Genomic DNA, 60,948 nt, shown 5'->3' on the forward strand with positions numbered 1-60,948 from the left:
TCTGCCTATTTGGACAAGGTCTCTTCATGGCAAACAATTATGTCAGAGGACGGAAAGGCTTTACAGGCATACGGTCTGTTTTTGCGAGGATGTTGCAACGCCATGGAGGAGGTTCACAGTCTGTGCGAATTAAACACACCTGCTAATATGCTCACTGTGATAAGAAGATTGCCCTACAAGCTCAGGGACAAATGGAGAACGGTGGCATGTGACATACAGGAAAGGCATAGCCGAAGAGCTATGTTTGTTGATATTGTGGGTTTTATTGAGCGTCAAGTGAAGATTCTAACAGATCCTGTATTTGGAAACATACAAGATGTTCCAAAGTTACTGGTACACAAAGAAGACAACAGAGCAAAACCTTCAACACTCTCAAGGGCTAAAGGAAGTAGCTTTGCCACTACAGTTGAAGAAAGGACCATACTGGAAAACACGGTGGTAGATGGACACTCATCTGAAAGAACTTGTCTGTACTGTAAAGGTGGACACATGCTGGAGTTGTGCGCTCTATTGGAGAAGAGGGCACATAGTGAGAAGATGGATTTCCTGAAAACTAACGGAGTTTGTTTTGGCTGCTTGTGTACTGGGCACATCAGCAAGGACTGCAGGAAACGTCTGACTTGTGAAACATGTGGTTTAAGACACCCTAGTATGCTTCACATCCATCCTGAGGAAAGAGGAGCATGTTCGGAGAAAGGCAAGAGCAACTTCGAGTGTACAGTGGACAGTTCTTTGGTTGCAGTGCAAACCAGTGGTCTCACTGGGGCCGGTGAACAGAACTGTAAGCTAGCTATCGTACCAGTAAAGATTAAATCTGTGAAAGGTCAAAGGACAGTGGAAACCTATGCCTTCTTAGACCAAGGCAGTTCAGCATCCTTCTGCACAACTGGTCTGATGGATAAACTGAATCTCTCTGGGAGAAAAACAAAGATTCTTTTGCACACCATGGGGCAAGAGAAAATTGTGGACAGTTGTATCGTGTCAGACTTGGAAGTGGCTGGATTGGATAGTGGGTCCTACTGCAAAATGCCAGACATCTTTACTCAACATAGAATGCCCGTGAGCAGGAGCAACATCCCACGACAGCAACACCTGCATGAATGGCCTCATTTGAAACAAATCGATCTGCCTGAGATAGATGCAGATGTGGAGCTCTTGATAGGCATGAATGTGCCCAGAGCTTTGGAACCACTCAAAGTCATCCGGAGTGTGGACAAAGGGCCATATGCCATCAAGACAATGCTTGGTTGGACAGTGAACGGACCACTTGGTGGAGAATGCTGTGATGGAGCTGTGAGTCATCCGGCAGTGACTATCAACAGGATTTCTGCTGTAACTCTCGATGAATTCTGGAAACAGAAAATCAAAGGCTACTTCCCTGAATACAGTCAAGATGAACAGACGGGGCCATCGAGGGAGGACTGTAAGTTCTCGGAAATGGCCAACAAGACTGTGAAACTTGTGGACTGTCACTACAGCATTGCTTTACCTCTAAAGGATAGGGAGATGAGCATGCCTAACAACTGTAAGATCCCAGAACAGTGCGCCCTTAACCTGAAGAGGAGGCGAATTAGCAATGTGTCATTCCACAAAGAATACATCACCTTCATGAACGACCTCATATCCAGTGGATATACAGAGAGCGTCCCAGCCTCAGACCTGGAACGCAGTGACGGAAAGGCTTGGTACATTTCACACCACGGGATATACCATCCCAAGAAAGGAAAGATCCGAGTTGTCTTTGACGGTGGAGCATCATTTCAAGGTTTGAGTAAGAGTACGACAACTCCAGATCAAGACCTCGACCAGCTGTGTATGCGGGCCTGTAACCAGGATCTGCCTTCTTCAGGAGTTGGTTGATTTCTGATTACTCTACTTTAACTGACTTGACTCAACTCAAGAGTGATGGTAAAGATCACTCTCAACGCTAGGCTAAGTGCTAGTAACCTCTGGCCTAGAGAAGAAAGAAGACCTTTTTATTGTTCGCTTCTTCCATGGACTATGTATATCCTACATTTGAAATGTGTATTCTCTTGCACATGTAATGCATTTGTAATTATTACTACACAGAGATGTAATAATTAGGGGCCGGAATGTAGGAGCCAGGTATGGCCTGTTTCATTTATACCTTTTTTGGTCACTTCCGGTACACTTCCGGTAATTGAGTCACGTGGTGTTGGAGAAAGAAATATCAGCTGTTCAGTGGTTTAGTTGCAGGATTGGAAGGAGAGGGGGTGAGAGAGGGAGCCTTATTTTTTGTTGACCGCTAATTCACGCTAATTCACGCTAATTCACGCTACTATCATTGTCTGACCTATGACTGTATGCCAGAATCAACCTTTTCACGTTTACAAATAAACATTCAAAATTCAACCACTGGATCCGTTAAATCATTTATAGCCAGCGCGTCCGCAAGTCTAATATCCCTTACTTAGCCTCTCGGTGACTATCGTAAAGTTGCTATTAGTCACCTACACAGAGCTTGAATTTCATATGTATATAATGACGACTATAATACATTTAATTTCACTATATTTTTTAAATAAAGATGTCTACATTTCCCTTTCTCTCCTGTAAGCTAAGCTCTTTTTTATTCTACTAAGTTAATAATCAATGTGAACAATTTGATATTCAAGGAGGGTATTGGTAATCCTAAAATCAGTCTGGTGGCACCAAACATCCTGAGCCAAATAACAAAAAGTGGTAGCAGTCAAAGTCTATTCTGAATCCAAAGTTACAGGTCAGATATGCTACTGGTTTACACGACAGGAGTTTGGTGCAAGTATCTTACCACAGCATCCTACATCAGACCCACGGGAAGCTTGAAGTGAGCTCTGAGGCAGACTGGCACAAAGACTTCCTGCCCCCAGGTAGCACTGAAAACTGGCCGACCATCTTTACACTCTGCTGACGGCAGCCTGCGGCTTGCCCCACCCAGCGAAGTAAGCCACACAGTGACCTATCATTGGCAGGACTCAAGAGCGCGACTGAGTCTTCCCCCCAGTTCAAACACTCACCGTCAGCATTGGCTCCGAGAAGCCAGCTACTTCCTGGGGGCAGTTCTGAAAATATGCTGCGGCCTACCACAGAGCTATCCAGCTGTCCTCTGTGGAGTTGTTTTTTTTCCATACTATACAACATTTCTACAACTGCAGTTGGCAGAGCACTACCGAGTCTTCCCCACAGTTCGAACGCTCACCGTCACCTTTGGTTCCGAGAAGCCATGGGCTACTATCCAGAATGTAGTTGTTAACATATACTGCAGGACACTCTCCAAACAGCTCAACACAGTGAGCATGAATCTGCTTACATGAAAGGGCAACACCCGACTGTAATAGGTTGAAAAGCCTCAGCCAACGAGCCGGATGATAGACCTTCACGTCAACAGGGAGCCCCCCAGGAAGTCTGACCACAGTCAAATAAAATAAAACTGTTCTATAAATTATGAGCAGTTGTTTTCCCACGGCCTACCTCAGAGCCTCAGAGCCTCAGAGCTGTCCGGCTGTCCTCTGTAAAGTTTTGGAAGATACTGAGTTTAATTTGCATATTAACCTGGCTTCATACATAAGATGACACGTCAACATTCTAATTTATTCGAGTCAGAGAACAGTGCGTGTTCCATCCAGCATTCTATTCTATTCTCAAGGGCAGATCATGTCTTCTTTTATGAATTCACTATTTGCTAGTCCAGCGTTCACTATGTTTTCCATGGCACAGTTTTCACAAAACTCCACACATTATGACCAGTTAGCAGTAATGAAATAACACTGTATATTACAAATAAAATGTGTCTATTGCTTTGCAGAGTCACAAGTCAGAACAAAAGTTTAAGCTGTTGCAAGTAACTCAACAAATTCTCCTTTTAACATTGTTAAGCTGTCTATGTTTGCAAATTCATATTCAAATGCTAATATATTGCATCCCGTGTACTTGATGGTAACTATAGCAACATCCAATCTCACCTGCTCCTGAGTTTGGGAATTAGTCAGTTGATGGATTTAAGACCTTAAAACTGTTTTGAACTGAAGTATTTGGTGGTTAATAGTTATTAAGACAAATAATAATAATAAGTCTTTCTATTACCCAATTTACATTTTACTACTATGACTTTTTTTGACATAATATAGGCCTACTATGACTTTATTCAATATGCTATACTGTGACTTATTTATTACTTTATTCGACATGCTAAAGCTAAACTATGACTTTTTTAGCTTGTGAAGTAATTCATATTTTTCTAGCTACAATGTTAGCGAGCAAGCAAGCTAAGGTTAGCCAGCTAGCTGCAATTTAGCTACGCTGCATGGATTTGGCAAAAACGTTTTGGACATACTTTATATGACTTTTTTCAATATACAATACTTAAACTTTTTAGACATACTGTAATATGACTTTTCTTTGACTTGGTCCATATTATTTTGCGACAAAGGATGCTCTGCTTAATATTTAAAATGTAAAAGGTATTGTGGACTCTCATCTTAGTATAAATATTCATTTTTAATTGAAAGCTTCCTAAAATTCCTCTTTTTGGGGTCCCAGTAAAGGAGGACGATGCTGTAGGATCTCTGAAGTACTTAAACTGCAGGCTTGCTATCTTAGTGAGTGTGCAGTATGAGAACAACGGAACTGTGACATCAGTGGCGGCTGGTGGAAAATCCCAGTATGGTTTAATGCAAACAAATTAAGGTATCAAACACGCATTACTACTTTGCAGTTAAATATTTAACATTTATTCCAACACGAAAAAAAGCAGTAAATAGCATCTTATTTTTGTCACCCTCACAGGCAATTCAATATATATATATTAATATAAAATGCATATATAGATATAAGCTATGATGAGTTTTCACTGTTAATTTACCATCTCAATTAAATATTGATGCCTCCATGACCAAGTTAAGCAGATGAGACTGAGGACAACTATGTAGAAGAAAAGATGTTCACTTTGCCTAATATGTAGCTTGACAGAGTTCTCATGTGTGCCCTGGTGTTCTCATGTTTCCTTACCTCCTCATCCCTCACTCCCAAACCTGTTTTTTTCATGTTTCCTTACCTCCTCATCCCGCACTCCCGTAACTGTCCGTGCTGGATCTGTTCCCGTTGTTTTAAGTTATTAGCATGACTGCATCCAGCTAGCCAAACCTGTCTGGTACAGCTAGTAGAGAAGCTTCATGTACTGCTTCCTTTTCCCGCTAGTCTGCTGTCTGATTGTGAGGTCAGGCTTATCTGGGGTCAGCTCTTTGGCCTGTAGTTTCTCCTAAAACTTCTCCTCTCAAACGGGTCTTGGGGGAGTAGCGCTCGCGCTCGCCTGTGGAGACTTCTCCTGACGAGAACGCGCAGCTTGGGGCCAAATCATTTTGGCCCCACTCTGAATCTATTTGAGGACGCTGATTGGGTAAATTGTATGTCACTCATTTCTATCTTTAATCAGCAATTGGCTAAACTGCTTCATAGACCCGCCTCGGTGGGGCCAGCCCCACTAGCTGCGCGTTTTGAGCCGTGCACACAAGCGGAGATGATGAGCAGACAGGCTGCATACAAAATCCCCTTCAAAATAAAAACACAGGATTTTCTTTTCTTCTTTTTTTTTTGGGGCTCAAGGTGGGGTCAGGCCCCATGGCCCCCTATTGACCAGCCGCCACTGGAACCAATGTTCACAGGGTAGGCATTGCACGTAGAAATGTGTTCTCAATTATATGTTATCTATTTGTATTGTCATATGCAGGCTTTATAGAGTTAATTCAGATACTGTGTGATGGACAAAGAGAACAGCCAATAAGAGGTGCTGAAGGTGACGTGTCAATAAAGTTTTACTTTGAAAAAAGAGTTCCACTGAACAGAAGTGATGCCCCACGTTGTTTTATTCCTCCGTAATTACATTCGGGTTAGCACTGGGTATACACGCCAGCATCGCTGTACAATCTACATCTGCTAACAGGTTATGGGCCCAGAGTTATCCAGAGCTACCCAGGGTCACCCAGAGAAAATTATCCAGCGAAGTACCACCGAGAGAAAAGTCGCAACGTACCGCGTGTCCAGTGAGAGTTCGCATACTATGCTAGCACCATGAGTAGGCGAAATTATGAACTGTGGGAGACAACATTTTTGGGCCATCTTCGGTTGCAAGGGCTAAAGGATACTATTTTAAATGAGCCCACCGAGGATGAAGAACCGGCAGCCTACGAGACGAAAAATGCCAAAGCATACGCAGAGCTAATCCAGTTTCTGGATGATAAAAGTTTGTCGCTAGTAATGAGAGAAGCGGCAGACGATGGGCGGAAAGTACTGACGATTCTGAGAGACTATTATGCTGGCAAAGGGAAGCCACACGTAATTAGTGTGTATACAGAACTGACTTTGCTTCAAAAGTCGAGCAGTGAGAGTGTGACAGAGTATGTTATACGCGCAGAGACCGCCATCACAGCATTGAGAAACGCAGGTGAGACATTGAGTGACGGGCTGTTAGTAGCAATGATTTTGAAGGGACTGCCAGAATCATTTAAGAAGAGGGAGATTGGGAGCTTGTATGTCATATGTGATGAATATTTTCTTGTTGATACAACGCCAAAGTTTATGGGCTGTTAAGTCCCATTAATAAAAATATATATATACATAATCAATCAAGTTGTTGTCTTGTAATAGCTTTGCTTAGTTACACTGACATTCCGTGACTGTTCTTCCTTTTTGTGGGGTTCACCAGAGCTTTGTGTACATTATAGCCCAAACCTGAATGCTCTGCTATACCAAATTGTGAGAAAACAGAAAATCCAGAAAAAAGTATTTCCTATATTTTAAATTCAAAATACATGTATTTTGTTACATTTTCTGGCACCAGGATTTTGTATTTTGTATTTTGTTGTAATACATTTATTTGGGGGTATTTTGTATTTTGTATCAAAATACATTTTGATGTATTTTTGCCCATCTCTGATTGTATTGTGGTACACGGCAGCTTTCAACGTGATGTTTGTCTTTCAGGGAAACTACTGGAGTTGTAATGTGAATGAGGTTCAAGGATTTGTGATGGATCAAGAAGGGAAAGTGATCCACAGGCTTTTTGGAAAATGGCACGAGGGCCTTTACTGTGGTGTCCCACCCTCTGCCAAATGCATCTGGAAGCCAGGTAGGCACTGGTTCACCGGACTTCCCCCTCTGACTGGTGTTACTGGTCACTTAAGGTCACTTAACAATATATTTTGTTCCTTGACACATTTCAGTGGATGGGGTAGGAAAGTTAACAAATATTATAGTTGATTTTTAAGATGTTTGTTTATGTTCTTTCCTCTCCTTGTCAGACTCCATGCCGACAGATTACGAGCTGTACTACGGCTTCACCAGGTTTGCCATTGTATTGAATAAACTTTGCCCCGAGTTGAAAGATGTTTTGCCCTGAACAGACGCCCGATTCAGGCCTGATCAAAGGTACAGCATCACATCCTCCGCTGCCAGTACGCTGCTGCCACTGAATGCGAAATAAAATGTCACTGATTTCACAAAAACAAGCTTAATCTGAGGAGTTAATCTCACAATATTGTTTTGGTGCAGACTAAGATGTTTTGCTTATCAAAATGAGAATATTTGAGTTTTGTAAATGCAATATGTTGTTTCTGTTCACTGAAAAGTTGTGTTTGGGTCACACAGGCATCTGGAGGAGGGGAGCTTGGAGATGGCGTCCTCAGAAAAGCAGCGCATTGAGGACCTGCAGAGAGTCCGGAGAAAGTGGAACGAGGAGAACAACATCAAACTGGAGCCACGCTTCTTCAAGTAAGCACAGTAACCAGATGCATACAACTCACAGACAGAAACATGTATCTGCATGTATATATATATATATATATATATATATATATATATATATATATATATATATATATATATATATATATAAAGATATATATATGTATGTTTAATAAATTAAATATTCTCCTCATCACTTTCAGTTACAACTGTCACTTCTCCATCTTTTTCTTGCAGAAAAGTGGTTTATGCCAATCACAAGGAGAGGTGGGTCTCCAACAACACGTACTGGGAGCTTCGCAAAAACCCCGGCTTCATCAATATAGAATCTTCAATGAACCTGTGGTAGCACACGGATTGCTATGTCCATCATATCTTCATCGCAGACAAAGACGGCCGTCGCCGATGCACAAGAAGGGAGAGACAGCGAGATCCTCCTTCTGGCACTGGCACCCCAGTGGCAAGTCTGTGGCAGGTGTCGGAACTGTGGCATCTCAGTGACTATTCAGTGGCACGTCAGCGGCAAGCGTCAGTCAGGTGCCACAACTGTAGCAAGCGAGCGGCACTAGTTCGGTACCCATGAAGAAGCTGCTGAGCTGAGTGGGCAGAGCCACATTTCCTGAGAACACCCATTGTTGTTACGACAGGTCAGCTGCCGTAAATCAGTTTTATGATTTTAGTTGAGTCACCGGAGCCATCCGTTCTCTGTATACATCCTGAGAGTAACCATGTTGTACTTCTTTGTTTCTCATTCATTTTATTTAAGTATGATTTTGCTGGTTTTGCAACAAAAGGGAACATAATACACTCTTTCCAAATTATTACTTTTATAGTCATTTACAACAATCAGCTAAAATAATAAAAATAAATCATCCGTTTTATTATCATTTAAAAGTATATATATAAAAACGTTTTAAAATGAAAACCCATAAAATCTCCAATCCAAAAATACATGTCAGAAAAGTAAAAGTACCCGTGCAGTAAAATGTACATTATTTGCCCCTGACCTGTAATGCAATCTGAAAATCTCCCCCTGACGTCTGTGTCAGTGATATCCGGTTTATCCAAAGACGAGGTTTGTAACCAATTAGATGTAGAGATACAAGGGAGACTGGGTCCGCCCACTTACTGTCAAAAAGAAAAACTACTCGCGAGCGAGCAGAAAAAAGACTCGAGAGCGAGCAGAATAAAGTTTCGCGAGCGAGTAGTGTTAAGCTTCTCGAGCGACTTTTGCTCGCGCGAGAGTGAATTTTGCTCGCGCGAGACGGACTTTTGCTCGCGGAGTGATATAAAAGCGCTCGTCAACGTAAAATACGCGCACAGCTGTTTGATTTTTGCGCGCGCATGGATCTCAATTGCGCTCTCGGATTCTGACAGTGATTTGCCTTCATACTGAGTGCTCTGCCCTCATTACGATCCTGGGAGTTTCTTCTTCTTCTTGTTTGAGGTTTATTGGCGGTTGGCAAACGATGAATTGGTGCATTACTGTGTGGATCAGGATGTCTAATACGCTACTTATATTCAAATTCAAAAGAAAAACAAAAAGAAAAGAAAAGAAAACATATTTTCTTAATAATATTAATTAATCTAAGATATTGAAATAATACTTGATTACACTCATTTTTTATTTCTTTTGCAGAATATCCACTATATCCAACAGTACCTTCATCTTACCGAGGTCTCCAATCAGCTGCCCTCTTTCCTGCTCATATTTCTGACACTGTACAATTACATGCTCTACTGTTTCCTCTTGCTCACAATAGTCGCATTTCCCTGTTTCGTGTTTACCTATTTTGTGAAACATACCGTTTAGGCCTGTATGTCCAAATCTAAGCCTTGATATCAACGTTTCCTCTCTCCTGTTCCAGCATATCTCATTTCTCCCACTGTCCTCTGCACTCGGTAAAACCATCGTCCTTTCCTGTCTTCCTCCCATTGCTTCTGCCACCTTTCCTTGATACTTTTTATTTCTGATTTACTGAAGCTGACAGCAACATTGGTACAGCTATTTTCTGTGGCCTCTTTTGCAGCTTTATCTGCCATTTAATTTCCTTTCACCCCAATATGTGCTGGTACCCATAGGAATATGACTGTCAGACCCGTCATTTGAATTCTGTATGTTTGTCGTGTTTCTATAAGGATGTCTGGTCTACTGTCTGAATGGCTGCTCTGTAATGATGAACTTGAGTCTGATCAAATGATTGCCCTCAATGGTCTTGTGTCCTCTGTAGTGCTAACATTATTGCCAGCATTTCCCCTGTGTACACTGATAGTCCCTCAGTGATCATTTTACCTATTTTAATATAAAATTCTGGGACAATAAATGCCACTCTTGTTTCCTAAATTCTTTGATGCGTCTGTAAAAACCTGGATATAAATGTGATAACTGTCCTGGGAGCTTCTTGTTGACAGCACAGAGTTTATAGTTCCATATTGATGATGTTTTATATGAAACATTAAATGCATTGAAATCACGTCTTCGTGTAGACCACATATAAACGGACAGCATAATATCATTTTGGAGAAATACGTTTAAAGTAACCAAAATCGCGTCTCTTTCAACCTACAACAGCCTGACATGCCATCACATGCTCACATTAACACTTACGGATACATTTTCACTATCAAACATCCATCAACTTTGATTAGATTAGATTTCAGCTCGATTTAATGATTAAACCAGACGTATCTACTTGAAAAAAAGTTATACCTGTTTGGAGATGAGTTTTCAGCAGGTTCGATACCGAAGAGGATATGTGTTGTCCTCTTCAACACACTTGAGGTGGGTCAACTGTATATGACTGAAGACCACTGATCCATATATGAGCTATAATATACACCCCCATAGAAGACTCCCATCTCTTCTCACAGCTGCGGGCAAGCCTCTGGCTCTGGCTGAGCAGACTCTTACTCAGCAGTCAGAACATTCGCGCTCACCAAAGCTCGTCTATGTTGAAAAGATGAACCACTCCGGGCGTAATCCAAACTGGCCCATCAACGTGTTGGGTAGCCTTGATTAACACCAAAGACGTAATGTTAAATGCATTTCAAACATTAGTTAGAAACTTTACGGTAAACGATGCAGCAGGGGGGGGGGGGGGGGGGGGGGTGCTGCGCTGCTCCGCTCCTTCGTCGTTGGCGGGGAGGGGGCTGCTGCTGCTGCTGCCACATACGCTGGTGGAGGTGTGTGCGCGCGGATCGGGGATGAGCTCCGCCGTGCGCGTTTTAAACTCTTTTTTTTTTGCTGGCGGATTTGCGGGCCACATAAAATGACGTGGCGGGCCGGATCCGGCCCGCGGGCCGTATGTTTGACACCCCTGCTCTAAAGGGTGCGTTTGCACAATCCCACGTGAAGTATTTCATGTGTTGTAAAGCCACGTTTATAGTCGCCTTTAATGTACTCACAATACATTTCATGTCAAATGTAACCTGCCAAAGAGCTGCTTATGACTGTCATCTCATAACTTCGACTTTCTATATCATAATTTCAACTATGGGGATATTTTTATTATCAAGTCTAACTTTTAATTTATTTGTTTTTTTGCTGGTGGACCATAATTGTTGGATTTGTTGTCCAATTTTTTTTATCATAAAGGTTCTTTACATTTTTTTTCTTTACATTATAGGTTCGTTACATTGTACAACACTATTATTCTTACCACCTTTAAGAGGAGCTGATAAGTAAAAAAAGGATCATTTGTGCATATAATGTGCAAGTTTTGGTAAGTTTTATATTTTTTGTATCTCAACTAAACATGATTTATTGATGGGCACATGTACACAAACCATGTTAGTATTTGTTTATTGAAAGGATCCCCATTAGCTGATAACAATCAGCTCCAATCTTTCTCTTTACATGATAAAGTAGTTTATATTTGGACACTTTATTTCTCAGTCAGAAGCTCATACTCTCCTCCAGCTCAGGTGGTGGAGTGAGATAAGAGCAGAGAACAATATAAAAGGTTAGTAGGATGGACAAATAATCTTTGCATTTCTAAATAAGTGATATTGCATTCATAAACATGTAGCTAGTTGAAGTAATCTCATAGTAGCACATTGTTTCCTTTGTCTTTATATTACAATTTATTTTAGATCACTTTCTTCACATGTCAGACACACTCACATGTTTGTCCATGATGAGCACCAGCAACTCAGGTGGTTGAGTCAGATGAAGTGAATCATTTCAGATTAGTTTAGCTGATAACGTATTGTATAATATATTGTTTTTACTCATTTATATTAAAAAGCTCATACTCGTCTTTTTTGTCCAGCGAGAGGAGGCAGCTCAGGTGGTAGAGGTAGAAAATGAAAAGTAATGATTATTAAGACACACATAATCTTCGAGTTACAGAATCATTTAAATTATATGTACAAATGTGACAGAAGCTCATACACACCTTTTTCATCCAGCGAACAGAAGCAGCTCAGATGAAGAATGAGATAAGATTAGAGAATAAAAAATAATGCTTAATAAAACAGACAAATAATCTTTGATTTACAGAATAATTTACATTATGTAAAAATGTGACAAAAGCTCATACACACCTTTTTCCTCCAGCGAACACAAGCAGCTCTGATGAAGAGTAAGATAAGAATGAAAAGTAATTGTTAATAAGACTGACAAATAATCTTTGAGCTACAAAATAAGTTAAATTATATAAATGTTCAGAAGCTCATACGCACCTTTTTCATCTAAAGCAAGACAAAAAAAACAGTAATCTTTGAATTATTGAATAAGTAATACTTGACGGACAAACACAATAACATATACTGTATAAATTGGAGCCTGTCATTTGAACACAAATGTGCTCAGGCACATCGTCCAAACCCACAACGTTGATTTCTTCTTCGTGGTCTTCCTCTCCCCACCAGAAGTGGAGTGAAGTGGATTCAGGGCCCAGAAAACACCATTGTTTCCATATCCTATAGGCTCACGCACCTAAAACACAGCATCATTATCCAAACCAACAACATCTATCTCTTCTCTACCTGTACCTGGTCAGCGGGAGGGAGAGGAGGGATGTCGACGACCCTGTTCTCTTCAGCAATTGCAGGCAATCCACCCGAGAGGGAGTGGAAATGTATGAAAAGGTCACATTTTGCACTTCAGAACTCAGGATTAAAAGCTGAATGATTCCCATATATCTAGACTAACTGTGAACACTGCACTGCGCAGGTGCATCACAAGCACCTTGTAGAAAAGCCACCAACACAAAAGGTGCTACTACCACATGTAAAAGTCAAATATTGTGCAGTTCTCCTGCTGTTATATTGAACATCTGCCAGATGAGAGTCATATGATGCTGCATTCACACTAGAATAAGGATTACTCCTCTCACCACTTTTTCTATTGAAGCAACGTTGTGATCTACAAGTTCTTTGTTAGACAATTATCTGTGAGACCAGCAGAGTGTAAACATGAGTCAAACAATGCCGCCCCATAATCCACTTTGTCAGTGTGAACTGCATAGATGTCACAGTCTTCAACACTTACAATAAACTGTGTTCAATTATGAGATAATAGCCTGATAATCAGACTTCATAACAGTGGTGACAGAATTACTCATATATCTTATTTAAATAAATATAGCAATACTACAATTCAAAAATATGATATACTACTTACTTTATTAGATATAGCAATACCACAATTTGATCACATGATCACACATTATATGAATGGATTATTACTACTGACGTATGTAATAATATGTCTAGTTGACAAAATGTGCAATGTATCCGGTGACTACAGCTGTCAGATAAATGTAGTGGAGTAAGAAGTACAATATGTGTCTGATAAATGTGATGCACAATAAATAAAAAGGCATGAAATGGAAACACTCAAGGAAAGTTAAAGTACCTCTAAACTATATACATCACTGTTTAATTGCCATCTGTGTTCACTTCATTCATAAAGTTATTGATTAAATCATGCACAACTGACGACCCATCATTCTCCAAAATAACCAAACAAACGTCTGTGCTTCCATAGCATTAGACCGCTTGTTTAACACTGGTTAGTCTCACAGTTTGTGAGTTGTAAATCTCGGGAGACGCGCACAGTCACTGCATGACCGCTCTCCATTCATCTGCCTCTAAACTAAAATACTAAATCACACATGAGGATACAGTACTGTGGAGTGCAATCTCTGAGTGATGATTGAACACAGCAGCTCTGGCTGTAGATCCAATAACTTTACTGCATCTCCTTCACTCAGGCTCATCACATCACTGACATGCTGCAGTGATTTGATAGGTTCAACATCGTCATCGTCTATTTACGTCCGTGCGATTTTTATCAGCCAACTTCACAGTTTAGTTTGGCGAAGTCTTCCGAAACACCAGAGGGCGCTGTGTAAATCCTTGTTTCAATATAGTCCCTTTACCCGTTACCCGGATGGTAATCTCACAGGTAACACATGTTGATGGAAACACTCGTCTTTTCGCCTCTGAAATGGAATTAAATATCAAGAAAACGAGTTCGCAGGCTCTGCTGTCATGCGGGAACGGAGAAGGTTTGAATGCTTTTATTAGCAGACGCAGTGTGGGAAGAAAAGTGCAGTTTAAATGAGAAAACCTAGCGTTTGTAGCTACGATACCTTAAAAAGTTAGTTAATGTTAGCTTACATTTCAGCCCACCGCACCCTAATTCAATTATTGTGACGTAATGAATATGTTTAAAACGAAAACGATATCTTCTAGGAATTAACGTAAATCTAACTCTGTAGTATTTCATATTTGTTTAGTAGCTCTGGAAATGACAAAGTAAATATCCCCAAAGATCTGAAGTCATGTTTACTAGTTACACAGGAATGGTGCTAATGTTGGAAATAAGCACATTTTCATAAACAGAATATCAGACATTGTTGTGGCTTGCAAAATGTTTGAATATGATTCACAGCAATGTGAATATGTATTGTATACAGTATATTATTAATGTCAAAGAAAGAAAGATTTCCTATAGTTATATAGAAGACACGAGGATGATATGGGTAAAGCATCATCTAGATATTAATATAGATCTTTTCTTTTATCAGCACGATCAGCCTGAAATGATCAGAGTGATATTCCACTGTTATTTATCACATGAGACAGAATTTTACCACCTGTGGACCATCCGCTGACCCATAACTGTCAGGGAATGTCCCTCTGTTGTCCTTTCCTCAGCACTTTGTATCACATTTTGTATTTGGACTTTCCTCCTCGTCGCTGTAGAGAAAGGCGTTCTATTGGGACTGACGTGAGCCTTGTTTGTCTTGCTGCTAGGTCTCAGTGAGAAGCTTCTCCTCAAGCCGAAGGCCGGCAGATCCCTGCAGACGGAGAGAGTCCCGAGGAGCAGCGGTGAGACCCGACGTCACTTCCCTGCATGCCGTTTTGCTCTGAGTTACAAGGTTTTTCTTTGGGGGTTGCACAACAGAATTTCTATTGTAGTCCCAATTTGCTACATAGGAAATAATAACAACCAACTCTATTATATATGGAGCGTGGAAGATGAATTAGGGAGTCTCACAGCCTGAGGAGTGATGTTGGGTGGGTTTTGTCTTTCAAAATCCTTTTAGCTCTTCTCAGGCTCCTCTTCGCACCAATGTCACTGACGCTCAGTAGATGTTGGGGGTGTGTGTGCCAGTTGGTAATGTTTGCAGTCAGGATGCTTTCCAGAACTTGGGACGGGAATTTAGCTTTCTTAAGTCTCCTGAAGAAATACAGCCGTTTAAGAGTTTTCTTCACCAGGATGGAGATGTGTGAGGCCCACGTCAGGTTGTTTGTGATGCTGATTCCCAGGCACTTAAAGCTGTTCACTTGCTCACCTCAGCTCCATGGATGTAGACAGTTTATTTATTTACCTTTGACAGGTGTTTGGTCGCATCTCTGGAGTCCTGTAAAACACAGCCTATTCAGCATATTTTTTGTGTAACATATGGCTGTTGAATCGGAGGAAATGTTAATTTCTCGACGACGCCGATGTTTCACTCTACCCGCAGTACCGATGTTGTGTATTCCTTCTTGTGACGTCAGTGTGCGCGCCGTTGTCTCCTTTTTGTGAGGCGTCACAAACGGGTGGACGTGGCCAAAACAGTGCTGCTCTAACCCGGCTAACACACATTTTACGTGTTTGTACATAAATGTAACACCTTTTTATATATTAAAAAAAAAAAGATCGCTGTATACGTGTGGACTAGGCCTAATAACAAACCCCCTTTGAGCCAGAAGTGTGATGATGTGTGGTTTATTTCAGTGTTGGAGCGACTGCAGAGCTTCCTGCCTCAGATGGCCGAGGCCAACGAGAAGCTGAAGCAGCAGATGGACGACGCTCCCGCCGGACACTTTGACATAGAGAGTGTGGAAGGGGCCGAGAGTGTCATAGAGATGGTGAGCATCAGTCTGCCTCCCTCTGGCGGACCACAGAACTCCAGATATGAACGTTGAATGTCCTCAAATCATTTGTGGTACGGTTGGATCGAGCCATGCAGTGTCTCCCTCTTGTTCTTTAGGACGTGGCGCTGGTGGAGCTCAGCGGGTCCGACGGCGACTCCGAAGACGAAGAGGAGACTTCGGACTCCGAGGAGGAATCGGACTCCGGTGAGGGGAGCGAGGTCACGGAGCAGAACCTCGTATTACCCGGAGACAAAGGCAAGAAGAAGAAAGCCAACATCCAGGTCCTCCATCAGCAGGGAGAGTAGAAAGAGTGGCCGCACAGACTTTGGGTTGCGTGTTGAGTTTCTTTGCCCTCTTGAGATGATGTGGATTAAACCGACCCGACCATCCGCCTCTGGCGTGGAGGGATATTACCTCACAGACACAGAACTGGAAGCTCCTGTGTGGAGCCAGAGGAACATCTGTAGATATCGTTTTGTACATTTAAAGGGTTTGCAAAAGTGCCTTTGGAGCCAGAGCAGATACTGTGATTACCTCATCCAGTCTGGCCATCAGCTGACCTCTCCTGGAACTTGATGTGTTCAGGTACAAACGCTGTAGGTCACCTCATTCTGGCGACCATAAAAGCTGTGCACATACCCTGCTACGTCCACATGTATTGATTCCTCCAACGTGTTAGAAATATTAATGAAACACCTTGTTGTCTGGTTCACTTGGTTTGATTTTAGTTAAAGTTCTCTCTTTTGTTCATATAAACATTAGGTATATTCACATGATGGCTCCTCTTTATTAAACATGAATGCATTCAAATCATAATTCTATCAATATTTTGCTACTGGTGCCTCTTTGAAACTTATTAAAACTATTTTATATCAACAAAAGGTGTCGTTTTGGGATTCAACTTGGAAAGTCTTATTAGGGATCCAGATAACTGAATAAGCTGCACTTCACAAAACCTCAGAGGGCTTTACAATCTGTACACATGCAACATCCTCTGTCCCGGGACCCTCACATCAGGACAGGAAACTCCCCCAAAAAAGCCTTTAATGGGGAGAAAAGAGGGAGAGCAACAGAGGGGGATCCTCTATCAGGATGGACAGAAGTGTGATAGATGACGTGTGTACAGAATGAACATAAGAGTTACAACACATTCAATGCACATGACAGATTATTCATATAATGAGAGTAGTAAGCAGAATAATGAACTACTCATTTTTGCATTTTTATTGCTTCAATTTGATTTAGTGACACTCAGAAAGAGGGCAGTGTTCTCAGCAGCATACATTCAATACCTCAAGGCTGCAAATGAACACGTTTACTCTCAAACTCGTCAATTAAAGGAGTCAAATATCTACTACCTTTAAAAAGTTTGGAGTCACCCGTTTTTTCTTTCTTCTTTCCTTCATTAATGACTTCAGAATTCCGACACCAAATGTATTATTTACATTTAAAATAGTTTTGGCCCCAGAAAAAGCAGAATTCAATGACTAAATGTGGTCGATGATCCACAATGTTGCATCCGGGGAGAATACTGTTGGAACCATTTTCCTCAAAATACAATTCCATTTTGAAATTGTTTTCCAGTTGAAGAGATTTAAACTGGTTTTATTTAGTCCATTGTATGTTCAGCTGATCCAATGCCAATAATGCTGACCCTACATTAACCTTCTATTGGGAAGTTTTAAGAAGAAGCAAAACACTTGACACTGAAAAAGGAACCTGTTTCTATTTCAATCTGCAAACATGTTGATGCTAAGCTTTCAGTTTCTTTTACCAATGACTGGTGATTTATTTTATTTTATTTGTTCAGTTGTCATCCTGTGATCTAACGCAGTTGCGGGTGAAGGGCTTCCTCAGAATCCGGGCCACGGCAGACAACATCCCGATGATGGCTGGGCACTTCTGTTTCTTTTGGCACAAGGGTGTCGATGCATTATCCAAGCGGGCAACTTCACAGTGAAGTCGACACATGTCGACTTCACAGGCTGGAGTTTGTTTGCTGCTTCTTCTTTTGAAATACCTCCTTACTTTATCAACAAAGCTGAGGGGCTTCCGCGCAGCCTCCTGCTGCTGCCCTTGTAATTTCCTGGCTGGAGCCACTTCAGAGGACTCAATTTGGTCCAGCAGGTTATGAGTAACCACAGAGAGACGGGTCTTCTCCCCCTGCGGGAACTCCTTTTCGCTCTCGAATGGACTCACCGAGGTCAAACAAATGCTTTGTTCTGAGCTCTGGCGCTCCGTCAGAGAGCCTTTGGCTGCCTCACATTTGAGGTTCTGGGCCATACACGTCTCCAGTATCATGACAACATGGTAAACCATATCGTCAGTCGGAGATTCCAACGATTCCTCTGCTTGTCGGGAAGAGGTCGGCTGCGTGATATCAGCCAGTTTGCGGTTGACCTGCTTGGCCACTTCCCCTGCAACCAGCTGCAGCAGTTGGTTGGTGTTGTCAGACCTCTCCGCTGCAACATAAAACATTTCTCCAAGACAGAGGTGGAGTGAATCTCCAAGGCTGGCTCGTACATCGTCCTCTGTCACAGTGTGGAAGTTCCGCTCTAGATGTAGAGATTCAATCCTGTTCCTAAAAAGAGAAACAGTCGTACTTTAGTCAACTGACCTGCTCTGGGCAATGACCTTTAGACAGTGACGCCGCCCTCTGAACATTTCTCAGAACCTAAGGTTACCAAACTCAACCCTGATAACTAATTGTTATATTCAATTGTTGTATTCAGCAACACTGATCAATACCTGTATTTTGTGTTGAATCTCGTGGTGACAAAATGTGAGTCCACATACAGTAAAGGAGTTTTAGAAGAACTTGCAAGTGAATACCACAGTTGCTGTTGAAGCGTTTGACTTACATTGTGACAGACGCTTTGTTGTGGTCGCTGGCACTCTCCTTGAAACTTTGGCCCCTAGTCCAGTCATAAACCTGAGGGGCCACAACATCCAGGACCAAGTGGTACACCTTCTCTATGATGTTGTGACACATGTCGGACAGCAGTATGACCGTGTCAGAATCAGCGTTGCCCATCGCCAGCAACGCCCACTGACTGGAAGAAGAAAGAGTAGGAATGGTTAAGTGAAACAAACATTTGATGACCAGTTGATTTGATGACTTTTAACTTTGACTCACTTTTCTTTTATATCCATGAGATGTAACATGACCAATTCATTCAAACTCTCTGATGTGATCAGTGGCAGCTCCAAATCACTGCACCTCAGCTCTCCTGGTTCATCGAATGAGATCTGACAGGAAGAGAGAGAATGGGGTTTTAACACTAGCTGTCTTTTATATATCAACAAAACAGCTCTCAGTGGGATTAAACCGTTAGAAAACCTCCATCTACAGTCTGCAAAGCTGTACGCAATCACACAGACCATACGTACATCTGTGCACATCAGGAGCCTATGGGGCAAATACAGCTGTTGGACAATGGAACATTTAACTGTTGAATGTCTTACCTCGATATCCATGTTGAGCAATGCGTTATCTTATAAAAATGCAATCAAGTACTTTAACTTCTCCGTAGTTTACTCACTGCTCTTGCTGTTAATAAGGTGACTGTAGAATGTAGAACACTGAACTGTGCATTGTGTATTGATTCCATTCCATCCATTCTTCACTTAGCAACAGAAAAAAGTACCATTTCAACCACCTCACCATGTCAGTGCTTTTAAATATCAGCATTTGAAGCAAAATTTGCATATTAAGCACTGATATTTTTTACACTTACATGTAAAGTCTAATGCTACAGTGAAAAGAAATAATAATAATAATGATGATAATGGTAAAGTGTAAATCTTTGCTGTAATCACTATCAAATGATCCACACTCATCCGAACACACTATGACACATTCAGAGTATTGTGTTATTGAAATATTAAACTTGGCTCCAGGATTTTATGTTTCATCACCTGCTGTAGCCAGGGGTGACCGGTGGGGTTCCTCACCTGACCAGAAGCATTCCACAATCCATATCTTCACTGGTGTCACGTAATACCAGTCCGGGGATTTATTTCTTTATTTCAGGAGCATCTTCGTGATCACATTTACTTTAGGTATTGATCTACAGTGAGAAGAAACCTGCAATTAAGAGGTTATTTTGTTTTAAACTTCACATTGACCTTCATGTATATCCTGGAATATTCGGCTGATGTGTGCTCCTCATTTGAACATTATCATGAGGAGTTTACATGTTTTTTAACTGTGTGCAAACATTACATGTTTTTTTAACTTGGCTGCTCTTAGTCATTAGACAACAACACTTTAGAAACAGGGAAATGTGGACAAATCAATCCAAAATGTTCTGCATGGTCAGATACCACTAGAGGTCAACAAGAACATGTTTCCTTGACATTGAACCAACCCCTTGGAAGAGTGGTTCTCAACCTTTTCTCAGTGATGTACGCTCTGTGAAATAGCTTTTCAGCCAAGTACCCCCTAACCAGCACAAAGCGTTTTTGGTTGAAAAAAAGATCATCAGTGTCTGATTTATTAAACTGTCAACACTGAAGATTGCATTGTTTAGTTCAGGGGTCGGCAACCTTTACTATCCAAAGAGACATTTTGATCTATTTTCCACCAAATAAAATTTGTCTGGAGCTATTTGATGTCACAGTTTATAAAGTTTTATATATAGTTATAATATATATACAAAAACTATAGTTTGTTGTATTTATGAAATTATAGAACAAGAATAAAGACACTTGTTGACATTTTATTGCTATTTTATGTGTTCTAACGATATCAAACTCTTCTGAAGAGGAGAGTTTGCTGCAGCAGAGGAATCGCTCTTTGTCGCTCATCTCCAACGTGATACTTTCAGCTAATGCTATGTGTTTGTTCTGGAAGCGTCTTTCAACATTACATTTTTTGTTGTCTGTAAATTTCTCGCCACATATCAAGCATACAGGTAAACCAGCATCGTTGGCAGTGAAAGCAAATGAATACGTCCACGCAGAATTAAACTCTATTTTCCTCCGTGACTTTTCTGTTTTTGGATTTATCCATTGATAGTTTACTGAGGGCGGGGCTCTGCAGATCATGATCAGCCACCGGCAGGGAAAGGCGCTAGACAGCAACGTAAGATGCAAGTGGCGCATCGCGTAGCGCGGCCGTTTTTGAATATTTTACAATTTTGCTCGACAAAGTTGGAATCCAGGTTGATGCGATCTTTCCATAAATATATTTTCTTCAATGTATTTCTTCATACGTGGCTGTGATGTAGTGCTCACTTAGACAATCGTAATCCCCGCAATATATATGAGATGTGGCTTTTAGATCTCCAGCAATATGTTTGTGAATGTGTGATGAATCTGGCAACAGAGGCAGAAAACAGCTGCTGCTGTTACACGAACACAACACACGCACGGAAGGAAACCAGTAGGTTTGAAAACCAGTAGGACGTAACACCGGCACCCACTGCATGCCCAGTGTACGTCAATAGTTATGTGTTATTCGTTTTCAGGCGTTTAAGTCTGGACGGAGATCATCTTGAAAACGATGCTTAAACGCCGTGTGGACGGAGGACTCAGGGAGCCGCAACAGAGGGGCCGAAGAGCCACATCCTGCCGACTCCTGGTTTAGGATAATGAAATTGAATAGCCTACTGAATATAAAATTCAGTTTATGAACTTACACTTATATTTTATTGAATATTTATTAAATAACTATTTTTCAGCGATTTTCGAATGGATGCTAATTTTAAATCTATTTAAAATTAATCTCACGTACCCCCTGGAGTGCCTTCACGTACCCCCATTTGAGAACCACGGGTCTATACAACCTCTTGTGCAGGAAGTATTTATCTTTATCAAATGTGAGGACACTACAACATGTGTTCGATATTACATTTACTTTCAACATATTTCCAGGAACACACTCTAAATAATGATCGTAGCACCACTTCTGGAAAGAGCAGGATCACTCTTTACTCCCACCATGTTTTCTGAGTCACAGCAGCATCACACAGTCAAATTCAAATCAAAGTTTATTCACCGTCGTATGACATTACTGGCTGAAGACATGCTGTATTCAAGAGACAGGTCCCACACTTGCTTCTTAGCCCTTGCTGCCTCTACTGATAATGTGGGACAGATAGAAAACTCATTTCACTCCATTCTGATTGTTTGAAATGTAGGACCTTCTGCGATCTGTTATTTCTGTACAGCAGACCAATGCCGTGAATAACAGACCGTTGTTCTGGACGCAGTTCTGATCCAAGTACACAGCGAGAGGACTGTTTCTTTTTAGTGGAAGCAATACAATTATTTTTAAAAGCAATCCATATTTGAATTAAATTGTTGATTTATTTAATAAGCAGCCGTGTAATAAGATCACTGTACACAATCCCTTACATAAATAAACATCTAGCTGGTGTGTCTTTAACAAATATAATATAGTGTTTGAACATACAGTCTGCCTCTGTCTGACAAAAATATATCAAATCATTTTCCCTCCATTGTTAAAAAATATTTACAAAAAAAAGGTCCAATTTACCAAAGGGAAGAGACTGAATGTCTAAAGTGATGTGGGAGCAGACAGCAGCGAGGACATGATGAGTGTGTGTGATGGGAGAGAAAAATGAAAATGGCTCACCATAGCTCGATGTAGTGGCAATAAAATACTGATCAACAATATTCCATTCTGACCCAAAGTTCAGACTTCCAATAAAGGAGAGCCATTCCTAACACAATCTGAAACATGCCTGAGAAGTGAATCACATCTTTTTTTGTCCAAGTGACAGTCATCATGTGGTGACGCTAAGCCTGTAAAAACTCCTCTGAGGTTTGAGAACCGTCTGTCATACAACCATTTAAATTAAACTATTTGCATTTATCATTGCTAAGTGTTAAACAAGATCTCCTCACGACATAACGTGTGAATGTGATGCTAGGAAACAACGGAAATCACAAGTACTGGATGTCAGAGCTGCCAAACACTTCAATAGAAATTATAAATAGTCATACAAAATGAAATACAACAGTGACTAAATGTTAACTAATGGATTACTTGTCGTAACCAAGTTTCAAGTCTCTGAATGATGATTTGTATACAGAAGTCAAATCTACCTAACGAGGAAGAAATCATTCTAAAAGTACGGTCGTGAAGTCAGTCCTCATTAAGACTTTAACCAATCAACACAGAATAAAACTGTGTCAACAATCCTTGTTCTACGGCTACCAGTTTGTTTTTAATGAGAGTGCGAAAGTTCATTCTTTACCTTAAAAACAATAGTCTAACAAAATATTAGACCGTAACACCCCCTGAGAATCTTGTTGCTGACCTCCAGAGGTTTAACTTCTCACCTTGATGCAGTGATGCAGAGCTGGAGCCTACTGTACCAACACAGTCTCACCACATAGCCACAAAATGCAATCTATTGGTTTCAGGTAAAGGGGCTCGATTTGTGTCATTCAAAACGACTTTTTCTTTTAAAGTTAGGTTTAAGCAACAAAACCACTTATTTGGATTTGGAAAAACATCATGGCTGGGCTGAAAATAACGACAGAGTTAGATTTAGACAACAAAATCACAACCATAAAACCACAACGCCGTGTCGAACACCCGTCACATGGTTGAAAACCTTTCAGTGAAAAAACCTGGTAAGTGGACCGTGAGCTAAGATTATTTTCACAAACTGCTTTGATATGGATTAACGATTCAAATGTAACTCTAGCTTTTTGGCCCGAATCCTGTTTTCCCATCAGGTCAATGATCAATCTTGACCACAAACAGCTTTACGTACTTATATTTGGTTTACTAACTGAATGAAGCTTTCCAGTTTAGTCCTGTTAGGCAGGGCACTGTCTTGGTTGGTTGCCCCATCGCTCAGAGGTCCCTGCGGCCGATGGCCCACGGCTGTTCTCTGTCCTGGCCCCACAGTGGTGGAATGAACTTCCCACTGACGTCAGGACAGCAGAGTCGCTGCCCATCTTTCAGCGCAGGCTGAAAACTCACCTCTTCAAGAAGTACTACCCTGAGCCTTCCACTTAGCACTTATTGTATTCATACTAGTTTGTTGCACTTATTGTATTCGTTGGTTTATGCTCTTAGATGCTCGTTTAAAAAAGGAGATGCACTTATGACTTCTGGTGACTAGTAGTTCTCTTGAATACCGATGTTGAATACACTTATTGTAAGTCGCTTTGGATAAAAGCGTCTGCTAAATGACTGTAATGTAATGTAATGTACTCCAAAACTCAACCCATGGGCAGCTAAACACAAGCTTCAACATTCACATTCATGTGCAGATGAGTTATATCCATAAACTAAGAACTTTGTCTATTTTCTGGTACGAAACAACAGACGAAAAGCTGTTCAAGAGGAAACAGAAATATGAAAGGAATGATGAAGGCAGCATTACAAGTGGATGAGAAAGGACTGATTTCAGATGATTTTCTAATTTTTAACAGAACTGCTTAACATGATTGATGATGACGGGAAAACAGGTTTGAGATTGAAAACTGTGTTTTAACGTAAAACACACTCTTATGGAACTGAAACCTTGAAAATAGTCAGAACCAGCTCGACTCCCATCAGGTGTCCAACTCAGGGTTCTATGTAAGATACCCAGATGGGTGTAAACCACTCGTGTCCCTTTGTCCATGATGTGACTTTTTACACGGAAAGCCAAGAAAAGACAGACACGTAGTCCAAACTGTGGCTCTCATTCATGCAGTACACACACACACACACACACACACACACACACACACACACACACACACACAGTCCAGAAGCAATGCTGAATGAAGCTGGATGTCTGACTGAAACAGACAGACGAGTCCCTTCTTGTTCAGATGTGGGTCAGAGTTTGTTGGGAGTCTGTGCCTCAGTACTCCACAGTCACTGCTTTGGTCTTGAGATATTCCAGGAGAGCATCCTCTCCTGTGGACCACACCAACAACAAAACAAGCATCACGTGATTGAGTTGTGAACACTTTAACCAAACAGGGATTTTTCTTTGTCAGATTGTCTTTGATTGAGTTTTAAGAAACCCCAAAGAAGATGAAGTATCCTGCATTCCACAAAGCCAGAAATAGTGAGCAGAATGTATAGTACCCGAAACATGTTTCCTTCATAAGCCTTTTTATCTTGCGTCTCCTTAGGGGGAGCCACTGGTCAAAGCTGTGATTAAACCCATTCCTCTCTTTAATCAAGTTAACACCAAATTGCTGTATGCGTGTTGAAAAATATGGAAGGCCATTTCCAGCAATATGCTGAAAAAAAAAAAATCAAGTATGGGGTCGATCACACCGAGATGCGTTGCTAGAAGCGGGTTGCCCTCAAAACCATTGTTTTCCTACAAACGCCTTGCGTGAGCTACTTTCTTGCGCTGGTTTTTAGACGCGCATTAAAAGTTAAAAAATCAAATCAAGCAAGAGGCGGGCTTTACTACTTTACCACTTACTTCCTGTTCAAATGCAGGTAGATGTGTGTGGAACAGACATTGATATTAGTGTTAGTTAATCACGATAAACTATATAATTTTCCCAGAGCAACAGCAAGAGCTCAATGTTTCTACTGAATAATTTCCCCCCTATTATTTACATTTGATCGCCTGGTTGCACACTGACACGCTTTGCTAAGGGGTATTTTTGAAACAGCCGCACCTGTTGCGACACGTGTTGTGCGACAGACGCGATGAGACTGGAGTGATGCGAATTTGGCATGTTTGGCGCAGCGCGAATTCGCGTCAAATGCCAAAATGCCCCAAACGTGCAAGTTTACATTTTTCAACTTTGGCGAAAAAAATGGCGTGACGCTGCGGCGCGATAGCCTATCAGCGTTGAGATGTTTCTCATGTCATCACTGACGTTCTGCCGTTGTTGAATCAGGAAATAAATACTGTAGCCGTCTGTGTTCACCCAGAGCTCTACGACACCTCATATCAATAGAGACCGGACCAAACTATGTGTATAAATGTGTGTGTGTGTGTAAACCAAACAATGAAAAAGACGCTGTCATATTTATGTCTAGATGACGTTGTTGTGAGTGTTGATGGAGCTGCTACAATGTTAGCATAGCCTAGCACCGATCGATCTGAGCTCCATTGAGAAACAAATTCCTCCATAGGTTGAGTTGTAATTGTAACTAGTGATCTGGCCTTCATGTGTAAAACCCCCCCCCCCCCCACACACACACCCTTTATTCCAGTCAATATATCAATGACACAAATGTTCAACTAAGCAAAACAAAACAAAAACTCTGACTTTCTAAATCCATGCCATGACATTTGTGTCTCTACTCACCGAGGTCTTTGCCGAAGCCGGACTGTTTGAAGCCCCCAAAAGGTGAAGCCACGTCGGTCTTATTGTAGGTGTTGACGAATACCGTTCCGGCGTCAAGCCGCTCGCTCACGTACATGGCCTTGTTGATGTCGCGGGTGAACACGCCCGAGGCCAGGCCGTACTCTGTGTCATTGGCTCTCTGCAGCACGCCGTCCACGTCGCTGTGGTTCGCAGGAGGTACAGAGAATACTGGTTAGCATCTCGAATAGCACTGCATTAACTGCAGCAAGATACCTTTTTGATGACTCACCCATCTTTGAATTTGGACACCACCATGACGGGGCCGAAGGACTCCTCTTTGGCCATGAACATGTGGTCTTCCACATTAGTGAACACTGTGGGCTCCATGAAAAAACCTGAAGGGAAAATTACCAAATCAATAATTAGCTAACGTTAACAATGATGCTAAAGCTTCTACAGAGAAGACCGAAAACAAGACAAAGCTGCTGAAATGAGAAACAGCTAACTTGAAAAGAGCTTTTATCAAAAGTTATAAATGATACATTTTCTAACTTCCCTCTTTAGACTGAGCAACGTAACTGTGGTAATGTTTGAGCACAAATGCACCAATATCTCCCTGAAGTTGTAAAAAAAGTAAATAGCTAGCTTGCTAGGTAGCTTAGTGGCTCGCAGCTGAGAGATAATGTTCATCTAAATATTAGCATGTAGCTATTACCACTGTTAACAATCCAAACTATCCTTCATAAAGATACACTGTATAGTTTGGGGAGAGTGAAAGATTTCTATGGTGTATTATATTTGTGAAAAACACAAACACTAGGAAATAAACAGTTGAACAAAACTTGACACTGTGGTAATAATTGACCATATTCTGTAGTGAATCCAATTATTAGTTGCACCCTTATCTTAGTCTGCACATAAACTAAAGATTGTTAAAGAAGGAAAGAACAGGTAAACTCAACAGGTGAGTGCAGATACGTCAAATAAAAGCAGAATTTTAAAAGCAGACACGCCACAGTTAATACAGATAAACCCACCGCTTCTAAACACACACCGTGTGTGTAAAGGTGACCTGAGTGGACTGAGAATGAGTCCCATTAGCTACAGACATTGTGCTGTTGCACTCAGAGAGTCTCTGTGTGCGTTCTACCTGGCCTGTCCACCTGCTTCCCTCCGTACACCAGCGTCGCTCCCTCCTTCAGCCCAACCTCGCAGTACTCCAGCAGCTTGTCCAGGTGGGCTTTGTGGTTCTGTGGGCCGTGGTCCGTGGAGCGATCCAGTGGGTCTCCAATCTTCATCTTCTTGAGCTCTTCCACCTTAGAGGTTGGAAAGGAGGGAGAGATTAATGATGCAGTTCCGTGTTTCTTCCGCTCAATATGACACTATCAAATTACATTATTGGAAGTGCAGGAGTCAGTCCCCGAACTATATTGAAGTCCCCTTTTAATGTACTATATAGAGAGCTGCAGGGATGACATTTTTGTAGGCCTACGCGGAAGTTGGCATTGCACTGGTTCCCTCAACAAAAAGCCTTGGAATATGTCAGTGAATATCCCACCCAAGAATTTTGGAGTTTTTTTCTATGTCGTAGAATAAAACGTTAACATCTCTTAAGCTTGTGTAAACCAAATACATTATTTCAGGCATCTAACCAAAAACCCATTGAATATAAACCCACTGACTTTAAGACGAGGGAACCAGAAGTGCAAAAAATGCTGACTCATTTCGGTGTTTTAGGACTCGTTCCTGCACCACTCTTATTCTTTCTCAGTCTTTTGGCTCACGCACCACTCGGCTGATGAACTCATCGTGAACGGACTCCTCCACAAACAGACGTCCGGCAGCGATGCAGTTCTCCCCCTTGTTGAAATACACGGAGCTCATGCCCTGTGGAGCAGCAAGCAGACACACACACACACACACACACACACACACACACACACACACACACACACACACACACACACACACACACACACACACACACACACACACACACACACACACACACACACACACACACACTTTATTCTCTTGCGCATTAACTAGAGCTTTCTTTAAGTATTAAAATGCATTAAATGAAGGTATAATTATTTATTTTTTTACAATGATCACACTAAAATATATTCTTATTAAAGAATGTTTGATCATGACCAAGCTTTCAGTCATCACTGTAGTCTAGGCAGACATTGTGTATGGCTTTAACTTATGAATATTTTTATTATTGATTTATGTGTTATTTTATTCCTTCGATAAATAATTTAGTCTCTAAAAAACATTGTGAAAAATGACCATCATAATTTCCCTGAAGCCAAGGTCAAATTTGTTGTTTTGTTCAAAAAACATTCCTGCACCTAAACTTATTCAATTTAAAATCATAGAAACAGCAAATCCTCACATTTGAGAACCTGGAACCACAAAATGTTAATAAATAATACAAAGTTTGAGGTGAACCTTCTATCAATTAAAAACAAAAATGTATTGATTGGTGTAAAAACCAGCCCCTCCCTCACTCTCTCACCATGCGAACAGCCTTGTCCATGTCGCAGTCAGCGAAGATGATGAGAGGCGACTTCCCCCCTAGCTCCAGAGAAACCTTCTTCAGGTTGCTGAGCGCACAGCTGCAACAGGAAGTCACAAGATAAAAGAAGAGGCATGAAGTTTCACAAGACAGTTAAGTCGACCGAGCAATGAGTTCGCCAGCTGATACCTCTTCATGATCTGTTTGCCGATGGGTGTGGAGCCAGTGAAGCCCAGCTTGCGGATGTCCGGGTGGTCGGACAGACGTTGTCCCACCATACCACCTGGAGGACAGAACAGGTTACGTGTTACTGTGGACTATTCCTTTTGTCAACGGATACCACAAAAACTAAATCCAGCCATGTGTGGGTCCGTCTCTCAATACTTTCTCACTTCCCTCCCATGTCTGTGGCTCTCAGCTCTAAGCCCATTGGTTCCTTCTGAAGATGTAAATCTTCACAAGGGGCCTGCAAATGTAAACTTTCATTTGATTTATAAAGTACTCGTTATTTCCTGAAACAGCTGGTCCCTGTAGTTTTCATCAAACGTTACTCAAACAGGAGGAAACAGTGCATTTCTTTGGAACTATTTCCAGTGGCGGATTAATCCACATTTGGTGCTTTAGTGAGGCAGCAGGGTGGTGTATGTGGGATTGAGTCAAAACAAACTACAGTGTATTCATGGTGATGTAGGTACAGGTCACCCCGTTCAACAGTGTGGCTCACTGATGTGATTTCAACAGCAATGGAGCTCTATGGCTCAGAGGAAGAAGATGTATCAGGCTTTGATACACACAGCATACTTGTTAGGAGATACATTCATTGTTACGTTTGGTCTTTTCATGGAATTAAGAAAAAAAAATAGCATATCACCAGATTTTTACTTACAAATATATATTCCAGACCCGTACAAATTTCAGAACACGAGGCACATATAGACGTATCTTTGCGCAACAGTTCCCAACCACACACTAGAAAAGGAAACTGGAAATCTGCCACACTAAATTATTTAGTTTAGTGAAAAAAAAACAAAAAAAAAGGTTTATCTTTTTGAGTCTCTTGAAACAATTACAACAGACTGAGAAGGGAATATCACACCTGTTACCAGGGGTTCTCCTTTGCATTGAAGTAGGATTTGGTGGCATCTAGCGGTGAGGTTGCAGATTGCAACCAACTGATACTTCTCCTGTCTGCCGAGCGTGTCAGAGAAATACGGCAGGCCTACGCCAAACATAAAAGTCTCTCTCTCGAGAGAGAGGCAGTGTTTGGTTTGTCTACCAAACACTCCCTATGTAGATATGAAGGGCTCATTCTAAGCTAATGAAAACACAATCATTTTTTAGTTTCAGGTGATCATACACTCAAGTAAGTATCAGATTATATTCCATTTCTGCCAATGGACCCTCCTGAACCCTAAACGCTGTTCCTTTAACAAGCGACTGATGTCAGGTACCACTGAATATTATCGGTCAGAATCTATTTGCACTCATTTGTAATTCACCTCATGACCTCAAAGACAAACATCACAAACAGTAAGAACAGAAAACAGACTACGTGGATCCTGTATGCGTGTTCATTACCTGAGCCTGGCAAAATGTTTATGACTCCTTTCGGAATGCCGGCTTTCACCGACAGCTCGGCAAACTTCAGCGCCGTCAACGGAGTGACCTGTAAACATTGGGGGATAATGCATGAGACACTCACCGGGTCCATTCAGCCTTTGTCAGCACATTTATCTCCAACCTGGTGAATATTCAGTTATATTAGCACTAATATGCAAGTTAAAGTGTGTGTGCGCGGCGTTCTCACCTGCGCGGGTTTGAGAACGAGCGTGTTTCCCGCTGCGAGGCAGGCGGCGCTCTTCCACGCCAGCATCATGAGAGGATAGTTCCACGGGATGATGATGGCACACACACTGAAGTAAGGATAAGACACACAGAGTAAGAAACACACAATCAGCGACAATGTTGTAGGAAGCGCTCGGTAAAACTCAGCACTTTTACCCCAGAGGCTCTCTCTTGGTGAAGGTCAGATTGCGATTGGGCCTCGCCTGGTTGATGGGGATCGTCTTGCCCTGCAACAGGAAAACCTCTGGTGTCACAATCAATTAAAACTGCAGCGTGTGTGTGTGTGTGTGTGTCCGAATGTTAAACCCACGTGGATCTTGTCGCACCAGCCAGCAAAGTATCGGAAGGTCTGGATGGACATGCCCACGTGGGTCTTAAGGGCCAGCGTGTACACAGCTCCTGAGTCGACGGACTCGATGGTGGCCAGTTCCTCCTGGTGTTCCTCCATCAGGTCTGCCAGCCTGGGGGGGGGGGGGCATGAGAGACGAGGACTAATTCTCAGAGAATGTTTGGAAGTCCATTACTGAACGAGTTCATGCTGCCTCCATTTGCTCTCGACACAGGCTCACAAAGTTTAAAGTGGTACATCGGCTTCACTTCTCAAATAAAAAGATTTATCCTGATTTGGACCTTAATTGGAACAGATGTAAATTACAAATAGGCTCCTTTATTGAAACTTTCTGGACTCGTCCAAGAGTGTCCCCTTATTGGACTTCTGTTTTTAGGACATTTACAGAGATATTTCTGGAATATAAGCTAACTCTCCTAGCTTTTGATTCTCAAGTAGTTAGACGCCCAACTCTGCTGTAGTGGGGAAAAACAACCACCACCATCACATACTCAGTGGATTGGAGAACTTATGCAGTCTCTACACCTAGAAAAGATAAAGTTTACTCTTGGAGGCTCAACTGAAAGGGTCTATCATTTATGGCAGCCATTTTTATTTGATGTAAGCTTGTGGACTAAAGTGGCGTTCCGTCCCAGAGCTAAAAGGTCTAGATTTGATCATCATGGATTAAAACAATCTCTGAAAAGAGATTTCTGTTTTTTTGTCTGTCGTCTGATATAACGCTGTAGATGCAATGATTTTGTGCACAATCTTGTGTTATATTGAAAATCTATGAATAAAGTTGGGATAAAAGGTTATATAGCCATTCAAATCCAGTATGTTCCAACTCTCTCAGTTGACATTGGACAACATACTGAAGCATTCTGATGACCATAAAATCGTATATAGCCTGTGATATGACCTGACTGCTTTAAGCAACATTTGGCTGTATGTTAATGAGGTCTCCATGTACGTAGCCAAAAACTAGTGGACATCATAATGAAACAAAAAAAATAGGAAATTCTCCTTTTTGGTTCTTGATTTTTACACAAAGCAGAACACGGGACATGTCATTTACAGAACAGACCTCTGCGCTTTGTGCAGTCCCACTGCAGTCCTCTAGGTGGAGCTACTCACTTGTAAAGCATACTCCCTCTGTCTCTAGGGTTCATCCTGCCCCAGGGTCCGCTATAATAAGCTTCTTTGGCAGCCGCCACCGCCCGGTCCACATCCCCCACCGAGGCATAGGACACCTTGCAGATCACCTAGCAGATCACAAGGATGCAATGGTCACACGCGGTCTAATGATTAATGCGAGAACGAAACCTTCCGTGTGTGTGTGTGTGTGTGTGTGTATTCATATGACAGTGACTCACTGATCCGTCAGTAGGGTTGATGGTGTCGTAGACCTTGCCGTTTTCTGAATCCTCAAACTTTCCGTTGATGAAACACTGGTTTGGCATCTTCACTGTCATGTTGTTTATTTCTTTTGTTGCCTGGATAAAATACAACAGTAGCAGTGCAACAATCACAACCCACAATCACCTACCTATTTGGAAGTTAAACGGAAAGGATCTCACCCCACTTTGGTTAAAAATCAGCACGCTCAGTTTGGGCTCACTGAGATATAAAATTGGGGGACTCACATAGTTGATGACCAGCTCCTCCTCCTGGTCCTCCCCTCTCAGCTTGCGGACAAACATCTGGATGAAGTCCCGGAAGGTGGTAGCCATGTACACGTCCTCGCTTTGCAGCTGGACGCTGGCGCACTTCTGCTTCACCTCCTCCACCAGCCTGCACACAACAGACAGCAGCGCTCCATCAGGGCTTACAGTACTGCTCAGTACCTGCACAGTATTTTCTTTAGGATCGTAAAGGGTTTATAAAAATTCATAGATTTACGTACATCTTTCTGCAATCTGCTAGGCTAAAAACAAGCCTTACCTGGTCGGTTGAAGGCCGCTTTCTGGCCTTTTTTTGTTTCTCAAAAACTGAAATGTTTGAACTGGCGCCATTGCATATCCGACATGTTATGATCCACTAAAGTTAGGCACGATACGTATGAATAAATCCCTGTTTTCATTATCACTGTGCCATCTTGACCATACGGTATCTATGTGTTGTTGTAATACTAATTTCGGTCACAAGAGGTGCTTGCTATCCTACAATATATGTACCTTGTGTTAAAATGTAAGAAGGTTTTTTCTTTTTTTTTAACCGGTTTTTACAGGTGAATATTTAAAAGGAACTTAGAAAGATTATCCTGGCAAAACCGTTTTTTTCTTCCAAAAAATGAATCACCAGCATTTTTCTTTCGCACTGGCCTCTCAGGGCTTCCATAGTTTGGGATTTACTCAACTGCAACTTGAAGCACTACTTCTAACTCTGGTCCAAAGTAACAGGTCAATCATTTCTGACCCATGGCTGCACCGGCCTGCTCCCTCACCTGACCACATCCATGGAGGCGGCTCCGCACTTGAAGAAGTCTGTGGTGTCCTCAATGGCTGGGACATTGCTGAGGATACCCTTCCAGATGTTCTGTGATAAATGAAAGCATTCTCAGTCAGCCACAATCTCTTGGGTCAGCTCACAAAAAAAAAACATATTCAAGAGAAGCAGAAGCTTGCTCGTGGGCCACGATCAGCTGAACACAGTCCGCCGCCAGTAACTTGCCCTGATCTCCTCCGCCATCTTCTTTTCATCATCGGTCAGCTCCACGCTGGAGCTTTCTCCAGAGGAGAAGTATTTTGAGGCAGCGATCATCTTCCCGTCTTCGAACTGCAGGTTCTTCACCAGGAGCTGGGGACCAAACACAGGATGGATCACACACACACACACAACACACGCTGTATTTGACTCATCTCCAGCTGCGTTTGAATCACCTAGCAGTCTCCACTGTATCTGGAGTGCATCTGAACCAACAGCCAACAGAGGCATGAGGACTGACCCCCAACGCTACCTTTGTTTGCTCTGAATGTTTGTTTTGTAGTACGACAGAGACACTCACGGCTTTCCCGTCGCTTCCGTACAGCACAAGGCCATTCTTGGTGACCAGGCCGGGCTGGGACGCCCCCTCAATCTCCAGGGGCTGACCGGCAGGTACAGACCCCCCCAGCATAGACGAGCCGTACAGGGTCACAGACTGAGGAAGAACAGAGGAGGAATTCAATCAGATATTTTATTAACTCGCAATGGTCACATTTGAATATGGTGCTACCGGTTCAGCAAGCCTAATTTAATCACATCTTTGTAACATCCTCTTCATTGTATGTGGGACTGCCCTCTGCTGAGGTTCTGTAAGCATTTTCTCCAGCTGACCTTTTAAAGGAATAGTTCGACAGATTGTTAAATTTGCTTTCACGCGAAGAGTTTAGAGATCGATTCCACACTAAATACGAACCAAGCACCAGTTAGCTTAGCTTAGCACAAAGACTGGAAACAAGGGCGAGACAGCTAGCCTGGTTCCATCATAAAGGTAACGACATCCGCCTACCAGCACCTCTAAAACTCACTGATACACACGTTGTGTCTCATTTGTTTAATCAGCATAAAAAAGTTAACCTTCAAATGTCAGTGCTATGAAATTTTTATTATTATTATAATATTAAAAGTTAAAAAAGAAAAGTTGCTTAAATGGCTGGTTTAATGACACCATTCTTTGAAACCACAACATATGTGAGCTCACATTTCAACTCCTCCAGGACTTGACAAAAACGTCTAAGTTACTGAACATCCGCCTCATACCAAAAATACCAGGATCTATGTCAGCCCTGCAAACCACTATCAGTCTGACCTCACAACATACAGAGTGCATATGTGTGTTTTCTTTGCTGCTTTGTGTTCCAGGAAAACGCACCTGACCATCAACGACGGTCCAGGCACCGGGGACTTTGTCATGGCCGCGGATCCAGTCGTGGATGGCCTCGGCCGGTTGGGCCAGGTTGACCTGCAGGGACAGAGAGAGACATGCTGAAGGGTCGGATTCATTTCAAGACCGGATCACCCCCATTTCTGAGAATGAGAGGGAAGCCCAGCAGCTGGTCCCCGCTCGCTGAGCAACACGTGGTAAAACGATGCTGGAAACGAAAACCATCTGCACTAAGAATAGCACATCTAGATTACCTGCCAGCAAACGTGGCTCCAAGTGGCAAATCAGAGAGCAGCTAAGATCAGCCCCGCCTCTTTCCTCCAGGCAGCCACTCAATCTTACATACCTGGCACTGTTGGGCTACATTTATATAATACAAATCTGTGAATTTAGGAGATATTTGCATTTAATGGAATGACATTTTTCCATGATAAAAACTTTCAATGGAGGATATCAAGCTCAGCCCACACCTGCTCAGAAGTCTATGAATGCAGGCTGCTGGAGGAACTGTGGCTCCCAGGAGGCCAACCACCTCCACGTGTTTAAAATACTTTTTGGATTCATACAGATACTATAAATGGGACTAAAATTACTTAACTGGGAAAAAAAAACATTTTTGGGCTTTTAGATTAAACACTTATTAGAACAAACTAATTGTTTGGAATACCGAGTGTAGCCGCTAAAAAAGAAATGGCTTAATCCAGACACCCCATCCACAGAAGAATGGATAATATCATTTATGAAGCCTTTGTTATAGAAACAATCCCCTTCTCCATCAGGCTTCAGGAAACTAGATTTGAAGAAATTTGTCAGAAGTGGAAAATGAACTCGCCCTTCATTTAAAAATTCATTCAATGTTCATTTAAATGTTTATTTCTTTTATTTTTTTTCTTTAACTCAAATGAAAAACACCCATTTGTTATGTCTTTGTGTTCTATAACTATTGTAAAAGATGAACAAATGTGTCAACTGCTGCTTATAAGGTGATCCTAAATAAAGGAAAACATTTAAAAAAACAGGAGAATAAAATAAAACCCTTATTATATAAAGAGCGGTTACCACTCCTACCCCCTTACAGCCTTGACAGATCCTTGCTACAGTGTCTAAACCAGATGCACTTCAGCTGTGTTTATGAACCAGCAACCAGTAACAGTCAGCTCAACACAAGAACCTCTACGTTTGCTATCAATTGTTGCTAATAAATAAAAAGAGAGAGGAGAGATAAAAAGGTTTGACGAGAGATTTGTTAGCGTCTTAGCTCATAAAATCCTGGTGGAACCACATCTGAAAAAGAAGCAGCTTTTGAAAGCCCATCCCCATATTTCACTCACACATTCAGAAGCGTCTTTTTTACCGGCCAACATTGAAAGCAGTGACATGTCAGATGTTTTGGTGTACGTTATTTATTTCCTGTAGGGCGATTCACTTTTGCCCGGCAAAGGCCAGGCTGGTGCTCCAGACTGAACTGATGAAACCGGCCTGTTTAAAGAACTCAAATCAAAATCACGTATCAGACTGTGGGGCTGCTGTCTGAAGTAAGATCTCTCACCTTGGAGTTGGACTTCTTCTGAATGCCCTCGTAGCTCGCTCCTTCCTCTGTCTGGGGAATCCGAGGGGCCTTCCCGTCAGCTATGAGCTGCACCGACTCCACCTGCCCCAGGAAACTTGTTTTAATATGTTGTTGAGGGATTACTCAAGTTGAATAAAAGGGTTCTATATAAATGTATGCTGATAAGAGACTCTTGATTTTAATCCTCATGTGATCAAAGAGAGTAGTTCATCTGAAAAATATTAAATTCCAGGTGGTTACCATAGCCTTGATGCCCTCTGGGAAGAGGAAGCGGTTGTAGAGGGTGTCCACGGTGTCGTTGGGCTCCATAGCACACTCCCTCTGCAGCAGGATGGGTCCGGTGTCCAGGCCGTCGTCAGCCCAGAACACTGTGAATCCAGCCTTCTTATCACCGTGGATCAGGGTCCTGGTGACACACAGAACAATAACCCAACCTTGGAGCGGTGCCATAACAGTCTGATATATAGGATGTAAAGTGGAACATAAACCTGACCAAATGGAGCAGAATAAGACAAAGAAAAGATAAAATCTATGTGAGACCGAGGCAGTCAGACTGTTGATAGGACTGTGAAACAAACAAGCCGTCTGCCGTCGGTTCTCACTGGGCAATTGAATATATTTACACATTTTCTTAAGGCTCATGCAAGTGAGTTTAGAATATATTAGTTTTTCCAGAGCCTGTAAATGGTGTTAGCTCTGTTACAGACAAGTGACCTGTCCAGGGTGCACCCGCCTCTCACCCAATGCATGTTGGGATAAGCTCCGGGCCCGTCACGTCCGTGAAATGAATAAAGTATAGAAACTGGATGAATGGAGTAAGTGAAAGATTCGTACCGATACGCTTGGGGTGAACAATTGTGGTTTGCATTAATTAATAAAACATTACAGCAGTGGTCGTTGCAGACACACGTGGCAGAGATTTGCACTATTCTAAGTGCACTTTTTAAATAACTGAGACTACTCTACAGTCAAACTCTCTAATGTTCAATGAGATGTAGTTGGTCTTTGTGAGGCTAACAGTCTGCAGCTTAAATTAACATGTTACACCTAAAAGGAATAGTTTGGTGTATGCTCATTCACTTTCTTGCCAAGAGTTATGACTAGATCAACATTACATCATTATCTCATGTCTGTCCGTTAAATGCAGAGCCAATTTAAGATATTGGATGATTAGCCTAGCTTAGCATAAATACTTGAAGCAGGGCCTTTCTCTGTCCAAAACAAAAAAAACATACCCACCTACCAGCATATTTAAAGCTCATTATCTAACAAGTTGTTATCGTAACAACTGGTTGTCTAATTCGTACAAAAATTGAAAGATCGTCTCACTCGGGGAAAGAAAAAAGTACATTTCTCAAAATTTCAAACTATTCCTTCTGACTTAACCCTCCTGTTATGTTCGTTTCTTAGGTACAGCCATGATGTTCGCGGGTCAATATGACCCGGTGCATGTTTAATCATCCAAAAGTTGTCAGAAACCAAAAAATCCTAATAAATATAGTTTGTACCTCATCACCAACACCCTTACTAACAATTCAATCAGTATTTAGTGGAATGAAGTAATTCACCCCTCCATAGATCATAGTTCAATGAGGATAACTCACTTGTTTTAATGAAAAATACAGGTTCAAACTATTTTTTAGGTACATTGGAAAAACCTAGATGTAAATTGCATTAGTCTACCATAACATGTATTTTTCTCTAAATTATTTTTACATTTTGAAACATTATTTTTTTCATGGGGTGATGTAGGTAAATGGAGATGAGACACCTCTGCTGTTCAGGGTCATATTGACCCGCTCACTCAAAATCAAGCTAAATGAGTCATGAGGATTTGTATTGAAAGTAAACTTTACTCATGTTTACTTGTAGTGTTAAGAAACAGACATTTACAAAAATTAACAAGATATGAACACAATGAACGAGGTGTGTGTGTGTGTGTGTGTGTGTGTGTGTAGGTGTGTGTGTGTGTGTGTGTGTGTGTGTGTGTCTACACAGCACACGAGTGTCACGGTGTGCTTTGTGCTAATACATGTTGCCACTGTCTTTATAATATTTTGGGTATACGTGTGTTGGGTGAGGATGAACACTGTATTTCACAATTTTTTGACACGAATGTCTCGCTTGGAGGATCAGGTATATCAGTTTCCTCATCTGATGGTTCATAATCAGCACCATTATAATCTGAATTGACCTCAAGATGGTCTTCATCTTCAGACACATCCTCCTCTATTTCACTGTCGTGATCAAGGATGTGCTCCAGAGCCTCCAGGGCTGTCATCCTTTTGTTTCTGTTGCTCATGTGGTCCTCCAGTAAGCTGCTGTGTTGCATGTATCTGCAGAGTGTAATGTTGGTAGGACTCCCAAGCAACCCTTTCATATGTTTCTCCCCTCTCCTGCTAAGTGTGGGCGGAGTTTTCCCACGAGAAAAAAAAAGGTTCCTGCCAAAATAGTATCTTTCTCGCACAGGTGCGGTAGTGAGACCGCACCTGTGTGTGTGTGTGTGTGTGTGTGTGTGTGTGGGTGTGTATGTGTGTGTGTGTGTGTGTGTGTGTGTGTGTGTGAAATGGGGTGAAACATGTTGGGAGGAGTAAGAGATACTTTGTCTCACATTTTCAAAGAAAGAAATGGTCTAAACTTGACCCTTCTGACCCCTTATAGCCTCCACTTTCACTGCCGGGTCAAATTGACACGAACATCATCTCTGTTATATAAACCTGCAGGGGGGGGTTGCAAATACATGATATTTTTTATTTAATTTTTTTCACGTTGATTACCCTAATTAAGGCAAGCAGAAGAAGTTTCATACAGAAAAAGTACTTTAAAATATTTTTTCTAGATTTTCAAACTTTGAAACGGGTCAATTTGACCCGCAACATAACAGGAGGGTTACATTACTTTTTTTTTAGCAGCTGGTAGTAATATCACCACTGCCAAACAGTGGTATATGTGGCATAAATGGAAAGGTTGTGTTTAAACGATTGAAAGATAGCAGAACTTCTTTATTTACCCAGAGTGATACAGGAACAGAGTGATAGTAAGGGCAGAGAACAAACTGACTGGCAAGAGGGAGCGATAACAAAACCAGCTTGTTCTGAGTTTAGGGTCAAACAGAACTGGTTTCAACCTCCAGCTACACAGACAGATAGCACACACCCTCCTCTACCTCCACTCTGTCCTGGAACACAGAGGGGACTTCGGGCCTGTGAACTATGCATTTTTAGCCTTTTAGCTGTTGTGAAGAAAAGAACAAAAAGAACTGCAGAGGAAGCTAGCTTGTGTGGTGATGGTTACAGCTGAAAATGTAGCGTTAGTGGAGAAGTAGAGAAGAATCCTACAGCCAACATATTTACTTAGTGATACAAGTTACAATTACCGAACACAATATCTATGCAAAGTTAGCTCAAATTAGCAAACAAAGCTAATAAATTAAACATTTCACTTGTATGAGAATAAAATGTGTTATTTGGCCTTTAATTCTGATATCCGGTTTCTCTTTTTGTGTTCATTTATCTCCCATTGTGACATTGCACATTGACATGGAACCAGCACTAACGTGTATGAACCTGTATGGAATGTGACATATCAATAAGGCTTGTTTGACTGATGTGCTGTACATGCTAGCACAGTTTGGTAGTGGTAAAGAATGTTTTGGTAACAGTTCTGTTATGTGGTGCATGGTGGCTGCCTTATATTGTATATGGCAAATATAAAAAACAATACATTGTAATTGATTGGCTTCCTATTACATGTCCTTCTGTTTATTGTCAATGTTTTACCTGCTTAAGCATGGCACAAACAGTGATGTTCTATTTAAAGCAATCAGTAGTGGTTACAGGTGTGTGTTGTGGGAGAGACACAAACATTCAGAGGTAAGTTATCATTCAGGATATTTGAATAGTTTGAATAGGTTATCGGGTGGACACTTCTTTGAATCACATGAAGTATTCATGTTCTGGAAAAATCGGATAGATTTTTTAAGGATACTCCTGGATAATGTGTGTAGTGTGTTTAGGCTGCGGCGGTGAGGACATTATGGGATGCCCAAAAATAAAAAGGCCCTGTGGCAAAATCTATTTTTACTTCACACTGTGGTTGGCGAACGTAACTCAAATCAAATTGGCCATTTATGCGACACTTAACCACACCGCCGCACAACCCTGCGCTTATCACCGCAACATGTGACGTGGTCTGAATTCAGTCAAAGGCAGGAGTTTGTATTTTGGCTAAAAACTATTTGTCGTTAAATAAATGTGATGAATAAAACCATGGATTGCATAATAGGAACACGCTTGTAACTCCGGGAGCTGCAGTAAAGTCCAGTTATTCTCTTCCGCTACTTGTATTGAATTTAAGGTCAACAGATATAAAGCAGTAGTGTGTTCATGTGAACAGAACATGTTAAAAGCATTTAACGGTGAAAGTCATGGCGAGCGGAGGAACTTGAGAAACCCCCGGCATCATTGAAGTTGCATGTTTGGGAACATTTTGACTTCCCTGTAACTTATAATGACGGGATGAGGGTGGTGGACAAAACCTTTACGGTATGTAGGCGTTGTTTGAACAGAAAGACATACGACAACGATCATATATCGGGCATGTCCACACATATGAAGCGCCACCATCCCAGTCTGTCAGCGACGGGGGCCAAGCCACCACCACAACAACAAGTTATCACCACGGCATTTGTTTTTATGTAAGACTATAGCCCAAAGTTTTTTGCTTTAAGTGTTCTTGAAGTTCTTTAATTAATAAATGGAAAGCAAAGTTATATTTGTCTGCTCCCCTTTGCTTTGCTGATCCAAAAAATGATTCAATCCGTGACTCAAAAACCGTGATCTGAACCGAACTGTGAGGTTTGTGATACGTTGCACCCCTAGGATTTAAGGTGTCTTGTAAGCAGATGTGGGCTGTCCACAGTGATACGCATGACACAATAATAAAACGGTCATTCTGTTAATGTGCTGCCATTACCACACAAAATGAACAAAGTACGTCTCCTTGATGGACTTCTACAGGTGTCTCTCACACGGCTGTCCTCTGCAGTCGTCAGTTAATACATAAAGTCTATGGATTCCCTCCCTCCCCTCCCCCTCACCAGTTGATGGCTGAAGCTCCTCTGTGCAGGGGCAGGATGGAGGGGTGGTAGATGATGGAGCCGTGCTTGGGGTCATCGATGACGTTCATGGGGATGAACTGGGAGCAGAAGGGCATGACGTTGAGCTCGGCACCCACCGCCTTGTAGGCTTCCACAACCTCCGGGATGGGCTTCCCCTTGAGCCGCCACCGCGGGAACTTGAACACCGGCGTCCCGTCCTTCTCCGCCGCCGCCGCTGAAAGAGAAGAGGTGAGTTTACGGATACCGTTTAGAAAGCAGAAATTAAGTGGATCGGGGAAATTGGGGTTCATGGTTGGAATCTTAAAGGGACCATTTTTTGCCATGTTTTTGTTTCTAGGTGACTAATGGGGACAACAGTTGTTCTATAATTGGTCCAGTATCGATTGAAAGCCAGGCGGCAACCTCCGGTTCTGACAAGTAAAGCCGATGCGGACCATCAGGGGGAGAATCCCCCGGTTGCAAAAAGAATGTCCGATTGAGTCTTTGAGAAAATGACTCTACTTCTCTCTTGATTTATTACCTCAGTAAACAGTTTATGGTCTCAATCTCTAGTTTCAAGTCTTCTTCAATACAGCATGATGTTCATTTAGTAAATGATGGTCCATTTAGAGTCAAACAGACCATAAAGCAGGGTATGCTTTAGGGGCGGGGCTACTGTGACAGGTCTCTACCGCTACCAGAACCATATACGGCTTCTTTACGTCACTCCTCTGCATTCTAAATATGGTCACTTCTGTTCATTGGTTGCAAAAAGTCAAGACGGCGACGGCAAAATTTCAATAATGGCAGTATTTAAACCAATGAGTGACGTTGCGATGATTACGTCCACTTCTCATATATGTACAGTCTATGGCGAGAGCGCTGCAGTCTCGCTCAAGGAGAAGTCTCGGCCTTATGCACATTGTCGAAATCAGATAAATCAACATTGAAAATCTGTTAGACAACACTAAGCTAAGGTTTCTGCACTCCTCTCTTAAACTCTCAGTCACTGCTGTCTTTCGGCAACCTCATAATCCTCTTGCGATATATTTCCGAACAAGACTTCTCCTTGAGCGGGACCGGATTAGACACAATAACAATCAGACCGGATCAAGTGAAAGGTAAAGAAAAAGGTTTTATTTCTCTGTAGGGTTCTTTCCATAATGTTGTCAGACATTTCTAACAATCTCAGCCTGTCAGCTCTTTTAGTGGGCATACATTGACGGTGAGGAGTTGCCCTGAGCAATCACATTGCAGCTTTCTCACTCAATACTGGACCAATTCAAAAATGAGATATTTAACCGATTAGTTACTTGCACAAAAAACATGGGAAACTGGCTCAAGGTTGAAAAATACAAAACCCTTTAACCCAAACTCCACCAGATTTTAAATTGACCTTCTTAGAAGAGATACTGGGTTTATGAGGCCAATAATAATAATAATACTCGAGAGAGGTTAAAACATTCTAATAAAGATGGGTTGATATTTAAATTGACATAAACATTTTTAAAGGAAACCTCACATTGGGTTATTAAAGAATGGTGACCATAATATCCACTACATTGCATCAATTGTAATGGAGGTGCTGTTTCTAAATAACCTAAAATGTCTTTGGCATTGCTGTGCTGCAACATTAGTACATATTTTAAATAATAAGCTAATGTGAAACAAAATATCAGCCCAGCTGACCAGCTCTAGCCCATACTTCAGCTCATTTCAATCTTTATATAATTGCTCGAACTTTCAATGCATTTCTAGGTAAGGACCTTTTCTGGAACTCTGAAATGTGAGATATGAATGGAGACTATCAATAGACAGTTTATGTGCTGAAGAATAAACTTCCCTGAGCGTACTGTGGATACTAACTGCCTACATTGCAAGAATATTAAATAAACACTAAATGTGCATTTTGAATATAGAGTATTGACCTCCCTCCACTTGTTGTTGAGGAGGCAGGAATGTGTTCAGAACCGGAAATAGTAGAATAATATATAATATACTAGAGAATAAAGGAGGACGACAGGCAGGGTTACGTCAAGGGGCAGCTGATAGCTGACGGGGGATGCAGCTTCCTGGAAAGGTTGCATCATATCGTAGACGTTTCCCCTCAACGCTGCGTCTCGAGGGGTCACACAGGGCCTCTCTCCACACACACACACACACACACACACACACACACACACACACACAGACACACACACACACACACACAGACAATAGAGCCACTATCCCGCAGCTAACGCGGGATAAAGGCACGCCTTTGTCCAGGAGCATCCACCTCAGCCACAGCACAGGGCCTGTGATGACCCAGAGGGGACCCGGACCATCGGGGGCCGTCACATCCAAGATTCTCGGGCTTATGGTTTTTGCACCAACCCATTACAAAACTTTTACTCTGTTGGATTTTTTTTGTTATTTCTCGTTGTCCAATTATAAGTGTTATTTTATATTATAACACCTTACGAACATCAACTTAATAAGGGGGTAATAGTCAACGTTATCTCCCCTAAGAGGCCCAAATAAAAATCAATGAATGCTGACTGCTTTAACTAAAGAAGCCAACGTTGTCAAACGTTACTTTATCGAAACAAAAGAACTTTGGTTAAAGTCTTGAATGTGCTTGCAGTTTTTGACACTCTGTGATATCATTGACACATTTCAGCCTCCACCCAAACGGTTACTTTATCCGATCTCTGCCTTATTTTCTTTACTACACCTAACCCTGCTCTCTGGGTCGTGCTTTCGGTTTCTCCATGCGTGTCTACCAGTTGTGACAAGGTCTAAGTCACTGTAAACTTGCAAGTAGCTCCTGTAGTTTACAGACCTCGTGAGGTTTCATTCATGTGTGTTTGTAAATATAGATTGATGAGGAAATGTGCGTGTATCTGCAATGTATGCTATCCTTTGTTCTTTTTATGTCTGCCCGTGAAACACTTTGCTGCTCGCTTTGATATGTTTTCTATAAATACGCTTTATTATTATTATTAATCACACGAGATGCGTTTTTAGATTAAACCTTTCTTACACAATTTCAGACTAACAGCCAACAATCTAGTGTTAAGTATTGGAATTACACAGAAAATTAGGATTTTCTACAAAACGTGTTGTTTGTTGTCAAATCTAAGAGCCAATCAGCTCTCTGATCCGGAGACAGCCAGGCGTTTCCCATCATGCTTTGGGTCATCCAGTCGGTGGAGAGCAACTGCGGTGCCTGACTCTAAAAACTGCGGCCGCCTCGCTCTCGTGAGGTTATCGTCGACCACGTGTTCATGACGTCAGAGCAAGTCGGGATCAAGTTGGACACAAATCTACCCAGCATGCATTGAGCAGTGATCACCGGTGATTGATTCGGATCAGGCCTGGCTCATCTCGAACGAGTCTAATGTCTGTGCAGCGGGGGAAGTAAAGACGCGATGGACTCAGAGAGGACCAGAGATGACCAGAGTCCAGACTGCAGTTTGTTCCTCACTGTTGGCTGTAAGACGCCAACATTTATTCCATCTCTACTCATAAAACCTGGTATTTGTATGTTGTTTCCTGCAGTTGCTTTGGGTTTTCAAATTCCCTAGAAAGCACCACAGTTTCTCTGATACATTTAGTGCGACTAGAGGTGGAATGACACAAACCGAGGTAAACTCACCAAGGGGGTCGGCCTTGCCGTCCTTGTCGGGGACCGTGAACACGCCCACCACCTTGTGACCCTGCTTCCTCAGGTTGCTGTACACCTCCTGGCCGAACAGGCTCTGACCTATTATTGCGAGTTTAAGCTTATTCTGGTAGGAATTCTGAAAGGAGAGCAAACACAGACACGTTAGTTTCGGCTTTAGCCAGGGTAAATCTGCAGTAGGCTACTCGAAATATTCGTCTGGGTACATACACACTCTCTCTGAGCTTGTGAGTTCTGCAGATGTTGTGGAACTGGCAAAGAAAAACCCAATGCAAAGGTGGCCTCTGCAGCAAGCAACTGCAGGAAAGTGCCTTGAGCACCAGGGGGGCCAGAAGAGCCGACAAGACACATCTCTTAAAAAAGAGACACTAAAGTAAAGTTGGGGAACTTGCAATAGACAATATTTTTAAAGAATAAATCCTGTACCCCATCAGAAGATATCCTGACTATTAGTCCCATAAAGAGAGACCAAGTCCCCCCCACACCAAATTTTAAAAATGTTTGATCTTGTTTGAATCATGCCATGAACTACACATCCGATGTTTGTTAATGTAAAAGCCTACTCGTACTTTTTTACGACAAAATTGCAACTTTCTTGACGTGCAAAATGATCTTTGACAAACAATGTGTGCCGCAATTCAAACCGGGTTAAAAAAAACTAAAACGATTCGTCTCTCCGTTGACATTCTTTAGCGGAATAAGGTCTACTGGAAGGGGCGGGACTTTGCCTCTCTATACGGGTCAACCCTCCACTTTGATCAAAAGAACAAACACCTGCTTAAGTTGCTGCAAAGACAACAAGTATTTCTGACTATTCATTTTCTAAGTTATAATACAACCATCATTTTTATTATTGATCTTTCTTTGTAATTAGTCAACTGATTGTTTGGTCTACAAAATACGTCTTCAGAAGTCTTGTTGTATCGGACAAACTGTCCAAAACCCAAAGTTATTAAGTTCGTATGCAACTACAAAGATTTAAATAAGAAGAAAAAAGAAATGCCAAAATGCAATCCGTGAAAGGTTCATATGCTTGACTAATCATAACTAACCAATTCCCCAAATAACTGATTGGATTGTAAAAAAGCATGAAGGGGTGGGATTATCCCCCCCCCCCCCCCCCCCATTCATTCTTCGGTTACAGTCGGCTCTGAGTAAAGCTATTGGCCGACAGAGAGCACAGCCCCAATCCAGAGAAGATTGAAGCGCACCCCTCCCACCTGCCTGAAGCAGCACATGTGTTCATGGAGGGACGTTTCGGGTTTCCCCCGCTCATCTGAACGGTCCTGTCAAGTGTCGAGCCGCTCGAAGCGCCGCCCCGGACTGTTACATTACATTTCAGCACGTGCTTCGTTATGTATTCAAAGCCACGTATTTGCAAAGTAGCAAACGACACGCTGCTGGGAAATGACAGTGCCCCGGTAACAACGAATGAATGGGCTGATTGTCAACGTCCCGCTCTCCCGTGCAGCGCTGCGGGCTCGTCACTAAGCTGCTGACTGACGGTGTACAGTGTGGAGCTCACATGCTGATGCAACTCCTCCACATCGTGTACAGTAGCTACCGGGAGAGAGGGGCGGAGATAGAGGTGGGCGAGCCGGTCGGTGGTAACGTGGCAAACTGGCACCGATACACCACCGTCTAATTCATTTGAATCATTTGTTGAAAAATAACCCGTGAAGACCTCGACATGAACTGTGACTCACTGATCCGTAATCAGGGTCGAGCCCGGTTCAGTCCTCCTCACGTCACTGCCGACCTGGCATGCGTTCACTATTAACAGTATTTTAGTTTTTTTATCTATCAAAAGCTCTATTCATTCTCTGGTGCGGCAGAAGAAACGTTACTCACGGATGAGGTGGAGAATTTCCTTAAGACTTGACTCGCCGTCCACAACATAATGGCGGTGTTATGAATATATATATTTAAAAAAAAGGTTAAAAAATGAATCCAAAATGCTGCAGGATTTGTCCGACCTGCTGCTGAGGTATGTGCGCTGCTAGACACACGCGCGCACCCACGCACACACACCTGCCTCTATGCGTGTGACTGTGTGAGTCAGAGGAGTGGCAGTGGTTCGGCTCGCGACAGCCAGCTTATACTCGACAGCGGCAGCAGACACCGACTACGTGCTGCTTGGTACCGTGCGTGCGCGGTCACGCGGCGCTTGCTTATTACCGCTACGACCGCGCGGTCACGCGTGGGAATTCAGAACCATTGTCAAGGCCGTGCTGACTGTAGCGGTGGTTGATATATGATACTGCCAAAACACAAACAAATTGATTTAAGTATTGGTTATGTGTTCATATTGTTGGCTAGATTATTTTACTTGAATAAGCCAAATTAACGTAATGTGGTTAAATCATTTTTAAGTAGGCTTGACATTTAAAGATATATTTACCTTGAACAATATATAAAACTAAATTATATTATTAATATAAAACGTCATAAGCAAGACAGAAGCATCTTAAGCAAGACTTACATACAATATGGCAATTATTCATGTTTCTAGTAAACCTAGCAAGCATATTAGCCATTAGTAATGGTTTGCTAATAGCTAAACCAAGTTGTTCACATACTAATGACTATAAGTGTAATATAAAAACTCGTCCAAGGGAATTAGGATCTTTTTTTATTTTGTTGAACTGTTTATCATTAAATATCTTTATTATTGTATTCTGAACTGATTCATTACTTATTGTATACATTATTAAAAATGTGTTCTTCTCTGCTGACTCGGTTGCCTAATACATGGGGAAAAATCAACCTGCAACCTTTATGTAGCTGTTTGATTATGCAGCCAAATCCAGGCCAATGGTTTTGATCATTTTGAAAAAAAAATTGAACCTGAAAGTTCAAGTTGTGGTCTTGAACATTGAAAAATACAGCAATGTATTCAAAATAAAAATAAGTGAATGAATGAAAAGTTTTTTGGGGTAGAATATAATTTTGATTCAGTTCTGAAATTGTTTTGAATAAAATATTTATTTTCATTTTTCACTTTCATATATATTTTGATATTTTGAGGTCTTATATTTTTCACTTTTAGATTTTATATTTTCAGATTCAAATCCTATTTTTTACAGTTTCAAATCTTTTTTTTTCAGTTCAGACGTTTGCAAACCCCGTGGCGCAATGGAAGTGAGGGCCGGCGTGCCGGGTGAGGCGGGGTCGCCCGCACCGTCGGGGCGGTGGGGCGTGAGTTTGTGCGAGGACCCGAAAGATGGTGAACTAAGCCTGGACAGAGCGAAGCCAGAGGAAACTCTGGTGGAAGCTCATAGCGGCCCTGACGTGCAATTCGGTCGTCCAAACTGTATATAGGGGCGAAGTGTTGAATCATAATTCTCGCGGTGTTGCATGAAGGCAATGTGGTTGAGGAAGGTAGTCCGCCTTCTTTGTTAAGCTGTCACTCATGATTACACGCCACTCTCAGTTATTGTCACGCCCCCCACGCCAGATCAGGACCAAAAGTCTGAACTGAAAAAAAACGATCTGAAAGTGAAAAAACGATTTGAAACTGTAAAAAATATTTGAATCTGAAAATATAAAATCTGAAAGTGAAAAATATAAGACCTCAAATATCAAAATATATATAAATATATATAAAAAAAAATGTAATCAAAATAATTCCAGAACTGAATAAAAATTATATTCAACCGCAAAAAACTTTTCATTCACTTATTTTTATTTGGAATACATTGCTGTGTTTTTCAATGTTCAACAACTTGAACTTTCAGGTTCAAATATTTTTTTCAAATGGTCAAAACTATTGACCTGGATTTGGCTCCATATTATTTGATGGCCAGTGCAAAAAAACCCAACTAAAGCCTTGTGGGTAAGATGTTATGTATAAACCAATTATCATACTCAATGCACAAAGTTAAGGGGTGAAAAACAAAAAGGGGCACCAGCTGCACGCGCTGGTGCAGCAGTTCACAAAAGGTTTTCTAGCCTGTAGGGCAGCATATATGGCACTGCATCATGTTTTCTCCCATATGAGGGCACCCGTTAATGCACTGCATCATGTTTTCTCCAATGTAAGAGACAAAGTCTGCTGGCACGGTAGCATCATTCTATATTTTGCATTTCTAAAGATCAATGGTTGACTTGAGCTCAGATGCTATACTGAAAAAGGTTTACAAGGTGTTCTTCTGCACCACCAACACTTTCTCCAGGTTAAAGACAAACCTAGGTCATTTTATTCCAGTTTCAGCAACATCCCATGCCAGCAGTCACCTGCTGCACACCTGCCAACACTCCCACGCAGAACAAGCTCTGATCAAACAAACATCTGCCACCATCCACATTCAACTGCCCTGCACAGGTTCCTGTGGAGCAAAGGTTCAAACAGTCAAGGCAAAACCCGTGAGGACGGGCAGTGACCCCCACTCACCGACATGTCAGCTGGAGAGATGTTTCCTTCAGGTTAGACGGTTCCCTGTAGACCTGATAACTGCTTGGCAAACACTGTCGCATTTATTCCATCGATTGGACGTCCCTTTATCCCATAAAAGTAATTAAACTATTCATAAATCTAATTATAAGGCTACTGTGTGATTGAAAAACTGCTTAGCTGAAATAAAGCTCTTAACTCTGTCATGTAACTAATCAAGGTCAGTCCTAAAATGGCCTTGATAAAGAAATATACTTGACTTTAAAAGGCAAGAAACAATGAGCACTTAACGAATGAAGCACAAGATCCAGATGTGATACCTGCATTTTGTCCTTCTCCTCACCTGATTAGTGAACATGTATTTGAGAAAGCACAAAGACAAACCAGGGGAGCAGCTGGGATTTATTTGTGAATAGCTTCAACAACATCAAAAAAAGAGGACTAACGGTAAGAGCACTGGTGGTGGATGTTGCTCAGGAGGGTGGGGGGTTCCCAACCTCGAAAGGTTAACCACCGCCGTTCTCCACATCAGACAACTGCTTTGGCATGAAGGTTTGGATTCCCTTCCAACACCGCTGCTTTGATTAAAAAGTGCCTTTATCGGTATGATCCCTCCCATCATGACAAGAGAGTGCGTGGTGTCAAAACTAAATCACTAACAAGTCGTTCTCCTAGATCAGAAGCTTTCCTGGAAGGCAAACGGGGAACATGCCCGAAATCTCTTTAACATTCTGGAAAATAATTTACTTTGTGTCACCCCAGGAAACACAGTGGGTGAAATCACCGATAGATGACTTTTTCCCCCACAGACAAGGTACCAGCGCTGAAAAATTCAAACCAAACCATTTGTACTGCACAAAAGTTTCACTTGTTTTATGGCCCAGCGCTGGCACTTTGTTGTTCAAAAGCCTCAACCGGTGCATGTCAATAGGTTTGGGGGGGTGTCAGGCACATCTCTCCAGGACAAGGGACCCATGCTAGTGTTACACACTCTACAACAAGTTACAGTTGACAAACAACAAGACCCTTTCTCATGTCGCAGCCTCTGCTGGAGCACCGAGGGCAGTGGAGTGATAAGGTCACAGGAAGCGAATCCCTGCTCCGAACTGGACACCGTCACATATCCTACGAGAGGAGAGAGAGAAGTGAGGACTGTTATCCTGAGACAAGTCCTTTTATCACACTGTGCTTTGTGTAGCATAATTTATTAATTGAAAGGAGCACTCAAAATCAATGCAGCAGAACCAGAAATATATATTTTGTCATTCAACGCATTCTTCCTTCCCATCAATACCTGGTGCATACATTACCCACATGCACCTCAACTACCCACAGCCTGGCCTGAGATTCAGGTGTGTTACGCTAGTTACAGCTAATGTAGAGGATTGGTAAACTTGCTTCTTTTACATTTTCACTCTTGTGATTTCAGACCCAACCGTCGCTGATTTAAAGGAACAATGTGTAACATTTAGTGGCATCTAGTGGTGAGGTTGCAGATTGCATTCAACTTAATACCTCTGCTCACCCCTCCGTTTCCGAGTGTGCCAAAACTATGGTGGCCTTCAGGTAACATAAAAAAACCCGTGAAAGTCTCTAGAGTCAGTGTTTGATTTGTCCATTCTGGGATACCGTAGAATCATGGCGGTGCAACACGGTGGACTCCGTGAAGAGGACCTGCTCCCTCTGTAGATATGAAGGGCTCACTCTAAGCTCAAACCACAACAATCCCTGGTTTCACGGTGATTACACACTAATGAAAACATAGTTATGAATATTATATCTCTGACACACACACACACACACACACACACACACACACACACACACACACACACACACACACACACACACACACACACACACACACACACACACACGTCTACCTGTCTCCGCTCTGGACTCCCATGGGAACACAGTAGTTGAGCTCCAGTCTGGCGATGTTGCCGAGCCGCAGCACGATGCCCGCTCCATACGACCAGCGGATACATTCAGCCAGCTTCTGAAGGTGCGCCCGGGGGCCGTCGCCTGCACACATAACACTCCACATGTCAAAGCCCACCTGGGACGTGTGACACACTGAAATCATTTACCATTTCTATTTGATGGCTCAGAATTATAAAAGGGAGAAGTCTGCTGTTCAGTCAGCTGTTGTGGCCGGTCCTGAATGCATCTAGGACCGTTTTCAGTCCACCCACCATAGTTGAGGTTGCAGAGGTTGCCTGCGTTAAGGAAGAAGTGCGTTCTGAAAAGGTCTCCGAAGCCGCCCTTGCCCGGTCTGAAGGGCAGCGGAGTGTAGAGGTGCAGGCCGCCTGCCCAGTACGCCTCTCCACCCAGATAGTCACCTGGAGCACACAGAGGGAGCGTTAAACCAAGATACGTTGCTGTACTACACTACTTCATTCATAGTAAATTCAGCTGCAGCTCCTTATTTACTTGCTTCTTCTTTTATGGAGAGAATGATTAGACGTGCAACAAATGATTCCAGCTGGAATCAAACCTGGGTTTGAGGTTACATGGTATTCTTCAGGGGATAGTTCTGAAGTTTTTTAGTGGGCCTGTCAGACAGGCGTTTCTGACAGAGAAATAAAGCCATTATCTAGACTCCTTTTACAGAAACAGCAATTTGACCTCACAGAACACAGGAGTTGCTGGACTACTGCCGCCTCGATTGGTTAGTTGCTTTGTGTTGTGGGATTTTGGTGAATCCGAAATAACCCTTTAACACACTAAAGAGACAAACAAACTAACCGATCCATGCCGCAGTAGACCAGCAACTCCTGTGTTCCGTGAGGTGAAATTACTGTTTTTGTCAAAAGGAGTCTGGTGCAGCTGAAGAGAGCAGAGATAACAGTTCCCCGCAAGAAAGGTCTGTCTGACAGCAAGGTATATATTCTAAATACAACATACACTTAAACTGATATTGATTATGTATAATACATCCAGAGCAGTACCTTGCTTTGCTGCTACCTGTCTGTTTCTCCAAACTCCATCTACTGTAGTAATACATGGAGAAGTACCTCATACAAACCCACTTCTAAACATCCAGAGTGTCCCTTTAACCACTGGGTCACCAGGTTCAAGATGTTCTCTTTTTGCAAGAGCTTCTTGTCTTTGTTTTATAGTCTGGGACAGTGAGCGAGATGCTCCCTTTTTACAATTAAATGAACAATGAATGAATGGTCATTTCTCCAAAATCCATATTTGAAATAAGACTAACATTCTAAAACAATTTCGTCAGGTCAAGTTTTCCATGACAGACTGTCTGAACAGCTGTGTACCTTCACTCTGCGGCCCGATGCTGTACATCCCAAACCCTCGCACACTGGTGGGACCTCCGAGGTAGAACCTGGACAAAACGCACAACTATCATGAGCTCGGTGCATCACATTGTGCAGTGCGCAGTCAAAATCACACGCAGTGATTGCTGGGGTGTCCAGCGGTGGGAGAGAGGAGATTAAGCTAGTGCTGGGCGGTATGACCAAAAATGTGTATCAAGGTATTTTGTACGATTCTGGCGGTTTCATGGTATATCACGGTATTCTTTTTCTTCGCGTTAACGCATTAATTAATTGACGCCGAAAATTATTTTATCGCACGTTTAATTATTAAGCGGACATTTTTAATACAAGAACCGGCCGGCAGCTAGCGGTGAACAGCTGTTTGTGTGGCGTGTCTTCCGTCTCTTCCTGTTTCTTTCACCTACATTCCCCTGGGTCCTAAGTCCCTCCATGTACAGCTTCTTATCACCCTCTATGTACCAACGTACATTTATAACAAATACCACACAGACACGGCTCCTCTCTTGGGCACAGACTCTATCGGAGCACCGGTCTGTCTTTGTTCATCCTGCATCGCTCCTTTCTGTTCTTTAATGTAACGTTACTGTAGCGTCAGAGCCTCTCCCAACTGTTAGCAGACTGTTGTGCTAACAGGCTAGCTAGCGAGCTGTACCCAGCATGCAATTCGGCGGTGAAATTTTATAAATGTGCAATTATTAGTGTTACAAATTGTTTATGTTTCACAGACTGTTGTGTCGTGGTGTTTTGCCCTGTTAAGAGCGTTAGTTGTGGGTTGTTAATCGTTGTGTTATAAATGTATAACCATGATTAGGGTTCCCTCTCAATACACATAAGACAACTAGCTCCATGTATAGCGCTACAAACGGCTAACAATATGTTTTGCTGCCTGTTGAAGACAGACAGCAGTTGTTACAGCTATGCAACTATCGTACAGGAAATAAAAACCAGTATACCGCCCAGCACTAGGTTAAGCTATCCTCCCTGATGGACAACATCTCCTTCCCCATGCAGGACCCACTGGCAGCTCAGTGCACTGGCTGCTTCACTCAGTGTGTGAAGGAGAGGTACCGCTCTTTCCTTCCTGCCGCTTTAAGGCTACACAACCAGCTCTGCTGCCAGTAGACAACACATACCGTTTAAAAACCCGGCAAATTACTTTCATTCATTCATTCATGTGCAATATGGTATTTTTAGTTTGTGTTGTTTTTTATGATTTACTTATTTATTATACCTTTACTGTTTGACTATATATTGTACTTGTTTTGTCTTTATTTGTTTTTCTATTGATACTAGTTTGCTGCAGTAATCCTGCAAATGTCCCAACTATGGAACTAATAAAGGATTATCTTATTTTAATTAGTAAGCTCATAAATAATTAAGAACCCCAAATAATGTGTTCTCAGTGGACGTGATTTGTTGAGGGCTGATGTGTCTGAGCCAGATGACCCCTCTGTACCTGTCAGCGATGCAGGACGGCTGTCGTCCGATGGGACAAAGCATCCCCCCCCACAGAGACGCAGACAAGACCTGAGAGGACACAAAGAGTTTACACAAAACCTAAAAAGATAAAAACTATTCAGTGCAACAGAACTACTTTAGTGCTGCTTTATCGCCCACTGGTGGTTCTTTGATGAAACTACAAACAAAACAACAAGCTAGAAAGCTTTGTTGAACAGGTCTGGAGTGACTTGTTTCTGTCTTACCGAGTCCCAGAAGAGTCGTCTGTTGAGCTGCAGCTCAAAATCCTCCTTCAGGAAGCTGGCGTCTCCTCCTGTGTACCCAGCCAGTTCCTGCAGGCGGACGGATAAAACATCTTTGTTGGCGCAGAAGCAACTCAGAAATACAACTTCTGCTGGTGCCAAAAAATCCCAAAATGTCCCACTAGCTCAACTTTAATGTTTCAAAACTATACCGTGAACTCGAGTTTCAACATGTCAACGATGAACTAGGAGGAATTTAACATTTCAGACTGTTTCTTTGTCTTGTAACACTGAAGAAACAAACAACTGAGACTATTTTAGATGCCATTCAGTCCATCAAAGCAGCTGAACTTGTTCTTCATTTGTGACTTATTTTTCAATCTTTTGTTCAAGTAAAACTATTATATAATGTATACTACTAAATTAAGTCAGAAAAACTGCAACTGTTCTTTTTGAATAGAGAAAAAGTTCATTTATTGAATCAGTAACTGAATAAATGGCCTCTTACTGTGACTTCACAGTGTGAAATGTTCTTTGCACCTTATTTGTTGGGCAAGGCATAAACATGCGTTCCCACTGACCTGGTTGATCCGGAGTAAGGCACCCCGGCTGGGGAAAATGGCGGAATTCCTTGAATCGATTGACACAGTGTGCTGCAAACAAAACCGGAGCTCTGTCAAAATGTTGGTGGTTTTATAGCGCTCATAAACGTTGAAAATGTGAAATATGGAAAAGACAAAAAAAAAAGATCTAAAACAGTAACTTTGGATAGAGAAGAACAGTCGTGTTTTTTCAGAATAGACGAAATAACCTAAAAGAAAACCAAATGAAATGTTGGGAGCTAGAAAAGCCGCACCGAGAGGGCAGATTTCAACGAGTGTCCGCTCTCCTCTCGCACGGCGAAGGACGCACTGCGTGCCAGGCAGCCCAGTTCCCGCCACACACCCTCCCACTTCAGCGTGTGGTTGGTCCTCCCCAGAGGAAACTGCAGGAGGACGGGGAGAAGTTTTACTGAACAGTGGATCCCTTTACAAAAAAATTTAAGTTGCTTAGAGGACTAAAAATTTCTGTGTCAAAAAACTGCCATAAAATCATATATTCATATTATTTTAAGAGTTACATCTTTTACGAAACATCAGTCCTGAACAGAAATACTAAATATTCATTTATTTACTGAATTGTAACCATGTGAATGCCAGTTTGTTTACATAATGCCACCGTTGTTTTCTTTATGAAAACAATAAATATATATTATTTGCTGAGTACTAAATGCAAGAAGGAATCATAGATTATAATATAAGGTGATTATACAGTGTGTTAAAACTTGGATGACATGCATCTCTGACATGCAACACACACACACACACACAACGCACTCTCTTACATTAAATTCTGCAGATGCGCCTCTGTCGGTCTCCTTTAAGGAGCTCCATGGGAACTGACCGGTGACTTTGTACATGTTGAGGGTGAGGCTGAAACAGAGGACACAATTTGAAAACAACTCCATCACTGTGCCGCCACGGCGGTGCAGTCAAGCTAGCGCTGGCAATCCCACATGTGAGAACCGGCCTGTAAGGAACATTGACCGACGTACTTGCGCTCAAAGTGCCCAGGCTGGGGCTTGAAGAAGGACAGGCCGTAGGACGTCTCCTTGGTCCCGTAGGAGAACTGGAAGGTGAGTTTCTCCGCTCGACCAAACATGTTGGGCAACTTCAGACCCAGCACCTGGAAGACCGGACCGATCCTGTTAGCCCACAGCCACTTTAACTTACCAACAACTCACTGTGATGATGACATTTGACTTGTGATAGCAGGAAAGGCACAAGTGCAACCAATAACATATTATTGGGGGCTCCGCTCTACTCAAGTGTTCCAGCATGCACATAAAACAGCTCAATCTGAATTGGAATGCAGCCGTTAGTAACGCTATTGGCTACACATGTGCTTTTCTGCTGTGGGAAAGGCCGACTATCTTAGTAGGGCTGGACTGAATACTTGGAAAAATAACTAACTCAACATAAGAATGCTGTCCAGTGTTTTTTTGTTTTTGCATGTCTATTCATTGTGTTTAGACCTCTGCACAGTTACAGATTAGGGACCTGTATTAACAGGGCGGTCTAGCAGCAATCTAACAGAACCATAACTTGCATTTATATAACCACAATAACAAAAAATCTATTTGTGACGGCGTCGTAAAAAATGACGACAGACATCTGAAGCTACATTCGAAAAACCCCAATAAAGGCTTTAAATGTAAAAATAAAGTGATAAATATGTGATTCACATCTTTTTCAGCACACCAAGGTGTCATGCAGAGAAAGCCATGGAAAGGTGTGGTATTGTTGCTATAGTTACAACAATCTAATAAAACGGATTTAAAGAAGTGATTAAAATGTCCACTGGAACTTTAATCTAAGTAGACAGTTTGAACAAAGTATTTTCCATGGCCATGGTATTAAACTGTTTCAAAGACTAAATGATGCGTCTATGGTGTGTGCACATGAAACCTCAGTGGACTAGTTAACTAACCTACGCTCTCATGCTCCACCCATAGCCCATAATAAAGTGTTTCTCTCACCATGCTTCCTTCATTGTTGCCAACCATGGTGTTGTAGCTTCCCGTCAGCCTCTTGACCTCCGTCACCTCAAAAGTTACATCCAGTCCGTTGGGCAAAGCGTCCGAACCTGTGGAGGGACAACCAATCAGGGGGAAGGACGTATGTTTTGTTCCTGCATGTTCACGTCACATGGCCGTCATCCAATAGAAAAACAGCATGCAGTCACGTCTCACAGCAACATTTAGCAAAATAAGCATGAGAAGAAATACAGACAGATGTTTGATGAACTGTACCATTCTCTTTCACATTTCAGTGGGGCAATAGAAGATGATTTCATTTGGGCTCTGTTATGACAATAATTATTCACCATTATGTTGTTCAATATTCAGATCATGAATATTTAACATGATTACTCACTGACTTCAGTAACATGGATTTTGAACAATGTGTACATTTCAAAGTGAAATGTATCAATCTGGTGCACAAAGTTAAGAGGCTAGATCTATGAAGAACACAATCATAGATATGAATGGTGATGATTCAGTAAAGAAAGTCACAGCTACAAAGCATGGTGAACGAGACGAGGTGGAGCGGGGCGAAAGCGTACTGCTGTTAAGTCAAAGGGGTGCGCTGGATTTATAACAAAAGATCAAAAGAGCATTACTGCAAAACAGAATGCGGCACAATAATCGCTTTATGTTGATTATCTTCTTTTCATAATCGTTGGAAGCCAAAATTGTGATTTAAAAATAAAGTGTGATTAATTCTTCCCAATTCTCCATTGTGTGGCTTGTTTTTGGGAAAGAATGAGTTACCGTCAGACGTATCGATCAGGACCTCCACCTCTTTGAAGATTCCCAGGCGGAGCAGCTTCTGTCTGGCGACGTGAGATTTCTTCATCACCTGTAACCGAGACAGTAACAGAGCTCTGCACAAAACATATCTACTTTAATCTTTATATAACTCGGGAGTCAGAGTGCTATAACCACGCCACAGTCGGAAATACATACGTCGATGAGGTTTTTGGCGTGGAAAACCTCAGAGATCTCATAGCCGAGCAGGTCCTCTTTAGTTCTTCCAAGACCCTGGACGTTGACATGCTGGACGACCACCTGCGATCAAAGATATTACACCTGGATTACTTTCACATCGCCATTATGTCACGGATAAAAAACTAAATGAAAAAATGTGATTGCGCTCTCTTTTTCAGCAAGCAGAGGTGATCGGTTTGGTGTTGTTCTTCCGCTCTTCTGCTGGCTGTAACTTGGAAGTGTAACCTACTACGAGAGCTGCCATGATACGAGCACTACTGCTACTACTCACATCTTTGTTTTCCAGGATCTCCTGCTTGGACTCCTGCTCCGGTTCTGGAGGTTCCACCAGGTCATCAGGGTGGATGCCCAAGTCCCGGCCATGCATCGGGAGAGGATCCAGACTCTACAACAAGTGTGTGGAGTCATCCTTTCAGTTAATTTCTGAGTTTGCATTTGGTTCTGTTCATTATCATAAAGTCAGGTAAGGTGGAACTTTACAGTTAATCCTAACAGTCTAAAACAACGACATAACTAAAAAAAAGTATGTATGGCGCCTTTAAAGGGCAGGAAAGTCAATGACACAGCATGCCAGTGTCTGATGTCCTACAGGCTGTGAATGTCACTTCGCATTGGTGAGTCAGTTCAGACAGTTCTGAGCACGAGGGTTGACTTGTTCAATAAGTTGTAGTATAAATTAGAAGATGAATACGAATATTGATACTTGGATACTTTTGGGGGTATTGTTGGTTATTCTAAGGTGGTGATAGAGGTAAATAGCTCAACTGTAAGTGAGACTGTTACAGATAAGTGGAACCATTTTCTGAATTTGTTGTACTCTTCAGATAATAAAACGCCTTCTTGTTATGCTATTCTCTGTAAATGCAGTCTGAAAGCACCAATGGCCCACTAAATCATCCCCACACTGAGTACAACGAGGTATTTAAAAAAAAATGTGATCTCTTATTTTGAAAACTCCACCCAGCATGTATTAGCAGCATTACGGTCGTTCAAATCAATTAGAGGCATAGTTATACTGTTTCACTACGCACATTACGCCAGTGTACACTACAGTTCACCCGTCATTGTTCTGCATTGCTCGCCTTTTTCAAACGGTGTGACAGAACATCGAGTACAATGCTGGTGAGTGTGCAGCCTTCAGCACTGGCCAGGCAGGGAGGTCATAGTCACAAACCCGCAGAGAGGTTTCAGTCAGGAAGAAATACAGTTTACCTTAGCATGGACGGTGCCCATGGTAACTACCCGCTCCTAAAAGCCTCTTCGGTCGGGGTTAGCTGCACTGCACGCGCGAGGAAGTTGATAAATGACAGCGGCTACTTTCTCCAGCACCAAACCCCCTTCAAGGGAGACGCCATGACAGTTCACGAGATCCCGTGATGCATTCAAGTACTGTTTTTATTGTACGTTAACCTCAAGAAGTTATTTTTTAGGCTACCATAGTTTATTTTATCTTTAGCAAAATACAGCAGATGAAATGTCACAAAATGTAAAGGCGGACAATAGCAGGGTGATTGGCAACTACGCAGATGAGGGTACGTGGCGGTAATAATATGAGTTCACTTCTGTCGTTTTAGAGTGATGCTAAAAAACTACACGCTTCCGTGAAGCGGCTTTTCTACCATAATTACAGTCCGAAGAACCAAGGAACGCACCCACCAGCCACAGTTACACGCTGCTACGTTGTTGCAATATAAGAATGTCGTAATGAGTTAGATGTTACAATGTGGTAAATGAGTCGTGGCAAAGAATAAGCCTCTTTATACGGTTAAAGCTGACAATGTGTTGCTCTTAAACGCATCACCCTGTGTTCTCTCTGTGATTGGACAGAAATAAGAACACATTGAAGTGGGCGGGGCGGCAAGGGACGAGTCACGTCGAAGGAGCTCATCCAGCAGATGGCGGTGTTTGTCTTCTTTACGCTGACTTCACTTCCAACTGAAACTGGCAGCAGCGGGGATGAAAACGCTCGTAAAGTAGATTTAGGAGACGTTTGCTGAGTTCCCAGCCAGCTTCAGTCTGTGTGCTTGTGCTTGTTTACTGTAGTCTGTAAAACCATTAAAGCGGTATGAATGAAATTGTAACTAGACGTAGCTATGGGCTGGTGATAAATGAAATCAAATATGGTAAATAACAATGATTCACTCAGCGGCCTCCTTCATTACCCAAGTCTTTATATCTATCAAAATAAAGCTGTGCACCAGTGACTATTGTGGGTTTGCAGAGGGTCTAATAAACACCATATTCAGCAACAGTTTGTACAATTTAAGTTACCTAAACTGTGGTCCTTGAACTCCCAGAGCTTCTTGAACGTCGCTCAGTGGGGCAAAAACAAGAACCATTATTGTTTATTAACTGTTAGCTCATTTAGAAAAAATACTTAAAACAATGACAATCACCATGTGTATGTTGACTTGTTTTTAATCCTCAACATGAATGAATGGTTGGTGACCATTGACATAACTGGATTAACCTGCCAGTGACATATCCCCCATTGAGTGTGCCCCAACACATTCCCCCAACCCTATTTGTCCCGAGCCCCATAAACTAACCGGTATCCATTAGCGTAAACTGGAAATCTGCCCTGTTTAAGGTTTACGTGTCAGTTAGTGTGTGTGATCCTTTCATTCATTGAATTATTTCAGGTTGTGGACATTGGTGATCCACTCTTTAACCTTGATG

At 42.1% G+C, this 60,948-nt stretch overlaps 3 protein-coding genes across 3 annotated transcripts; 1 reads left to right on the top strand and 2 right to left on the bottom strand.

Moving 5' to 3' along the window:
- The first annotated feature begins 14,137 nt into the window (after positions 1 to 14,137).
- nopchap1 (NOP protein chaperone 1) lies at positions 14,138 to 16,950 on the top strand. Its single transcript, XM_079184116.1, has 4 exons — positions 14,138 to 14,252; positions 15,004 to 15,078; positions 15,974 to 16,107; positions 16,230 to 16,950. The coding sequence occupies exons 1-4, from the start codon at positions 14,192 to 14,194 to the stop codon at positions 16,416 to 16,418; spliced, it is 459 nt and encodes a 152-aa protein (XP_079040242.1). The 5' UTR covers positions 14,138 to 14,191; the 3' UTR covers positions 16,419 to 16,950.
- Positions 16,951 to 22,026: 5,076 nt separating this feature from the next.
- On the bottom strand, positions 22,027 to 47,314 carry aldh1l2 (aldehyde dehydrogenase 1 family, member L2). Its single transcript, XM_079183836.1, has 23 exons — positions 47,119 to 47,314; positions 45,241 to 45,385; positions 41,601 to 41,835; positions 36,743 to 36,908; positions 36,482 to 36,583; positions 34,921 to 35,010; positions 34,072 to 34,206; positions 33,738 to 33,863; positions 33,511 to 33,602; positions 32,711 to 32,858; positions 32,441 to 32,560; positions 32,202 to 32,329; positions 31,047 to 31,197; positions 30,893 to 30,963; positions 30,699 to 30,804; positions 30,470 to 30,557; positions 29,081 to 29,174; positions 28,892 to 28,991; positions 28,159 to 28,257; positions 27,521 to 27,686; positions 26,660 to 26,765; positions 26,371 to 26,570; positions 22,027 to 25,006 (listed from the first exon to the last, which is right to left on the bottom strand). Exons 1-23 carry the CDS (start codon positions 47,164 to 47,166, stop codon positions 24,951 to 24,953), a joined length of 2,772 nt encoding a protein of 923 aa, XP_079039962.1. The 5' UTR covers positions 47,167 to 47,314; the 3' UTR covers positions 22,027 to 24,950.
- Positions 47,315 to 50,044: 2,730 nt separating this feature from the next.
- samm50l (sorting and assembly machinery component 50 homolog, like) lies at positions 50,045 to 59,624 on the bottom strand. The gene is made up of 15 exons (XM_079183453.1): positions 59,482 to 59,624; positions 58,541 to 58,654; positions 58,228 to 58,329; positions 58,033 to 58,120; positions 57,238 to 57,344; positions 56,254 to 56,384; positions 56,044 to 56,131; positions 55,516 to 55,644; positions 55,241 to 55,312; positions 54,663 to 54,749; positions 54,416 to 54,486; positions 52,939 to 53,006; positions 51,856 to 52,002; positions 51,544 to 51,685; positions 50,045 to 50,785 (listed from the first exon to the last, which is right to left on the bottom strand). Exons 1-15 carry the CDS (start codon positions 59,500 to 59,502, stop codon positions 50,740 to 50,742), a joined length of 1,413 nt encoding a protein of 470 aa, XP_079039579.1. The 5' UTR covers positions 59,503 to 59,624; the 3' UTR covers positions 50,045 to 50,739.
- Between the last annotated feature and the right edge of the window lie 1,324 nt (positions 59,625 to 60,948).

Source organism: Pholis gunnellus (genome assembly GCF_910591455.1).
Source record: "Pholis gunnellus genome assembly, chromosome: 22".
NCBI classification, from domain to species: domain Eukaryota; kingdom Metazoa; phylum Chordata; class Actinopteri; order Perciformes; family Pholidae; genus Pholis; species Pholis gunnellus.

What these genes read in the sequence shown, in the direction of transcription:
- nopchap1 (XM_079184116.1), top strand. Translation starts at nt 14,192, where the DNA reads ATGGAATTAAATATCAAGAAAACGAGTTCGCAGGCTCTGCTGTCATGC. An exon ending in GTCATGCGGGAACGGAGAAG is followed by an intron (nt 14,253 to 15,003) that starts GTTTGAATGCTT and finishes TCTTGCTGCTAG; the next exon opens with GTCTCAGTGAGAAGCTTCTC. An exon ending in GAGAGTCCCGAGGAGCAGCG is followed by an intron (nt 15,079 to 15,973) that starts GTGAGACCCGAC and finishes GGTTTATTTCAG; the next exon opens with TGTTGGAGCGACTGCAGAGC.
- aldh1l2 (XM_079183836.1), bottom strand. Translation starts at nt 47,166, where the DNA reads ATGTTGTGGACGGCGAGTCAAGTCTTAAGGAAATTCTCCACCTCATCC. An exon ending in GGAAATTCTCCACCTCATCC is followed by an intron (nt 45,386 to 47,118) that starts GTGAGTAACGTT and finishes CTCTCCTTTCAG; the next exon opens with AATTCCTACCAGAATAAGCT. An exon ending in GCCTCCATGGATGTGGTCAG is followed by an intron (nt 32,859 to 33,510) that starts GTGAGGGAGCAG and finishes TGTTGTGTGCAG; the next exon opens with GCTGGTGGAGGAGGTGAAGC.
- samm50l (XM_079183453.1), bottom strand. Translation starts at nt 59,502, where the DNA reads ATGGGCACCGTCCATGCTAAG. An exon ending in AGATCCTGGAAAACAAAGAT is followed by an intron (nt 58,330 to 58,540) that starts GTGAGTAGTAGC and finishes CTTTGATCGCAG; the next exon opens with GTGGTCGTCCAGCATGTCAA. An exon ending in ACGCCAAAAACCTCATCGAC is followed by an intron (nt 58,121 to 58,227) that starts GTATGTATTTCC and finishes TCTCGGTTACAG; the next exon opens with GTGATGAAGAAATCTCACGT.